Here is a 57,053-nt window from a genome sequence, read left to right as displayed (position 1 = left end):
TCATTTGGGGAATCATTGGAAAATAACGAGGGAAATTCCACATATCAGAGAGGTCCCCCAAAAACCACATCCTCATGTTGCTCCCAGCAGGATTCATCAGCCCATCGTCGTGCTAACAGCTCAGCTTCTCCAAAAGCCCTTCATTGCCCCATCTGAAACCTGGAAACATGGCTCACGCTATCAGGAAGTCCTCTACTTGCTCGTTCACCCTCTCGTCACAACACTTCTCCTTGCTACACATTGGGAAAATGCTGAACTTGAGCACAACCGTGCTCTGCTTCCCTTCCTCCCACAGCCATGGGCTGCAGCTGCATGTTATGGACACACAAGGCAAAGCACGTGATGCCAAGGCAGTGTGTGGACTGATTTCAGCACCTGGGACACAAGTGACCCTGCTTTGTTGGGCTGGCAAATCCCCTCCCCACGCCAAGGACCACATCCTGCCATGATATCAGCCCCAGGTGCCACCCCATGCACTGGAGGTGACATGGGGACTGAATGTATCTCAGCACCTGCAGCTTGGCACCAGAGCCCTCCACTGTGAAGTCAACCCATAGAGCCCCTTCGCTTTTCATTGAGGATGATGTCTCCTCCCCGTTCTTCATGCTCTGAGTTCCCAGTAACACTACAGACTTTTTTGGGGGGGCAGATTTACAGCTCTCAGAGTGTCTGCTAAAGGATTGCTGGCTGCTCCTGCAGGGTCCTTGCTCTATTATCTTACTGAGCTTTGACATCCTATCTGCTCGATGCTATTTTGTGCCACCTGGCAGTGACTTTTGCTCTTAGAAGATCACCCTCTGTTTTGAACAGCTTCTGGCCATGGCTGTCTTGCTGGCTCCCCTCTGCGTTTTGCTACCAGGAACTCAGAAAGGCTGCCCTACATCTCTGTAGGCTGCTGGGCATCTTGTGATCACACTGCTTCCTTTAGGGAGATCTTGCCCGAGTTTCCTCACTGCATGCATTTCCCCTTTCTGAAGCTGAGCAAGAAGCCACTGGACTGTTCAAACACTGAGATGATGCAGGGTCAGGGGTACAGAGCTCACTGCTGGGCAGCTCTCAGTGGAGACCAGAGCTCAGCTCCCCATATTCCTCCCAGGCTTCCCTGCAGGGTGCTCTCAAGGAGTCCCAGCCCTCGTGGACATGCGCCCTGTGTGGGGACTTCAGAATGCTCACAGCTCTGCCCTGCAGTGAACACGTCCCCTCAAACGTGGTTGATAGGGGAAGCAGTGCTGAGCTGTGGCAACCTCCCATGGGCCATGCTACCACAGAAGAAACCTCCTGGGGCTCATTGTACTGATGGGGACATTGAGGCAGTCTGTGAAGGGCCAGATGAAAGTCAGCCACGTGGCAGCCGTGTGCTCAGCACTGGGACTGCCCACCCTGCCCTGTGAGCATTCCAGCCCACAGGGTGCTGGGATCGGGTGCCTCCTCTCTTCCCAGGATCCTGCAGCCACCCCAGGGAGCTGCTGCATTGTTCCCAGCAGCAGGGACCCAGCTGTGGCCGCAGCCTCTGCCCCACAGATAAGCTGCATCCTGATGACCGCAGACCATGACACAGTCGCTCTTGGGTCAGTGCCTTTGTGATGTCTCCCTGTCCAGGCTGACCCACCAGCGGGAGGCCTTCTCAGCCCATCCACCCCTCACAGGACTCTGCTGCTGCTTTCCTTCCTGCACAAACTCCAGACCCCAGGGTGTTGGGCTGGGAATGAGCTTCAGCTCTCAGGATGCTGTGCATGGGGAATCCATTATAACTCTGCCCAGCCATGGCCATACAAGGGAGCAGCCCAGCACAGGGCATCACAGCCATGGGGACATCCCAGTTCCCAGCACTGCTGGCCCCAACCTGCATGAGGGAAGCTATCATCTATCCTCTCTTTGCTCTTATAGCTACGATGCTCTCTGCCCACGATGCACGTTGAGCCCAAGGAAGCCACATGAGGAGCAGAAGTCCCAGCTCTTCCACAGCCCTACGGCTGAAGCTCCCACCAGCCACAGCTGAATCACTTGCGCTGCCGGGATAAGGACTCCCCTGGGCTGCGTGCTGGGTAGGGGGGCATCCAGCTGCATCACCATCCTTGGGTATAAAGTATTACTTTTCAGAAAGGGTGGTCAGGCACTGGAATGGACTGCCCAGGGAGGTGGTGGAGTCACCGACCCTGGAGGTGTTCAAGGAAAGGCTGGATGTTGTGTTGAGGGACATGGTTTAGTGGGAGCTATTGGGAATGGGTGAACGGCTGGACTGGATGATCTTTTAGGTCTTTTCCAACCTTGGTGATTCTATGATTCTGTAGGTAGGAGAAGGAAGGCATGCCAGCCTCAGGCAGTGACCTATCTCCTAGGGGAGAATCTATCTCACTCCGAAGGTCAGTGCTGGCTGTGGCTGGAGACAGGACAAAGCACAGGTACCCCTCATTCCCTTCTTGAAAACAGGGTGAAATGACAACGCTGCAAAACAAGGGAGCTCAATCAGCACCTTTTAATTAATATGCATCATAAATAAAGAAATAAATAAAGGCGAGACACCTCGTTCTAATAGGGAAATACAAATTAAATATGGTGCAACGTCCGCTAAGCGATGTACAAGCAGGAGGTAACCTTGCAAGACCAGGGCCCCTCGCCATGGGGAAGCCAGCCCAGGCAAGACACCATGAGCAGCATCCGCCTGGCCAAGGCACCAAATACTGGCACGGACTTTCACTAACACTGTCACCCACCCAGTGGCAGGTGAGGATCCCCACACCACCCCAAGAGCATGGCAAGGCAGGGACTGACTGACATTGCCTCTGCTGAGGAGCCCTGGACTCTCAGCAGCCCTTTGTGTTCACACGCAACACTTGTCCCCCAAACTCACACCACGGGGAGCATTTCCTATCCCCATCTCCCCCGCCGTTCCTGGTGGGAGCGTGGCCCCCAAACCCCAAAAGCATCCCATCCCTAGCCCTGTCAGGGACCCTGCCCTCACCCCCCTTCCCTCCCCTCCCACCTTCTCTCCGCTGAGCACCCCAGGGCATCTGAGGCGACCTGCTCAGCACGGAAGGCACATCCCCACATCACCTATCTCTGCACAGGGTGGCACTACCTCACCTGGACCTACATCACACCGAACATCCACGTGCCTTCCTCACAACCCCACGCACCCTCGCTCTGCACACACACACACACCCCTTCCCTCCCAGGCCGAGGCCGGGCAGCATTGGCAGTGCACGGTGCTCCAACCCCGATAACACTGGGGTGCTGGAGGCTGCACGGCCACCCCTGGGAGGGGCCATTCTCCTGCACCCTGCAGTGTGAAACTGAGCCAGTACTTCTCTGGCAGGGATTGTTTCGATTCCTGCTACATACAAACCCACCACCTATTGGTGCTGGAGATGGCATGGGGTGGAGGGGACTCTAATGGTCCCTGGTGTGGCTGCATGCACGGCAATGCCTGGCAATACGAGGTACAGCTTGCAGAAGGCTCCACGGGCCAGTTTGGCCTTTGGCAGCTGCACAAGGAGGAGCAAGAAGGAACCACCTACGGTTACTGTATTCTGTAATGGCAAGAAAGGTAAGAAACTAGCAAGAAGCTGTGTTTGCTTCTCTGGGCATCCCCAGAGGAGCCTCAGCAGCCCATGATACTGTGCTTGGCCTCTTAGCCATGTCAATAGTCCTCGTCCTCCGGGTGGGTCACGTACATGATGGGCACGAGTCCCTTCTCGGAGCCGAGACTGCACTGCAGCCAGTCACCATCCACCTTGGAGATGACCTGCAGGATATCCCCTTTGTTGAAGCTCAGCTGTCCTTCCTCGGTGGCAATGTGATGGCAAAGAGCTTTCACCTCACTGTGTGCAAGAGGAAGGGAGAAAGGGTGAGATCTTCACAGCATGCTCACCCCACTGGAGTCCAGGGACCACAGTGGGGTCAGAAATAAACCTCCGCCTCCCTCCCCTCTGCAGCAGCAGGCAGACCTATGACAACTTCCTCCCCTTACAGCCCCAGTCACATGCCACCACTCACCAGGGAGGATTGGCACACAGTCCCCGGGCTGGCTGTGGTGCAGGCGACACTTCAGGAGGCTCTGGCTGGGTGGGTTCTGGCTCAGGGGCTGTTTCTCGCCACATGCTTGCTCCGACCTGGGCCACCAGCTGGAACACAGACTTGTCCAGGCTCAGCCAACCAGAGGGCAACCTGCAAGGATGAGACAGAAGCAGGCTGTGGTGAAGAAGCCAGTGTCTCATGGTAACGTCATGCCTTAGGGATCTGGACACACAGCATACACTGCAGTCCCCAGGCTTTTTCCATTCCAGGAGATCCAGCAACCTCTGGACACACCAGGTGTTACATATCTCTCTATTAACACACTACCTTTGATGTGTCACCACGGTGTAGCCCAGCAGTAGGCTATTTGCCTGACTCCCAACCACACTGCTGCAGCTCCAGCTTAACCAGCCCCTCCAGTCCCAAGCCACGTGTATTCCTACCTGTTAGGTTGCCTGGGCTCTTTCTGCACCTTCCTGGACCCAAACAAGTGTCCCCACTTGATGGGCTGGCTGCCCTCTGATGCACTGGCACTGCTCTCTTCTTGGGGGGCTGCCGCTGCTCCCACTTTTAGCTGAGTCCCCATCTCCTTCTCCTTGCTGCGCTTCAGCTCTGTAACCACTGAGTCTGGGGGGCTGCCCATCCAGAAGGCCCAGCTCCGCTCCTTAACCTCTTCACCACCTGGCACGTGCTGGGGCTTCTCCACTGGCTCTTCCACAGTTTCAGGGCTCGGCCTTCTGGCAGCCTTGGGCTTCTCCTCCAAGCTGCCCTCAGCAATGTGGCAGGCTTCTGCTCCCTCCACTACCCCTTCACGCGGGGGTGGTGTCTCGTGGGACTCAGCTGAACCGGGCACGCCACTCAAAGCCTTCTTCTTCTCGTAACGGATGAACTTCGAGCCTTCAGTTGAGCTTTCAATGTAAATCTGAGAGCTCTGCATGAGCTGGTACCACCAGCCCGCCTGCTTGTCCTTCTTCCCTTCCCACATGCTCTCTCGCACCTTCCTTCGTTCTTCCTCTCTGTCCCCATCTCCGCAGGAGGCCCCCACTCCCTTGACCCTCTCACTTGCAGCTCGCTCAGGGCTGTGGCCTGGTGACACGCCGCCGTCTCTGCCACCCACTTTGCATGCTTCAGGGGCAGTGCTGCAGCCATCAGGATCCTCGCTGCTGCCCCGTGTCCTCATCAGCTGCAGGGTGGAGTGTGCGGAAAGCAGCAGGTCCTGCTTCACGCGCAGCAGCTCCTTTTGCTGCTGCTGCTCTTTGCCCATCTGCATCAGGTGGTGCTCAAAAAGGAGGTCCAGGTTGAAGGGCAGCAGTGAGAGAGGCTGCAGCAGGAGCAGGAGCTCCTCAAAAAGAGGCTGGCACACATTATGAGACAGGCATAAGAAGCCCACTGGTTGATAGTGCGCCAGGATGATATCTGTGGGGCAAGAGACACTGATTAGATGAGCGGCCCTTGAGACTTTGCCAAGCCACCAAGAAGCTACCGAGCAAAAGAGCTGAGTGCTGGTTTCTGATCTCATCCATGCCTGCAGTGTGAGACTCGGTACTGGGTCAGGGAGCAAACCGGTTAAGATCCTGCTTCCTGCAGCCATTGTCTGCCTGCCAGGTGACACACTGCAACAATCATGCTAAGATAGGGTGCAAACAAAAAGCACCAAAGAGAGTTGGCACACTAAGATTGCCTTCTCCCACCTCCTGGATATGAAAGAGAAACTGAAGATGTGGGCCAGTACCAGTGTCCTGTATGACACTGGTATATGACAGAGGTGCTCGGGACAGCAGAATGCAGCCCTTCCAAGGATCCAGCAGTGCTCAGCTGTGGATCCTAACAGAAAATGGACTGGTATTTATATTTGCAGCTATCACCCTACATTTCTTTTAGCTGCTTCCACACTGCTGTGCCACTAGCTTTATTGTCAACCATCATTCCCAGAGACAGTTTGGCACAGGATTTGTGTGCAGCAAAAAACATTTGTTTGCAGAAAGACGACAAGTGTGCACTGAAGTCAAGATTTGTAGCTTATCTGCACACCTAGCCTTCAGCAACCTAGTAGCCCTACCTCACACTTCAGCTTTTAATGTGGCTTGCACCAGACTAACCCAGATTTGCAAGGGCAGTATTCCACTCCAGAAAATCAGAGCACTTTCTCTTGTTACACTGCTCAGTACAAAAAGTACTGATCCAAAGAGAAGCACTAACTACACACAGATCTGAACAACGTCTGCTGTCAGCCCCCAGACCTGACAGAAAATACTGGACTGCAGTTAATGCCTGGGCTGAGCATGCACTGAGCCAGAAGCACTCTCAAGTAATTCAGCATGTCAAGGGTTTCTGCCTCCCTGTGCATTTAGCACTTATGCTGCTTCTAGGCTTCAGGCAGGTGGGTTATCTACACACTTCAGAAACACTTCTGGTTGGAAAAAAAACCAACAAAACCCCAAATGAAAACATCTCCCAGACAACGGATACATCAAGGAAAAACTGCTTTTTGTTTGACAGAAGGTTTTCCTTTCTATTTCCCATGCTTGAAGGGTTTCAGGTAAGCGCTTGCAGCTCCATCCCTCCTCAGTGCTCCCAGGCACTGGGCAGGGGACAGGCACTTGGTAGGTCTAGACTGATCTTGAGAGTAGAGTGAGCGATCTGTATTATGTGATATGTAGGTGATAGCCCTGTGTACCAGCTGCATCAGGGAAGGACACAGTTACCAGATTCTCCACAGCTCAGGTGGAGGAAGCTGCATGGAGCTTTGGCATCCACCTTCCTCCCTTTAGCTATGCAGCCCTCCAGCAATACCAAGACTGCATACAGTATAATCCTTCAGTTCAGATCAAGAGGAAGCAGCACGGGCTGAGAAACCAGCAGGAGACAAACACGACACAGAGCTTAGATCTCTGCTGCATGATGTGCAGAATTTAGTCCTTCCTGCAGCGCACAGCCTCTTACCTTCATGGTTATAGAGGTGGTTGAACCAGAACTCCAGTGACCGGATACTGTAGGAATAACACACAGTCAGGGAAGAAGAAAAAAAAGCATAACTCAACTCATCCCCTTCATCCTTGCTGTTCTAGAAGCGTGGCTGGAAAATGGCATTTACACAGCATAGCCTGGGAACATTAAGATCTACAGAAATGACTCACTTCCATCAGCGCACACTGACCACCCAGCCTGTCAACATCCTATCTGCTCTGCAATGAGACTCTGTGCAACTGTAATACCTATCAGCCAGGCTTCCAGCAAATTTCCACAACACTTTGCTCCTGTGCCTTTGGCAGAGTTAAGTTTTACGAGAAATGTTCATATGGAAGGGACAAACCAATACAAATACAAGATCATTGCATCAAGCCTGAACCAAAATATGCTGGTGACCTGCACCAAGAGAGCTGGGCAAGCCTGGGTGGGGTGAGCAGGGCAAAGCTTGCTCTTAGGGTCCTGCCAACGTTTGGAGATGTTAGGGACTCTGCTGCCAGTGTCAAAGGTCTTTCTTATCACTGCAGACAAGTGAGGAAATACTATCCTGACAGGGCTTCCCATGTCATAGGCACAGAGACAGAACTCCACTGACTTTTTGTGTTTAAAACTGACTGTTACATTACACTTCTCATCCAGCCTAGAAGGATCAGACTTGAGTCCTGTACCAGGGCTTTCAGAGAGTCATGCACTGGGATTCACTGCAACCCCAGGAAGCAGCGACACAACAGGGATTTTCAGGATCAATTTATGCATACGTTATGTTTATCCTTATGTGAAGCCTGACAGACTCTTTGCACCTAACCTTCTAGGGCCAGAACAAACTGACAACGTTATTCAGTGGGCTGCAGCCAGCCCATCTCAGCCTTGGCCTACTTAGGATAAGTTTTAATCTCTTTGGAGCTCCCTGAGGCTCACAGCTTCTAACTTCTCTAATCTACCTTGGAGAGCTGCTTCCCAGGTTTCCTAAATCTTTTAATTGGCAACTCTGCCTGCTTGCAGACACAGAGCAGCACCTGCTGCCAGCCCTGGTCAGTGCCGTGCAGTCAGCCCAGAAGTAAGCTTACTTGAGGAGGCCGAAGATGAACGCATTGAACCGCATGGTGTGGTTGGTGAGCTCCGTGTACTGGCTGATCTTGCTATAGAGGCTGTGCAGCAACTTGGTAGAGGGGCCTATGGTAAAAAAGTGAAACATTAGGATTTGTTGTGCTCAACAAAGCCAAAATAGCATCATGAGGTGCAGCACTCAGGCCAAGACTGACAGCCCTCCACCAGTCATCAGGATAAGTTCACTCCATTCCAACATCCCAGCTCTGCACAGGAGAAAATCCAAGGTGCAGACTGACACCTGAGAGCACACCTGAGAGCAACAAGGAGTGTGTGCACATTTTCTTACACATTGGTTAGCTCTGCCTTATACCTGTAGCTGTGCAGGGCTAAAGATGAAGGTACAGAAACAACCTAGAAACTCAACCTCCTTTCCTCAGAAAGGAAATTCTTTTTTGTTTTGTCTGTTGGGTTTTTTTTACCTAGTTGGGTGGATGCTTCCACCACGCTCCAGGGTATGTTCCTCCTCTGGCCAATGATCATGTCCAGGACGTAGGCCTTGAGCCCATCACTCAGGATGTCCCGGACAGCTGGGCACAGGTATTTCAGTATGAGATGCCCCACGTTGGGGCTCACAGAACTGTTCCCAAGTTTAGCCTAAGGAAGAAGAGACAATATGGAGAGGGTTGGTAATTGCTCTGCATGGTAAAACATATGCAAACAGTCCACACACCCACCTGCCTATTACAGACACCCAGGAGGCAATATCCAGGCCACGAAGAAGTTCAGCAGCTCCTTGAACGGGAGCTTTCCCTTCACCCCTGCTGCCTCAGGCACCAGTTCTGGTTTACTCTCTGCAAGGTCTACCCCAGGCTGAGATGAGGCAACAGCTTGGGAAAAGAATATCTCACTTGGAAAGAGGATGTTCCTGTTAGATGGCATGCCTAGTTCTCCCCACGGGTCTAACAAGGCTACAGCTGGAGGAAGGAAAGACATGGGGATTTTTCTGCTGCCACAGAAGATTTTCATGTTGCTATTTTAGAAGTAGGAAGTAGCAAACTTCCAGCACTGAGGGGTTAAGGAACACTTAACAGTGACAAGCTGAGCTATAATTCCCGAGGATTACTATAAATAAACAGAGCGAGGGCAAAAGAGCTTGACAGAGCCCAGGATGAGGTGAAGAAGCATCTAAAAGCCAAGCCTCAGCAGAATGGGGATATATTCTGCTGCATGCAATCCTTTAGCTGCCAAAGGTCAAGCCAAAGACGTCAGCCCTGGACCTTGCACATACTGGTAGCCCCAGGCAGTTTGTTCGGGGCACAGATTTTACCAGCTGAGCTGGAATTACACTGCCCAGTTGGCATGGGTCCACAAAGGTCCTGAACTCAAACTGAACTTCTTCGTCAGGAATAATCCTGCCAGATCCACTGAGCATCAGAGCATCAGGGATGTGTGCTGCCTTTTGACAGGTGAATGCTCAGCCTTTGGCACATTGATGGAAAACTCAGATCAAAACCACAGCAGGTAAAGTAATGGGTGAATATTGCCACTATTCCCCAAAACAACACAGCAAGTACAGGAAAAACACCGTGAAGTTTTCAAAAACTGGAAATATAACCAGCTCCAGTTACACTTCACAGCAATCTCTGCATCAGCAACGTTGTAATGAGGGGCAAACTACCCTGGGCTCTGTCATTAGACTGAATGAGCTTGGAACCTGTTCTAGTGAGGTTTCTCCTTGGGGATGGCACTCCTGGGCAGCTGTCATCTCCAAACAGTCACACTGCTGCCCCAGAGTCCCTGCAACTGAAGGAGACTATTCAGCTTTGAGAGGAGGCAGCACAAACAGTGACGAGTATCACAGGACAGAAAACATTTTTGGGACAAACAAGCAACTTCATTCTGCCAGTGTTATTCCAGAAATGGGAGGTGAGAGAGACACAAACAAAGACAGTCCCATGGGCAACCTAGGTACACTCTGATGTTAGTGGGTTTGTGGTAATGGCCTTAGGTAAAGATCATCTGCCCTAGGTGAGCAAATGACTGATGCATTTTTTTATTATTATGAAGCCCTGTCATACATCAAGGGACTGGAGACACTGCGTTATGCTCTGCTACAGATGTCAGAACAGAATCAGAGGATGGATGGAGTAGGGAGACATAACTCTCCACTGTATGAGAAGAAAGAGCTGGGGTACTTCATCATACCATAAGTCCAGATAGCTTGGTATTCTCTCTCCTTAAGGACCGTAAGTAAGTACATAAGTGTCCCGATTTCAGCTGTGACAGAGTTTTGGGTTTTTTTTCTTCTATGCATCTGGTATGATGCTGTATTTTGGCTTTGGGAGAAAATCAGTGTTGATAACACACTGATGTTCTGGTTGTTGCTGAGCAGTGCTGCACAGAGCTAAGGATGTTTCAGCTTCTTGTACAGTCCCGCCAGCAGAGGGGCTGAGGAGGGAGCTGTGAGGGAACAGAACCAGGACAGCTGACCCAAACTGACTAAAGGGATATTTCATACTACATGACATCATGCAAATAAATTTCAAAACTGAAGGGGATTGACAGCTGTTGTTCAGAAACCAGGTAGGCACTGGTCAGGAGGTGACAAGCAGTTGCATTGTGCATCACCTGTTTTGTAAATGTACACATAATTTCAATTAATGCTATTATTTTCCATTTCTCTTCCTTTTCTGCCTTGGTAAACAGCAGTGGTTATATTTTATCTCAACCCATAAGTTCTACTTTGTGGGTTTTTTTCATTTTTTTCCCCCCAGTTCTCTCTCATCCCAATGGGAGAGGGGAGTGAGTGAACAACCATGTGGTACTTAGCTGCCTGCTGGGTTGAACCACAACAAGAGACACTCTCAGAAGAGTAATGCTAATGCTCTCCTTGCCTACAGCTAATTACAACTCAGGAACTACCTAAGGCAGACATGATTCCTATGTGTTTAGTAGACATCAGCAAATTTCCCTTCCCTTCATTTTTCCAGTCTTTCCTTAAACATGTGTAGCATTAGCATCCTTGACATCATGGAGCAAGAACTGTTGCACATTTACTGTCTGCTGCATGATGCCCTACCAACTGCTTTTGTTTTGTTGTTCCTACTAGCTTTATCTGATACGCCTTAATGTTTGAACTGCAAGAGAATGAAGAAACAGCCTTTTTCCATCCTCTCCCTGTCACTTATGATGGTAAAAAAGCATAAGAAAAACAAGACTTACCTTCACACCTGGATCCCTGCTGGTTCCAAAGTGAGCCACAATCAGGTCAACAGCAGTGTTGATTGCCTTCACCAGACCTAGAGGGAAATGCAGAGTCAGAGCTGCTTCTAGGACAGACCCAGACCAAACACTTGACAAAGAAATCGGGCATTAGATACAGCATTTCCAGGCCATGTCAGCACAGGTTCCTCCTCTGCCAAAAACATGCAGAACCCCTCCTGAATCCTCAGCAGATATATCTGTGCTGGTTCCAACACTCATGTATCAGCCTGACAGTTCAACAATCTTTAGAAGAGGCTGAAGGACAAGACACCCTGTCGATATTCCCACAGTACGTGGAAACATCACCTCCACACACCACCTCTTGAGGGACCAGGGACAGGCTCTGAGGCAAAGACAGGGCAGAATCAACATATTTAGCAGCTATGTAATGATCACTAACAAGGCAGTAGTGGATAATCTGACATCTGCATCAGCATGATGCAAGAATAGTAGTGGGACAGGGGAGAAGCTGCCATGTAGCAGTCACCAACACATAACTGATAAAGGCATAGGAGCCTTTCTGCACATCCCTCGTCTCTGACAGGACACAGAAGCAGCTGTCAGCAGTCATCACAGTGACATCTTGGCCTGCTTTGACATCCTTTTGCCCACTCTGTTATATACACTATATTCACCATACAGCCCCAAAAGACCTAAATGACTAAAACTCTGGCTAGCCCCTCTGCAACACCACACAGATCCACAGTTCACGCTTGTATACTGAAATGGGACGGTAGCATGCTGTGCCATAGGTTCATGCCCCTCTGCCAGCCTGCTCTCTTTACTTTCTTGTGGTTTCTTCTCGTCATACTTCCTGGTACAAGTAGATGGTATGCATTTTTAGCATATAGTGTGGTGCAAGGAAAATGAACATGTGCTGGCTGTTCAGAGGAACATCTAGTTATGATTCTACAGCAGAAGAGGGCAGGAAAGAAATCATTATGCCTACAGAGAGAAGCACTGTTCACCTTATGCTGTGCTACATTCCATTCTCCAATGCCCCAAGAGACACATGGACTCACCCTTCTTCTGCAGCAAGTCAATAGAGATGGACTCTGTGTTGCCATCTGGGGAGAGACAGAACTCAGCAGGGGGTTTCTCAGCTAGTGAGAAGTAGTCAGGGAAGAAGTCGGTGTAGGTAAGTTGGAGTTGCCTCATAGACTGTCCTGCATGGTCAAAACAGGGGGGAAAAAGAGTTAAATTCAAGCCCTTATACCAAAGCCTCTCCCATATAGTTTGCTTTTCCTAGAAGCAAGCTGCACCAGGAGTCTTCCCACCTGTCTGACCAAGACTGGACCAGCAAGGCTACTGGTTTGCTACTCCCCTCAGAAACAGTATGCATGTTCAGCCCCACAGCTGAACTCCATAACTGACCCAGCATGTAGCTCCAGCTTGGCTGGGAATCTGCAGGCACTGGAAGATGCTGAGGGACATGCTGAAGAAAATCTCAGTGTACCATGCTCAGGGCTGCAGTGCAGGTAGCTGCAGCAGAAATGTAAGCTGATCAGAAGGAGCACACAGAGAATCCCTTCATGGGACACAGGCATTCACAGGCAATAAACATCATGCCTTCTGCTTAACCCCTGGGAGGGACTCTGTTTTCAAGGGGAGATTTCTATGAGTGCTCTTTCATAATGCTTTATTTTCGTACAGACTGCTTCCTCAGGTCCATATCAGGCATTCTCCTACAAAAGAGGGGTGGAGAAGCTGCTTGGGTTGGCAGAGGGAGGTGAAGAGCTTTGGAGCTGACCATGAGAATACTCTCTCTCTCACATACCCTACTGCTTCTCCTGAGGACTCTCAAAGCTTCAACCAAAAGCAGCTCACTCCCCTCTGTCCTTCTTGCACTGTTTTTGGAGAACAGGGAAGACCTTAATGGCAAAGCATGGACAAGCTGCCCCATGAGAGCTACAGCCCAGTATCTAGCATGCTGATGTGGCTGGTGCAGATGAGCAGACACTGCAGCGCACAGACACAAGATCTTCAAAGGCCACCACATGGATTGTGAGACATGAACTATAAGCTGGAAACAGCCCTGGAACACTTGCTGAGGTTTGAGCTGTCCCTTCAGTCCAGCCCAGAGCCAGATCTAACTGCTCTCAGCTCATGGAGAAGAAGAGAGGCTCCAGGATTTGTACCCACCAGTAAGCAATTTTTACCTTCTTCTTGTAAACTACTGCCCTACTGCCAGTAGAAGCATCGACACTACTTCTCACAGCATGCAGACTGGTGATGAGGTCTGGCACAGCTGGGACACAGAACCTGAGCCCTGAAGTCACCCCCAGACCCAACAGCAGAAGCGCGATGCGCACCATTCAGCTTGCAGTGGAAATGGCTGGTGTTGAGAGTGCCAGGAAACTCAAAGATGGGATTCCCTCGGTTCAGCCGGGGCTCTTGCTGCCTCCTGTCTAGGCTGCTGGCTAAGCTGGGCAGCCCTGAAACACGGTCCAAGCCCAGGGGATTCCTCCGCCTGTACTCTCGCCACTTCAGTGCTTGAGGGGAGAGGTGGTTCGCTACAATGCCGCAGGCAGCGTGCACCAGGTGGAAGGACATGAGCAGACAGGAGGACGTGGAGGGCAAACAGAGGGAGAAGGATGACAAGGAAGAAAAACAGAGAGACAGCAAGTTAGTTGAAGTCCAGTGGCATTTCAGGACATTAGCACATATATACAGCGGAAGGTGGTGGCCATAGCCAGGCACAGTAGGGCAGGAGCCTGAGTAACCCGGTGGCTGTAGGCACAGGGAGGGCAGATTCAGGGTGCCAGCACCTGGCATGGGGAATGTGAGGATCAGTGTCCCCCTCTGGAAACACTGTGTAGGAAGCAGGACTGAAGGAACACACTATCAGCACACAGGCAGAGTGATGAGGGGAGCTATTGGGTGCCAGAGCACTCAGACTCAATTTTGGCCCAGTTTGTGGCTGTAGGAAGGACAGTGTTACGGTGAGCATCCATCATCAAGGAACTGGAGATGTTCTCCACCAGCACACAGTGCTCAATGGGTACCTACCATTGAGGGGCCGTCCTCCCATGCTGCTCAGCGGACCAGAGCTGCTGGTCTCACTGCCATGCCTCCAGCGAGGATCCGCCTGGGCTCCCACTCGGCTCATCGGCACGCTACTCAGAGAAAGGGGCAGCAGGGACCTGCCGTGGAGTCGGTACTCAGAGAACGGTGGGCTTGGCTCCAGAGGTGCCTCTTTCTTGGGAACAGGCCTGGGGTTCTCATTTTGCCTCGGGGCATCAACTTTGGTGACTTGAGTGGGCTGCATGGCACTGACAGCAGGGGAAGACCTGGTGGGAAGCAGGCTGGCAGAGATGGGGCAGGACCTGCTCCTGGGAGGCTGGCTTTCTCCAGCTCGCTCAGTGGTGGGTGAGGAAGAGGAGTCCACGCTCTGAAAGAAAGGCACGTTGCATCGCACAGGAGAGTAACTGCCCAGAGGGGATGGCCGCGTTGTCTCTGGGGCGGTCTTCTTGATGCAGCCATCATTAAGAGAGGCAGCTCCATCTGCTGAACGCTGGGTCAGGAGCATGCCATGGGCTTGGCCCCCAGCCACTGCCGACTGCTCTGCCAGGGCGGCAGAGTTCTGGGAACTGGAGATCTGCTGGCTTGCAGGTCGGTTGCTGGATAAGCTGTAAAGTTGGGAAAGACTGGAGGCAAAATGGCTGTGCAGAGCACGGGCCTTGGGTGGCTTGCTGAAATGGTGCTGGAAAACGAAAGGCTGGATGGGCAGTGTTGTGGGACGCTGGTCCTTGCTGTAGCGTACCACAGGCTTGCTGTCTGTGCCTCCACCTTTAGGGAGAAAAAAGGGGACAGTATGTGAGGGCAGGCAAAGTGACAGTCATCTTGAATATGGTGGATCACTGGAAAAAGAGAATGTGCTCTCAGCTACTGGAGGAAGAGGATGAGCTAAAGACCAGTGCCAAAAAATGAGTGGTTCAAGTCTGAACCAGTTACACACATCATGAACTGGCAGGGTGAGGACACGTGCCTTCAAATGAAGTTTCCAGCTGTTGACAGCTGTCTTGAAGAGTGAAGCACTGTACTGAGGGTTTCTCTCTCCTGGTCCAGCTTCCCACCCTTTCCACATTCCTTCATCCCAGACAGCAAAAGCCATGGCCTCAGGCACCTGCCTCTGCTCAGACAATGCCCAAAGACAGAGCCCTAATGCACTGCAGTACAACAGAATTTTATATATTAAAGGACTGCTTCCTCTCACAAGTGCTGGGAACTCACCCAACCTGCCACAAGTATTATGAGCACCACAGGTGTTAATCCAAGCATTCCCCACTCTCCATGGGGTGTGCTTGCCCTCCTTCCCTATAGCTAGCATTTAGCAAGGCTTGCTTTCTCTCTGGTTCCTTATCAGACCATCCAGGTTTGCATGCTGCTTTGAGCTGGAGGTGAGGCAGCTCTTCTCCAACTGCTGGCAGGAGTTCTCAGCACAGCTCTAATTACAGCCACGCTGTTTTGGTGCACAGGAAAGTAGTGCAGACAGGGATATAGGATATACTGCTCTGAGAGCTTCTGCTTGCCTGTTCCTCCCACTCCCTAAGTAGCTCCTGCTCCGTCCAAGCATTCTCTCTGCAACTCAGCTGCTCCCAGGGCTGCCTTCTCTCAGCAGAGATTTGCCTTCCCTGCCATCCTGCACTAAGTGCAAGCTAAACGCTCAAAAAAACCAATCCAGGATAATGACAAAAAAAAAAAATCTTGCTCCATTGGTCAAAATCTCTTCCATACCTGCACTCAAGTGCTCTTTCAGTCCCCTGCTAGAAATTTGCAGTGCATCAAATGGCACATCCTTGGCATATCAGAGGCTATTTACTGCAGCAGCCTGGTCAGAGAGCCATTTTGGACTGGCTTTTACTTGTGAAACAAATACAATAACTGTCTAGAGCAGAGAGAGAGGACTCCTGCCATGCTGGAGAAATGGCCGTACCTTAACCACTTATGGAACTGTTACACAGCCTTCTCACCAGGACACGTAACGTCAAGATCAACGTGAAAAGCAATCAGGTACTACAGGCTTTCCACAGAAGGTGCAGGGAAAACTACCCTGGCAACAGAGGTCATGTGCCCTTCCAGAAGAACCTCTGCTGCAGTTCTACATACTGTGAGATACAGCCAGAACATTCCAGGCAAAGACACACAGACTCTCTAATCCCTTTAGGGCTCATACGGTAAGTGCTGGCAGGGACTGAGCCACGCATCAAGAAGAGATGATCGACTGTGCCACTTCCCTCCCCAGCTCTATGTCAAATAAATTCAAAAAAGAAAGACTGAAAAAGTACTCAATGGTTTCTCTTCGCTTTGTCTGCTTGGAACTTGGCTCTGCCAAGTATCAGTGAACCTCTGTCTTGGGAGCTAAGGGGAGATCATGGACTGAGGAAGTACCAGGCCCTAGAAAGAGGTCAGAATGAGATAAACCTCCAAACTGCACATTCTCTAAGTGCTAATGTAATTTCCTCCCTTACATGCTATTACAGGTTTGCATAAAACCTTAATTTTCTAAAGAAATAGAAGGACAAGCTACATGCACTGATCTAGGTCTGAAATAAGCACATCAGAACTTTGTCCCAGAGACTAGAAGGCTTGGAAACAAACTGCACAGGCTCTGGTCTCCCACTACCAAGCAGGTTCCTCTACTGCTTCCCTCTAGTCCCAGACAGCAGTCTTTTTTTTTTATTTTACTTCTCCGTTCTGCCTAGTTTGGCTCCTTACCGTCTGCTCGAGCTCTAACATCTCTCTGTCCATGGCCACTGGTAGAACTACCTGAGAAGTTGGCATCTGCCTCCGTCAGCAGGGTGAGAGAGGCTTGCTCACCTGCCCCATGCCCACTGGGGACGGTCTCATTGGGTCCCGAGTCTTTGGTGGAACACACAGCCTGTCTGTCCCCAAAAGGGTGATTCAAACAGAAGCCCTCGCAGCTTCGGTTCAGGCCATGGATGAAGGGCATGGGTGGGAGACTCTGGCTGCGGTGAGCTCTTTCTTCAAGGAAGGTTGGGCAGTCCCGCTGTGCCTCAGGGATAGGGGAGAACTCCAAGGAGGAATCTCCACTGCACCGGAGTGGTGGCGAGGTGCTGTTCTTTTTCCTGCCTTTAGCAAGTTCAGCAAAAGATGTCACTCGCTTTGGTGGGGAGCTCTGAATGGGTATTGCTGGGCTTTCACTCAGCTTAACTGGACAGCTCACCATACGCTCCAAAGACCCCAGCCTGTTGCCAGGACTCCGGTCCAGGTTCTGATCATAGCTTCTGGAGCGCTGCCGGCTTGTGTTGAGGTTAGGTGGCGACACGTTCACATAGACCTGACCCTCAATCATGTTCTCTGTGGTTTCTCCCTTTGCCTCCTCTTCACTGCACTCCACACTGCCTTCTTCTTCTCTTAGGTCAGGCCTTCTAAAAAGATAGTATTCAGTGGGCTGAGCTGGGCTACCTTTGGTCTGGTCTTCTGAGCAACTAGTTATGGAAGATCCTGCAGGGCTGGGAGATGACTGGGAAGACAAGTCACACGTGACTAGCTTATAATAATTCTGAGTAGCCACAACAAGCCGTGCTTGGCTCTGGAAGCAGGCAGTGAGGTCTGAGCTCTCTGAAGTGCAAGGCTCACAGTGGAGGTGGTAGGAGTTGCAGTTAGCATCAAGAACAGGTGAGGAAGAACGGTGACACTCACATGTCTTCCCTGAACTCTCCGGGTGATGCGACTCACAAGACATCTTGGATTCTGTGGGTGATGAATGCAAATCCAAGTAAAAAGCTCCTGTGTCTGAGTGGCTGCAGAAGGAAGAGTCACAGGACAGGTTGGCTGAATTCAGGTTAGATCGAGAATGGCCATTCATTTTATTGTAGAGAGCACTGAAGTTCACCAGCACTCCATCAGAGCTGTTGCAAGAAGAGTCACTGATGTAGCCCATCTGCTGATCAATCACTTCAGACTGACTTGATGAACTGTAGCAGCGACAGTGTTGGAGCTCTGAGCTGGAACAGCTGCACGTCCGGCTATGCAGAGCATCGTGATTCCTCAATGATTCACCTGCATTTTGATTCCACTCCTGGTCACCACCATCAAAGGAGAAGCTGGAGGAGCTGCCACGATTGCAGCTGCATTCATCCAGCTCCATGCGTTCTGTGGCCTGGTGGCACCGGTTCGCATTGTTCCTCTTCTGAATGTCATCACTGCTGATTTTGTCCTCTTGTCCATCTACCACACCGGATCGGCTTGCCATGTTCCAGGATTTCACAATGTGGTTGGAGTCGTGGAGGTGGAACGGGGGCAACGCCAGCTCATGCAGATGAAAGGGAGGTTTGCCACCCACAAGGGAGTTGTGAAGGTGGAAAGACTTTTGACCCAAGTCATCCCCAAAGATGCCGAGATCTTCACCCTCGGTCAGTAAGAAAGGGTTGTGTCGCTTACTGGCACTAGGGACAACCAAGTCCCTTACTTTGCCTTCTTTGTTGTCTGAGGCCTCTGCTGAGGCTTCGGAGGCCTGGAGAAAGCTGCTGTACACCAAGGAGTCGGTCTGTGAAAGGTCTCTTTCTGGAAGGGTAGAGGTGCGTGTAATGCCAAGATCTGGCTGACAGAAGGGGTTGGTCCTTTTGTTCACGGAGCAGCACTGTCTATCAGGGACCTGGCAATGCACAAGAGGAATGTGATGGACAATCAGCGTCTCGCCAGTCAGCTTTGGTGGACTATCCATGGTGAGGAATGCTCTTCAGGATATCAGTTAAACTGTTGCTACCCATGGACCAGTGCGGCTGCACATGAGAGACAGGTAGGACACTTCTCATGAGGGAATTCAGATACCTAGAGAGAGACAGAAATGCAAAGAAAGTCACTTTTCAATTAAGGCGGTGAGTATTTGAAGCCTCCCTTGTTTGATCAAAGACTTGATAATCTCAGTGGTGTTCTTTGTCAGCACAAGCGTCCCAGCGTAAGGCTCCGAGCAACCTTTCCTCAGGAGAAGCATTACAAGACAAGACAAAAGTGCCCCTTTCCATCCAGTCTGCTGGGACTACCCTTGTGCTTTCAGCTGACACTTCTCAAACTTCTGTGAGGTAACTTATTTCACTCAAGTGGCCAAAGAACTGCACAGGCTTTGGGTCAAAGGAAACCCTCAATGCTGATGGTGCCCACTGCACATGCACAGGAAAACCTAACGCTTACCTCCTCATTCAGATATTTAATGTATTTCACAACAGGACTGCTGTTACAATGTGCAGACCTAGGATTCACACAACCAGGACACTAAGAGGACAACACCTCATGTTCAGTAAATAACAGTCTGTCATAAGGCTAGAGGAAGATGTTCATCATCATGAGACAGGAGAGCAGGGAACATATTCATTTCTCTTTCCCCAGCTGTCCTTGAGGACCAAACAGCAAGAGCTTTCAGAGCAGTCTGGAGAGTGTTTTCCTTTTTGCATTCTCATCTACATTTCAGAGAAATCAATGCAGAGAAGATCGGGGAAGGGCAGCTGAGACACCGTGGGGAGGGAGAAACCTCAAAAAAACCCCACTGACCCAGGGTGATCCTGAGGGATGCAAAACTAAGTTAAGGGTCTCATACATCAATCTCTTGTTTTGGAAACCCTGGAGTGAACATCCTTGATCAGCAATTCATATCCCACATCCCATCCAGGCATCCTCAGGGCTCACAGCATCCTGGCACGGCACACTGCAATCTCTGGTCACCAGGACCTTAGATCTGCTGCCATCGCTATTAGCCTTCAAAGTGACAGTAACAGTATCTGAGTCTTTATCTACATAAACCCAGTGTTCTTCACTATGAAATGACAATGGATTTGGAACTGAGCTGCAGAGGAATATAGGAGTGCAGAGAGGAAATTAAGAAATGTGGGATAAATGAAATCAGAACACTGCAAGCAGTGAGACAGCTCTACAGAAAGATCAAGAGCTTCAGTTCTTTCAGCTTCGTGGCATAAGAATAGCAATTAAAAGATGCTAAAATAAAGCTGATCAAATGAAGTACTTTCTCCCACGCATAATAGTCATTCTCACAGACACAGGATGTTTTGGCAGAAGAAAAAAAAACCCAGAAAGACGGAAACAGACCTAGTGTTTACAGCAAACACCCATTGATGTAGAAGTTGATACTAACAGTGGTGTTAGTTGAGCTGAGAAGCCTTGTGGATCAGGCTAGACTCTACAGAGACCCATGTGTGTTGCAAATGATTCATCCAGAATTAGGCTCTGAAAAAGAAGTCACCTGGACCACACCTGGGAACTACCAGGCAACCCTAAAACAGCCCTGCCAATAGACTTCTTGGTGCTCGTATCACTCTTTCCTTTCCGTTCACTGACTCCTCTGTCTCACAAGCCCCTGTTTCCTTTCCCACAATCTCTGCCATACTGACTGAAAGGAATGAGTATGTTCTCCATCTGGCTCCTAAGAGGAGATTTTGCACATTAGGGATTCCCATGATCACATTGTTCAAGAACCACTATTGGTAACAACAGCTTCTGGCTCTATGCCTAATGCAAACATGCTGAAAATGGTGTTCAACAGCTAGGGCTGTGTTTCTGCCCCATTCTGAACTTTGTGCATCACTGATGGTGCACATAGCAGCACAAGTCCTCACTTATCCCCCAGCACTGTGGGAAAAGCTAGCTCTGGTTCTGCAGTACTTACTTGCTCATTCACCTCTCCTTCCCTTGTTACTACCCTGGTAGATGGTTGTAACACTTACATCAGGTCTCTCCATAATGTTTTGCTGTGTTCTGAGTGTTGCCACAATGCAACAGCTTGAAAAGCATCATTTTTGGATACAAACGGTAACAACCAAATGCTTCATTACTAAAGCACATCTCTACTGCCTCTGGGAAATGGCTGCTTAAAGCACCAGCACCCATCTGCTGCCCAGCCCTGCCAAGTAGCATACACCTCACACTGCTGCAGATGCTGCTGTGGGAGGACAAGGTTTGCACAGGCACATACTGACATTTGACAGCAAAATGTCAGGGGAGGTGACATACAGCCATTTCCCAGCTGTCTCTCCACAGCTCTGCCCAGCTCTTTGGTTTTGGTGGCAGCACGCGCTGCCCAGGCAGACTGTGAATCACTGACTGTCACATGTGCTGCAGCAGATGAATGCAGCACACGGCTTCAAGGGCCAGTATCATAGGAAAAATGCTGCCAGCTCCTGCCAGGAGCCATTCTGAAAGCTTCCTTAGGGATACGCACGACTTTTTTGTGCCCTAGGTGTCACAGTCTCCCTTAAGATATTCTCCTGTCTCAGGGATGCAGAGAAGTTAGACTATGGCACTGTCAGCACAAGGATCATTAATTTCCCAACCTCGTCCTCCTGGCCATACCATCCACTGGTTCTCCCTCTGATTCTGGAAGACTGCAGAAGGATCCACTCTCTTCTGTTCAGGGTATGGCAGGTTGAGATCAATGCTGGGTTGTAAAATCCAGCAGACACAGCAGTTTCACATTCTGCTGGGTTTGATAACCTCTTTACAAAGCAATCCCACCCCTCTGCAAGTGGGGGTTTTCAGAAGGAGGGATACACAGTTTGCATCCAGACACTTTTAGCCCAATCAGTTCATTTTTCTTAATTATCATAGCAGAAGCTCAGAGTGCTGAAACCTGCTTAATCCTATGCACATAATAGCATACATAGCATCATTCAGCAACAATCTCTCTCTGGAAAACTGTGTCATGGCAGCGCAAGGCAGGGAGGCATGCTAGATGCAACAGCCATTTTGATTGCAAATGTCAAAATTCTTAACCTACTCCATTCCGACACCATCTGCTGCTGAAGGGGAAATATGGGTTGTCTATTCTGTAAGCTCAGACATCTCATTATCTGGAGATGCCTTTCACGAATTAAGGTAATGCAAAGCAGAGAACAGCTTTTCATGAGATATTTGTGATGTGGTGGAGAATTATCAATGCTTTTACCCTTAGTTATACATAAAGAAAAAATTCCAAGCTGCAGCAAATCTCTAGGTAAGCAGAGAAAGAGGAGTGCTGAGCAACAAAGGGTGGTTTAGCACCGACCTGAGAGCTGCCTGCCAAGATGCATTACGCTTCAGAAAGGATTCAGCACATTGCAGATAACACAATGCAGCACTGCTCAGGCTCCACAGATCTTTCCCTGCAAGGCTTCTGCAAGGCAGGCCCCCAGCTCTTCCCCATCCACAAGGCTGAAGATGCTGTGCTAACTTGGGGTAGTCAATGCAGCTCCTTGGTTTCTTAAGTACTGCCTCCTGCTGCTGTAACACTACTGAGAAATTGCTGCCAGAGCCATCAGAGCCTTGCCTGCAAATCCTGATGTGCTAGCTGTGGCAGTCAGAGAGCTCCAGGCATACCCCATTATTATATCTCTGGTTGCACTTCTGGAGTTTGCTGGCAGCTGCCCGCAAGGTGTGGCTGGGTTCAACAGACAGCGACACAGGCTTTCTCAGAATAGGTACTGCAGAGATTTCAGAAATAAATATGATTTCAATACAGAGTCTGCGTGTATCACATGAAGGAAGAAGAGATGATCAGAATTCTCAGCTGGAGGAGATGCTGGCTGATGGGAGGCTGGCTTTTCTGAACAGACTACAATTCCTACAGATCTCTGCCACTTAATTTACAAACTTGAATGCCCCATATAAGCCTCTAACTGTGAGGGTTCTTGCTGTGTCTTTCTGAATGGCTTTGGTTTCAGTCATCATCATCTTACCTCAGATAAAACAAGACAACTTGACTTGGTTGTCTGAAAGGTGAAAGATGGAAAAACGGGGTTAGGGGGACATTTGATTTAATAGATGAATTAGCCAAAATTCTTCACTAGTAGAGCTGCTTGTTCTTTTGTTATTGTTTCATGTGAATCCCTGACTCCTACATGGCATCTGCATTAAGATGGCTGAAGAAACTATACAGATCTACAAAACAAATGTGAAAAAAAACAACGCTGTAAAAAGCAGCAGTTTGTGAGCTTGCAGACAAAGGCACAATACAGATGTCTTCTCATTGCTCTATGGGGAGAAAGAGATCCAGTTCATTCTCTGTCAGCTCATTCTCTGCCAGGCAAAAGGGCTGGGAGAACAGCCCAACTGGAAGGAACTCTTCATAAGCCTCCACTGCTCTTTTCCTGCCTCAGGGAACAGACAGAAGAATGAGGGTAGCCTGTCTGGGTGGCCCCGAAGTGAATACTCCAGGACCCAGTGCTAACAGTGGGGCTGCTGCAAGATACAAGGATTTGATGACTCCTAAGTTTCTGCCTTAGCTCAGGGTGGTTCCTCTGTCACCTTGGGCAAACCTCCAGAAGACACCACTTCCCCTTCCGCATCAGGGTGCTGCTTGAGCTCCAGCCTTTTTTCCAGAGGTTTCCATGACAGCTCACTATCATTACATCCCAAAAATACAGAGGATTATGTTGTGTTCAAAACAGAAACAGCAGCATGTGGTGGTCAGTGGCGAGGAGCCTGCCAGCAGGGATGACAGGGTGAGTGAGATGAAAGTAAATAGTAGGTACGTGCATGCCTAACAAAGACACCACTAAGGATGAGCAGGTACTGCCTCCCAGCCAGAGGAAAGTAAGTCCCAGCTGCACTGGGCACTTTGAGTTAGAGCACTAGAAATAGCTCGTGCAGCAGCTCTATACCAGCAGCCATGGGGCTGACAGAGGCCAAACCCGACTCTCCCAAGTCTGCGCTCTCTTGCTCCGTGACACCAGCTGGCATGTGGCACTCAGCAGGAGACACTTGCAGGCCCCGACTTATGAAGTAGTAGGGTGATCTGGGTTGGAATCTGCCCCTCCTCCTCCAAGCCCATCCTCTGCCCCAGCCCCCACCACATATGCGCCTAATTAGCATATGCAAATCCACAGAGGAGAAAGACTCTAATGTTGCTAGCTGTCAATACTGCACTGAAATTGCTGCTGAATTAGACTCTGAACACAGTACATCCTTTTTTATCACGCTCCAGTGGCAGCAGAGAGGAGGGACCACATTTGCATAGCATCTTTAAGTATGAGCACTCTAAAAGCACATCTAAGATTTTACAGAAGCAAAAATTACACAATTCCTTTGTGAAACATGGATCCATCTAGGCACTGGAGCCTGCCTATTATGTGATTCCAAAAGGATTCAAGAACCCATTCAGATAAGAAAAAAATCCTATCAGCAAACAAAATTGCTAGGAAGAATCAGTAGCAAAAATACCAGGCTTAATTATCCTTGGCTGCACTTTCCCCAGGGTTTAGCCATGAAGAAGAAGGGCTGTGGCTATCATCTGGCAGCCTCAGGAACACGCTCTTAGTATAGACATGAGGGACTGAAGACCATGTCTGCAGTTTTATGCAGAGAGCTGGCTCTCTGACCTATGTCTGGAAGCATACAGGATCACAGAATCAGAGAATGACCTCGGGTGGAGGAGACCTTAAAGATCACCCAGTTCCAACTCCCTGCCATGGGCTGGGTGCCCCCACCAGCTCAGCTGCCCAGGGCCCCATCCAACCTGGCCTTGAGCACCTCCAGGGATAGAGCATCACAGCTCTCTGGGCAGCAGTGCCACCTTGAGAGTAAATAAATTCTAACACCTAACTTAACCCTCTTCTCTTTTAAAGCCATTCCCCCTTCCCCTATCACTACCAGATTGTGTAAAAAGTCTGTTCCCCTCCTGCTTGTAATCCCCTTCAAGTGCTGGAAGGCCATAATGACATGTCCCTGGAGCCTTGTCTTCTCCAGGCTGAGCAAGCCCTGCTCCTTTAGCTTGTCTTCAGAGAGGTGCTCCATCCTCTGAGCTTCTTCATGGTCCTCCTCTGGACCCACTCCAACAGCTCCACACTCCTTCTGGATGCAGTACTCCAGATGAGGTCTTGGGAGGGCGGAGCAGAGGGGAACAGTCCCCTCCCTGTCCCTGCTGCCACCCCTCTGTTAATGCAGCCCAGAATAACGCTGGCCTTCAGGGCTGCAAGTGCTCACTACTGCCTCACGTACAGCCCTTTGTCCACCAGAACCCTCAAGTCCTTCTTTGCAGGGCTGCTGTCAAAGAATTCTTTTTCCAGTCTGCACACATATCAACCCATGTGGTTTGGCCTTGTTCAACCTCATTACATTCTTGTGTGCCCACTTTTTGAGCAAGTCAAGGTCCTCTGGATGGCATCTCTTCCTTCTATTATTGTCAACTGCACCATTCACAGAATCACAGAATGGCCAGGGTTGGAAGGGACCTCAAGGATCATGAATCTCCAACCCCCTGCCACAGGCAGGGCCACCAACCTCCCCATTTAATACTCGACCAGGCTGCCCAGGGCCCCATCCAACCTGGCCTTGAACACCTCCAGGGACGGGGCATCCATAACCTCTCTGGGCAGCCTGTTCCAGCACCTCACCACTCTCTCTGTAAAGAACTTCTCCTGACATCCAACTTCAGTCTTCCCTCCCTCAACTTAAAACCATTTCCCCTAGTCCTGCTGCTATCTACCCTTTCAAAAGTTGATTCCCCTCCTGTTTGCAGGCTCCCTTCAGGTACTGAAAGGCTGCAATGAGGTCACCCTGCAGCCTTCTTTTCTCCAGGCTGAACAAGCCCAGCTCCCTCAGCCTGTCTTCATAGGGGAGGTGCTGCAGCCCCCTGATGATCTGTGTGGCTCTCCTCTGGACCCTCTCCAACAGCTCTTGTCTTTCTTGCACTGGGGGCTCCAGACCTGGACACAGTACTGCAGATGGGGCCTCACAAGAGCAGAGTAGAAAGGGACAATCACCTCCCTGTCCCTGCTGGCCACCCCTCTTCTGATGGAAGATGTCATCAGCTTGATGTAATCAAAAAACTAGCTGAGAACACATTCTCAATTGCACTGTTTATGTCAAGATAACATGGCTGTTTCCAACATATTTGTTATCTTGCTATGTGCAAATGTGACCAGGCAGCCATTCTTGCTCAGGTGTGTGCTGCAGGGGTGAAAGAACAAAAGCAGAATCGTTGACAAAGGACTTCAAGGGAACAAGTTCTTGAAATAATTAAGGTATCATCCCCCCCAACTCTCCTTATATAAAACAGCTACAGATGTCAGGATGCTCTCACAGGATTATCTTCAGAATTAGACAGAGCAGTAGCATGATGGTTTGCTACAAGGACTAAAGTATTCATGTGAAAAGGAGAAGCAAGGCAGGTATGGCATTTCCTCACAGTGATGGGCACCAGCTCTACCAGCCACCCAGACTGCCTGCATCTGCAGAGATTTGCTATTTTAAAATGCAGTCTTACAAAGAATTTAGCACGCACAGTGTGCGCCCAGATCAGAAGCCCCAAAAGAAAGCACAAGCAGAAAAACATCCTAGCAGCAGGCTGGTTTTATCAGGTGCTCCTCTTCACACTGCATACCTAAATGGTTTCTCAAACAGCAGCTCTGTCCAACATCTGACTCCTGCCAAGACTGCAGAAAGCTTTAACCCCTCCTAGCTCTAGCTGCATAGTGAGACTGCGTGAGACTAGAAGCTGCTCTCTGCACTGCAGAGCAGGCCTTGATACGACCTTCCTAGCGAAAACAAGTCTACCAAAAACGCCGTGGCTTTTTTTTCCAAGAAATACAAAATCTAGGGCAACTCTTGCCACTAGCTCAGAAACAGTGGAAAAAGAATGATGAACATACTCAGCCTTTGAAGATCAACAGCCTCAGGGAGGTTTTGTTTCAGCATGGGAACACAGAAGTCTGTGGACTGAGTCAGATGACCAGTTCAGCCTAGTCCTTCACCTTGGTTAGCAATGTTCAGTAGTTCTGCATTAGGTGTACTAACCTAAAGTGGGCAAATGAGTGATCATTGCTCCATTTTCAACCCCAACACAGGCAGCCTCCATTAGAGAATGCCTTATGTCAAGAAGCAGATTTCATAACCTTTCCATAGGCGGCTGGGTGCTTACACAATCATAATGCTGCATGCTGACATCTCTGATAGCATCTGATTTTTTTCAGAACTCTTGCAACCTTTGGGCCCTGTAATGTCCTGAACTAGTGATCTTCACAGCTAATTTACGCCTCGGCCATTGCTGTCTGTCAGTTCTTTTGAGCATACCAACATTTATCTTCATTATTATACTTGTTTAAGACAAGGAGAGCGTGACGTTTTTTGCATTTATCACCCTCTGAGCAGTCCCAAGCTATTCAGACTTCCCCTGACTAGACATTGGTCTCCCTCTACTTGTGTGTTCATTTGCAAAGGATGAGGCAGAACTCAGAGGATCTGGAATGAAACCGCAGCATTAATTTATGTAAGAGAATATTTTCCATGGAACAGAACTAACAAAAGGCAAGCCAGGCCTTCATAAAATACTTATGAAGCAGACCAGTCACAAATAATGATTACACATATTTTTCTTCTGAGAGAAGAAACTTATCCCTTACAGGGACCGGCAGCACAAACCAAACTCGGCACGTAAAGCTCCAGCCAGGACAGCGATCAGCTGCCATGAGTCAGACATTTATTTTAAGATAACACTTTAGAAGACAGCTCATGTGCTAATTTGGCTTGGAATGATTGGGCTCAACAGAGCATTAGGGGTCTAATGAACTAAATCTGATAACCCTAGATTAACCAAGGTCTTCTGCTAAGGAAAGTCATGCTGGGCTGCAGAGGATGCACAGACCTACTCTACCGGAGAAAAAGGAGAGCAAACAGGGACAATCCTTGGCACTGTACAGAAGGAGCAGTATGGAGTTCCTAGGGACGCACCAGAATTACTATTACTCTGCTTTAAGCCACTTCAAGGATGCCCAAAAGCACAAAGGACGCCTCAAGAGTGCAGGCTCCCAAACCTTTCCAGATAGGACATGCTCACTTTTGGAAGTTTTTGAAGCTGCTGTGTCCTTTCTGCACCAGATGTCAAAGAAGAAGCACCTACAACAAGCAGTGAGAAAGAACTTGTCTCAGCTGAACCCTCACAATGAGATGGACTTCAAATCATCCAGGTTTCAAAACTCAGCAGCCTCTCTTCTGAGCACATATTAGAAATAAACTAGGTAGTCTTGTCATTCACAAAAACGTCATGCCATCTGGGAATATTGCTGGGCTTTGAAGCTTAACAGCAAGATTCATGGGCTTATTAACCACAGTACACATGAAAATTATTCCTATTATTAATTTTAAATAATTCTCCTTAACTCCCTGGAATACTTCCATGTTGCAAGCTGGGCAGCACATAAACCATTATCTTCTTTCTCCATAAGATTCATCTTTTCTCATAATGAACTCTGCATTTTCTCATTTGATACAATAATTCCAGTTTCTTCAGTCACTGCTTTTATGAAAATTTTCCAGGACTTTGTGCAGGTTTCTGGTAAGCTGCTCATTTCTCCCCAAGCCTGCAGTCATCACTCTGAGCTGGGGTGACTAATTACACACACTTTCCAAGTCAGCAGTGAGATGTCCTCCGCTTCACATATCAACACTAAAATACACTGCACCATAGCTTTCCATTTCTACCTTATGTACCCTAATGTTGAAATACAGCTGTTCACCAGATAAGATTTCTCATGACCAGTGTTACTTCCAGGTACTTTTTGTAGTTTAATGCCAGATCATTTGGAACCTGTCAAAGTGTATTTTTGTGACTGTTAAGTTACGGCCTTATACACATTGATTTAAGTTAGCATCAAGCTCAAAAACTCAAGGCTTACAAAAAGCCTTGCCTACAATAAACAAGGGCACTTTTTTTTTTTCCTCATGTGTTTTCTCTCAGGAACAAATTTCATTTCTGTGCCTCTGCAGCTTGTGGGGTTTTGCCCCCTCAAATTCCACAAACTGTTGGAGTAGGTGTGTGGGAAATTTTGCCTATCTTCACACAAATTCTCCTTGTGGGCCCTGGAGACAGAACACAGTCCTCAGCTCATGTCTGTGCCGAAAGAAATACTGTCTGGTAAATTTGCCTTATTTAACCAGGGAGGTCTGATAGCCTGCTTCCAGGAAAGAAGATTCTCCTTTTGCTTTTTATCAGCAGGCCAAGAGGTTTCTGTGGTGTTTCCTTTCCAACCTCAATTTCTGCCAAGGGGAAAACACTCAACGAGGTAGGAGATCAAAACACTGTCTGTGGAATATCCTCTGTAAAAGAGGGAAACCACCCATCCGTAACTCCAGGACAAGTACAAATACATTGCTTCATACGAAAGTATTTGTCCACCTTGCAATACAAACCGTGTCAGCAGCACAAAGCCTGGCAGGGGTCAGTTACAGAGACAGATGCTTTCCTTAGGGTCTGCAAGGATTGTGCAGTCACCAGCAGAAATACAGAGAATAGATAACTCAGTATATTACGGACTGCACTTGGTGTCTCTGTAAGACACGGCGAAAAGCACACTGAACAACATGCGATGAGTGTTGCCACCTTTGTGTCTTAACCCTCATGCTGCCAGTCAGCTGGGACATAGCTGCTTCTGACAGTTCCCTTCTTCCTCCTCTGTTATTGTGCCACAAACTGGCTAGCTCTACTGTGCTGAGAGCTGAAATTTCAAGGAATGCAAGGTCTCTGTGTTTGTGAAGTCTTGCCTTTCTTCTCCCCTAGTCCTCTCTGAAAGGCAGGGAAGAAAGGAAACGAAGGAAAGCAAATGGGAACAAGAAGACTGTCAGGCTTAAAGTAACAAGAAGTAATCACCACCTTCAGAGTGTGTTATTAATACAGTAATTATAAATAGTAAGTGTTTGCAGAAACGAAAATGAGGCAAACAACATGGAATGGAGGCACACAGGAGACATCCGAGTGAGGAAGATGCTCTCCTCAGTGGCCATTTCAAACACCAAGACCTGCAGCTGGAGGATAAATCTTAGCAGCAGATTAAGTAAGATGTCACTGAAGGCAGATGAAAGAACAATTTGCTGGCTACAGAAAACGATAGAGTGCAGATGCATGCTGAAATCCATTCGCCATCCTTCTGAAGGGTCAAGCTCATGATAAGTTATATCCAGGCAAAATGCATCCCTTAAAAGTGACTACAGCTATTCACATGCTAACAAGTGATGAAGGACAGCACAACCACAGCAAGCCAAACCTCGGGGTACATGTGTCACTATAGCCATGGACCATGAGAAGGAACTAGACAAATCCTGGGAAGATGTTCAGTGCCTGCTAGCAGGGCCTTTGGACCAGAAATTTACAGTTCTGTGGGATCTTTGCATAGGAGGACTTCTGACTCTACCACTTGGGAAAGATCCCAGCATTGGTCTACAGGAAAAATGAACTGCAATTAGGCACTGGAAAAGGTCTAACTACTAAGAACAGCAAATTGCACTAACAGTGGTGCAGATGGGCCATTCTCCCTGCAGAGAAGGACATCTGTGAGGACAGCTACATTATTTCAGGTACACAGAAAATGTGGCAAATCCCTGCTTTTTGCCACGGGAACCCATAAAGACCAAAAGAAGGGGGCCTTGATAAACAAGAAGCAGTTAAAACAAACTGATATGGTTAGTCTAACTATGTAGGAAGAAAAGACTCCTAGCTCCCAGAAGGGAGCATGCTCCTTAAAGAGCAGCACCTGAAGAGGCCCATTCCATGAGGTCCAAAGGAAGTAGAGCAATGACCTCATTGATGACGATCTGTGTTAAGACAACATTTAGAAGCACAAGAGTTTTTCTTCAGGGTTGACTGCATCATAGTTGAGCAGCTCATTAGCTCAAACATCACATGATAACTTGAATTCCCGCAAAATAAATAAATATATAATAAAATAAAAAATCCTGCTATTGTTTGATTTAACTGGTACCAGTATGAAGGAATGCTCCTGAGTAAAGAGGGCCACAGATGCACAGGGGAGTCTCTTGCAACTGAGAACCAACAAGAAAGCAGACTCTCCCAGCCCAACATCCACCTCTTGTCCACATGTTCCATTCCTCCCTCAAGAACAGAGTACATGCTAGCCCGAGGTAATGGCAGGTCCCAGGGAAGTATCAGGCAAAAAAATCTGCTGCATATTTGCCAAGATCTTCCCTACGGGCTCTGATTTTTTTCTTTCCTATAATTTACAGAGCAGAAAAACCCCTCTTGACAGAAAGAGCTGTGAGCTCCCTCCACTCTGTGATACCTGTGCCACCAGCCCACAGAGCGCAAAATGGCTGTGACGCTCAGTCTTTGCTCCCAGAGTGTCACGTGCTGGAGCAGGGAGGGATGGCTTGGCACTAGTGCCGGTTTCCCATCACTTACCAAGAGTCAGTACTAAGCACTGAGCCTGGCCTCCACTGCAGTTTCTTGACGTGAATGTCATGGGAAAAAAAGCCCTGCAGCATGACTGTCACTACTGCTGAACCACCAGCAGCCCTGTCCAGCAAGAAATATTTGCATGTGTCAGACAGATATAGAAAATACATTATCTATGTGTTTCTGAGGCTACCACACAATGGCGGTGGGGAAAGAAAGAGTTTATGGGTAGACCTGCCCTTGCTCTCCTTTTTACAAGTGTACCCTGGCACTGCACCACTTCTTTCAGAAAATGAACACTAAGATAATCTTTGTTAAGGGATAAAACTGGAGCAGAATCAGGGACCAGAGCCATTTTGACAGCCTGTTACTTTCATTTTGGAGACTAACCAACTTTCAGATGAATGCTGGGGCACGCAGGGAACCTGCTCATCAGACAACATGACAAATCCCTGCTAAGACTAGTTGCCAGTGCAGCTGTAACTGATAGCTGATCATTGCTACAGATTCCACTCCCTGCCAGACCAGTTCTCTCAGCTCCTTCAAGCCTTATACTGCAGCCTTTTGCACAGCTCTGGAACGGTGTAATCTTCTGGCTCATTTGGACCTACAGACCAGACTGCCATGAGCTCTTTGCCCCAGCAGGACTCTTTGCACGAAGTAGCAAAGGTAGCAGATAAGTCAACTTTCCTATTTCCAGATGGATTTTAAGGGCTTCCACAAGTTTGGGGACCAAATTTTCTCATGCAAGTGTGATTCCAAGGCTGACAGGGAGGCATCTCTTCCTCAGATCACTGTCTCACCCACCCGTAGAAATCACATCTCTCACATTTTGTTTGCTTTTCTTGGGTTTAATTTGTGCTCAGGTCCATCAGCACCCTGCCTATCGAGACGAATTACTCCCCAGAACCTATAACTTTGGACTAAATATCTTAAACTTGTCCAGTTTACATCCAACAGAAGGGTAAAAAGCAAATAGCAGTGAATTTTTTTTTTCCTTTTCTTTTTTTCTTTTTAAATTTTATTTGTAATAAGCAGATCTTTTGCATATCAGGCAAAACAGTTATAACACCAAAAAGAGCAAAGAGCTCAGGGAAATACTGCAGAAATGAATTTGATCATACATCATAATTGAAAAACACCTGGAATCACCAAGCAAGGTGAGGAAATTAGTGTTCTAATTTGTTCCTGACCAAACTGAACGAATAAACACGCTGAGAATTATATTAGAGCTCAGTAGAAACATCGTCTTTGATACTGTTTTGGCATGAAGAAGAATATGGAAGCTGCGTCAATGACGTGCTGACAATACAAGGAAAAAAGGGCACAGAAAAGGAAATGAGCATTTGAAGTGGAAACAAATTTGAGCAGACAAATGCACTGCAGTCAGAGGACAAAATATTCCTGATCCCAGAACAATAAGGAACCATCACATGATCACCACTGACAACAGGGCTCTCAATAAAAATACCCATGAGGAAAAAGAGGAATGAGTCAAAGCTGCACGCCTGGAAAATAATCAAGGTAAGCCTTACCTGTTCTGAAAGGGGTAGGGAACTGACCCACCTGAGATCAACCAACCTGCCCTTCAAACACAATACAGAAGGCATTCAAAAAAACATTGGGAAACATTAATGAAACTGGGAAATAAGTGAAAAATGGGGCACAACACAGTACTGGTTTGCCAGAGGTGTGTCAACGTTTTGGTATCAGGTGTAACACCAGAGTGAGCTCACCAGGAACATCAGACTGGAACTAAAGCCATCTCTAGGACAGAGAAATCGTTTCTTGATTGCAATTAAAGCCCCAGACACACTGACAGGCAACAACGGAGCTGGCCATTTCCAAATCTACCGCATACACTCCTAAGCACCTGCACATTCTGCAATGCAGGTCCAGGTGCCTTCCAGCTGTACTTCATCCCAGCATTCTGCATCAAGGCAGTGGAGGAGACACACAACAGCAACCTTATCTCCCTGATGTGAATCCATTCAGCCAACTCCAATACCAGAAGCTCTAGCCCATCTTTTAGGCTCAAGCCATGTCAAGACAGATAATCTCTGTGCACTCTCACTGTTTAACAGATGCTACTGTAAGTGTGGCACCTTCTAGCTAGGCACATCCTGTGTATCCTGAGGAGCACTCCTTTCCATGTAGCAAAGTATGCTGCATCACATTTGTCTTGTTAGATAAACACTGTAAACACACCATACACAAATTTTCTTCTACAACACAACACAGATACATGTATGCTGCATACATATATTCTGTTTCACAACCTGAACTCTGGACCACGACGCATCTACAAATGCATACGTGTTGTCCTTGCCCCCAGCACCCTACTGTGGGAGCCTATTCTGCAGAGACACACAGGAGTGCTCCCAAATCATAAGGCAAGGTTTCAGACAGAGGTGAGAAGGAGCTGCAGTTAAGGAAGACTTACAGCACTTCCAGGACATCACAGAGCTGTGAGCAGAAATCATTTTGCACCATGAAGTCCCACACTCCACACCTAGCAGTCTAAACTGGACATAGGGGTGCCTCTTCTCCCCTGAGTACTAAAGGCTGGAGGCTGGAGAGCCTTGCCACTCCATGGAGATGGAAAGGGAGCAACTGCCTAAGAAACCACAGCAGCAAAATGGTTCCTTCAGACAAGTGCTGTACGAAAGGCTGTGCTGAGGATTGCGCCTAATCTCAGCAAAGCTGCGGGGGATGCACGATGCATTGACCATCTCAGGGAACACAGGGAGAGAGGCTGGAGAATGGTATTACCAACCGCATATTTACACTCCCTAACCATGACAACCCACATATCCTACCACTGGTTTCTGACCCTCAATTCTCTATTCTTCTATCTCTGCAACATTCCTCACATCTGCTTCTTCTGCTTCAAGATTCCTCTATAGCTATGCCAGATCCTCACCACTTCATGATCTCTACTCATCCTGTGGTTCTTAACATGTCTAGAGACGCTTTATCTGAGCTACCTTCAACTTATTTCAGTGCTCAGCTGCCCCGAGGCAGCTGCCAAGCTGGCACACTGCAGAGGGGTTTTGCAAAGAGGCTGGACATGCCAAGCTCGCTCATTAGCAGCACCAGGAGGTAAGGCTCCATTAAGATCACATTCCTCTGATACCTACAACTGCAACCACACATTCTCAGCATTTTCCACAGCCCCACTGTTTGCTTATTTACTTAACATTACTAAGCTCCCATGTATACATTTGTCTACAGTCACATCAATGCATCACAGATATCTAAATCCCACTGTTTTATATTTTTCCTTCATTGTTATCTCTGTCATTCTCTCTGATACACATCCGTCTCTTTGTTCAAGCTCTTCTCCTTTTGCATTTGTGGCAGCAATTTGATGGAAGGATTTGTGCAGGGGATGGGGGAGGGAAGAAGAAGGAAAGCAGGGAGGAGGGAAGAGAGGGATTTGGTTATAACAGGAGCATGTAATTAAGCTCTGGTAACTGGTACCCAGCCTGGACCGCTCATCTCAGCAATTTAAAATAGTAATTCCTCCATTATGAGATAACCTTTCTCATCTAATCTACAGAAAGAGGCAGGGAGAAAGCATTCATTTACATAGCCAGCACAGACACACCCTTGGCGACACAAAGGACTCCAGTCTGCATAGATCCCAGTGCATCATTCTGCACAGCAACAAAGCTTTACCTGCCACAGTATTTTACCCTAATGGCCTATGCTTTTTGAGGCATTGTTAAAAAAATAAAAATAAACACGATAAAAGCCAAAAGCCATAATGACAACAGCCCTTCCTCTGCCATGTCCTTTGTTTGTCTTTTCATGTAAGCGCTGTCTGTCAAAACAGCTTTTGAGCGGCACAGCAGCATCACCACTGGGGATGGACAGAGAGTGTGACAGCTCGTGGGATCACAGCAATCCGTGTGGGCTCGGCTGTCATGGCAGACACAATGGAGGACTGTGCGACTGCACCAAGAGAGCTCTGTCAAGGCAAAACACAGCTCGCCTCTGCTCAACCAGCCCCAGACATGACAATCGTTATTTCCTAGTCACAATGGACAAACACGCATTCTGCACAGCAGTACCAGCCTCTTCTCTCTCTTGCATCAATTATAATTACAACAGCCCCAAAGCAATGCAGTCTCTGAGCAGACAAAGCCGTCATAAAATCTTTAAGCTTCACTGGGAAGCTGGCAGTCTCTGCAAAAACAAGCCAGCCGTTTTGCAGGACAGTGAATGGCCTGAAATCCAATAGTAGGGCAAACACCCACCCCACTCATTTCTCCATCTCACCTTTCTGCAGATCCTCTGCTGCCTGTCTCTGCTCCCTGCACATGCTCTGCTCCGGCAATGCTGAACACACTGATTCCAGCAGGCTCTGTGCTCTCTCACCAGGATGCTGTGGGAAACACAGAATCAATTTTTTTTATTCACAGCTGCATCCCTGGCAATGCAGAGGGTCTGCGCAATCACATCTCCAATGCTTCTGCTGCTGCTGCTGTGACGTTGCTGGGTGTGAAGGAGCAAGCATGCCCACAGAAGAGCTGCTCCGGCTTGCAACCGGTCCCTGCGGGACCTCAGACAAGGCAGAGGATGGGAGGGAGCAAAGAAGGCGAGGAAGGGAGAGAACAAATCAGGCTGGAAGATGGAGGATTGAATTTAACAGATATCGGGAAATCAGAAAGGTAGCATGAAGAGAAGCATAAAGATGAATAACTACATCATAGGATAGCACTGCAGCACCTTGTTCTGTAATGAGCTTGGGTTTCAGATGTTGCAACTGTTTGATTTTGTCTGGTTTGTAAAGGAAAGCAAAGGGCACTGGAGTGATGTGCTCTTACCATTGATAATGGCAGACAGAGCCCATGGAGAAAAAACACTCATCTGCAAAGTAATGCACAGCAGGAGGAGGCTGGGAGGAAACAGAATAATCAGGAAAACAAGAAGCTTCTTGAAGCTTCTTTTACATTTCTGTAGTGATTTGTCCTAAAGAGATTCATCAACAGCATAAGTACAGTGCCTCCAAAACAGCCAGCCTGAGAGTGAGACGCAGCCGCAAGCATGTCAGTCAGTGTCGAACTGCACACAGTGACAGGGATTCTGCAGTTCACCTGTCACAAGGAATCTCAAACAAAGACCCAAGCACAGCTTGTGATTATGGTGCCGGCCATAACCTGGGCCGAAGCTATGCACATGTACAAAACAATCCACAGCAGATCCTCCTTCCTGAAACAAAGGATTGCCACCTGCAAAAAGCCAGGCTTTTTCGTTATCCTAGGAACATATAGGGGGATATTTTTCATCATTTCTTTTCACCCTCAGCTCTCTCCTTCCTCAGTGCAGTAATTTGTGCTTTTTTTCTTTTTTTTCTTTTTTTTTTTTTAAATTTTGCTGTGTTTTGTTTTATATTTGTCTCAGTCTGGGCACAACCACCTGGTCCACAGCTATGTTCACGGCTGTCCCAAGGTTGGTGTTTGCAGCACTGGAGTGGTTCCCTGAGACAGCCATCCTGCAGGGACAACATCCCACTGCATCCACTTACCCCTGTCCAGAGGACTGCTGCCATCACTGATGCCAGAAATACCGTGCAGTGCTCAGCAGAGCTCAGAACCAAGGACTGGTGGAGCAACAAGCTCCACAGCTGCAAGCCAAAACCCACCTCTAAAACTGACACTTCTGGGGGGACCAGGCAAATCAGAGAAGAGGTAAAAACACCACATGGATACACAGGGCAAAGAAACAAAGAATCATCACATGGCTGAGTATTTTTGCTCTACACCATGACACACTCAAAGGAACAACCAAATAAATAAAGCAAGGCAGCACAGCACTTTGCAAAAGCTTCTCAGTCTGGAGAGGCACACAAAAAAGCTATGCCAGAAAAGCCTGTTTAGAACTATGACTGGAAGCAGCTGCCTGTTGACCTTGGATCCCAGAACACCAGAACCCTTTAAAACAGCTATTTAGGTAACATTCAAGCTGGATCTCTGACTGAAAGCCCAGTGCCTACCCCCACCAGGATGGTGCGAAGGCTGGGGGCCAGCTCCAGCCCTATGGGGGCTACTCACCCCCAGGACAGCCCGTGAGGCCGCAGCACCTCAGCTGGACCCTCCTCGACGCCTGGGACTGCTGCCCCATGCAAGCCACCTTATCACGCTTCCCAGCCCACTCTCAGCCCTCACGCCGCCACCTGAGCCCCTTCAAGCAACAGCGATGAGCCGAGGGATGATGCAGGGCACAGGGACAGACCGCAGGCTAGCAAAAGATGGGGGGAGGAGATAGCCAGGCCCAGCTGCCAGCTTGAAGCAGAACAAGGCACGCTTGTTACCCAGGAGACTCGTTCCCACAGCAGAGAGGAGAATGGAAAGTATGTCGGTGCCCTCTCAGCCCTCCGCAGGCCTTGCCAGCACTGAGGGAGGAGGCGCAAGCTGCTGTCTCCTTGTCCCCACCACTGCGTTAACTGCTTCACTGACACGAACCAGACCCACACCCCGGTGCAGGTGGAGTGTGGGGCTGTTCTGCAGCAGGCAAAGGGCTCCTTTGGATAAAACGCTTTTCAGCACATCCGCACCCCAATGCTGACATGCACATCATCCTCCTGGTGCGTTACTCAGCCTTTCGCAGGCTCACACGTCCTTCACTGCTGTGATGAAGGGCCCTTTGGTGCATCTCCCTGCCTGGAGCTGCTCCTCTCAGCCACTGACAGGCTGTCCTGCGGCTTCGTAGATGGCAGGAGAGTACAGGCACTAACGAGGAAGAAGAAAGCTCTTTCTGGGGGATTGTCTTCTAGGAGATGACTGCTCTCTTATCACAGAGATGAGTCAGTATGGGAAGAAGAGCGTGGCTGGCACTGGGAGTGAGGACAGTGCAGGCTGGTGGCTGTGCTCCTCCAGGAGGAGAGGGGAGGGAGATGGCGGGGCAGGACACGCCTGTCCCCAGTGTAACCTGGCTCCCTTCTGCCTGGCCTGAGAGCCAGGAGACACACTAGCATCACGCTGTATAGCTTGGTGGTAAAAAGCTTCCTAATTCTATTCTATCTTGGCAGGATTACTTTCATCTGCCTTTAGGTGCTCTGTCGGCACTGGCTGCTAAGGCTGTCTGAAAACTTCCCACTTTCAATGCAATTATACAGCAAAATCAACACAAAGAGCCCAAGCCTCCCACCAATGTGCTGCAAATCTGCTCCAATCAGTGAAGTGGAAACAGCCCAGACCCACAGCCCAGCTGGCCACCTGGGCTGCTGCTGTGATACCACATGCCAGTTGGGAAAAAGGTTTTCATCACACCAGGCACTGTGCACAACCTGCCCACCCTTGCCACAGACCAGCAGCCACAGGGCCACAGCAGCACGTGGGTATAATCCAGCACAGGGAGCTGCCTGCCTCCTGCTAAAGAATGGTTGTTGGGTCTACCTTTATTGCCTTCAGTGCACCTGTGTCTCTGCCTAGCAATCTGTGGGTGATGCAGTGAGGACATGTCTAGGACACATCTTCTGGATCGTTACAGCCCTGCTTACAGCACAGACACAGGAGGAACACATACTACCACACCTTTCCAGTTGGTGGACAACTCAGGAGTAGACTTTCTACTTTGCTCAGTGATTGCTCAAGGCAGAAATCTGAGTTCCCAAGACAAAGCAATCCCATCCACCACAGGCTGTTTCAGGGATGCTGGTCACAGCAAAGCCAACAGTACGCTCCTGCTCAGTGGGAGCAAAGAGGACTAGGATACAAAGGCTAATAGGAAAGAAGGAGGTGCTGCAAAATTTATAAATGCTCTCAACAAGAAAAAAAACCCAATATTCCCCATGCCTGCAAGTCCCAGCTTTCAAGGTCAATCGACATCCCTCACAAATACACAGGAATCAATACTGGCTAATCATTACCAATCTGTACTTGACAACTTTTCTATTTGCTGGGAGGTGGGAACAAACATAGGAGTTCTCAAATGAGAAGTCGAAGCTTCAACCAGATTGAGGAATGCACATGGTAGTGTTGTGCTAGTGCCTGCCCTTAGTCCCCACTTTCTCCCCGGAGGATCATCTATTGATTCCCACTAAGCCTGCCTTTGGAGCATGTCCAAGGACAGAACAAGAGCCTGCGAGGCCATGCAGATTGCAGATATGTTTCTACCAGCAGGCTTCAATCAGAAACCCTATGGTCATCCTGCCCCAACAAGCCCTGCCTATGGCCCAGAACAGCAGTACTAGTTTCTTTAGGGCTTAGCAAACTCAGGCAAACAAGATAGCTCAGAATGCGAAAGTTGCTGTTGGTTTTTACTCTCAGAAATAGACATTTCTTGTTACTAACCATTTTCTAACAGAATTAATTCCCGACTTCATTCCTCTGATGTTTAAGAATCTTCTCTGAATTTACAGCTTATCTTTATCCATGAATAGCTCAATCCCTATTCACTCCTGTTCCAAAAATGGTCTTCAAACGTCACTATTTATCCAGTCTGTGTTTAAAGTTACATCATCTGAGTTCTTTAATCAGCACCAGGCAGGCTCTCCATCTCTTTGATCATACCAGTATGAGAGAGAAGGGTTTCTCTGGATATGACCCATTTTGAATACATCCTTCAGAGAGTGATTAGAAACGCAGACAATCTTCCAAGCTAGCCATCACCATGCCTTAAACCCCTCAGATTCCCCAGTTGCTGCTACAAATATTTTATCCAATATGTCACAATAGATAACATTTATCTTTTTTACTGATACTCCCAGTTATCCTCCACATCGCTGACAGGCCCTGGGTTTTCCTTTGCCTTCCTTACTTTCCCCAGGGAGCTCCCAGACAAAGCTGAACTTTTTGCTTTTTTCCTCATGCACACAGTCATCTAATTTGAACTATCCAGTTCTCATCTGTATTATTCCTTAAGGACTTCAAAGTCTTTTCTGCTGAATAACCCTAAACTGCCTTTGAATTGATGATCCTTCTTGGCTTTTTGTCTTTAGGAAACATCAGCAATATTACTTTCCAGAGCCCAGAGCATTATCTCATGTAATGAAAGGCTACGTCCTACCAGCAACTTCCCTTCAGACTAGCAGATCCTCATTCAACATTCTTGTTAATTTCCCTTTAGCCTGCGTGCTGCTCCTTACCTCTCAGCAAAGGGAATTATGGAAAATTCCACACAGATTCAGTGGGAGGCACGACAAGCACTTGAGAGATGCATTTCAGGTAACCAAACTGACAAAATACAACAGACTTATCAAAGCCTACCCTCTCCACCACCTTCCCCCTACCAAAAAAAAAAAAAAAGAAGAAAAGAAAAAAAAAAGAAAAGAAAAGAAAAAGAAAGAAGATACCCCGTCTGCTTGCCTAGCTGACAGCCTGCAACCTCTTTCGGTAAGTAAGTACTGGGCTAAGGTGGATCCTTCATCCAAATTACTACAGCGATTTTCGTCTTTTCTGTGTTAAGGCCAAACCCTTCATATTGCTAGTGGCTGATGCTTTACTGTCCAGTCACAGAGGCAGTCGCAAGCTCCATAAAAAGTCACAGCTACCAGACAGGGCTAGTTCTGGCATGGCTCCCACAGGGCTGGGCGCAGTTCCACATAACAACCCTGAGATGGCCACGGAAATCCAAACCCAGCCCACAGTCAGTTTGTCCGTCTCCAGTCCCTTCCAGGCCAAAAATCCAGGATGTTCATACTGTTCTTCCAGGAAATGGCTGCTATCAACATCTTACACAAAGGAACAAGAGGGCAGTACAGATCTCTCTGAAAGCTGTAGGAGGAAGAATTGATTCAAGGCCAGTGTCCATTTTTCAGCCCTGATACACAGCAATCCCCACTCAGGAGCACAAAGAAATAAGTGAACACTTTTAGACGGAGGGAAATCAGGACAGAAACAGTAGAGCAGCTCCTGAATTGTTGTCTGAAGTCTCAGCTTCAATCTGATAAACAAAGCTCATAAAGCTGTACTGTAAACCTTGGATTAAAGCAAAGCCTGGATGTAACTGATGCAGCATGGAGATTTCAAAGTGTCTGAAGCAGGAGCTGTAACAGCAACCCTCTTTCTTCAAGCACTCACTCAGATATTCATGATACACTGAATATGAACTCCGACCAATGAAAGCATTGACAAAAGGAACTGGAAAGAGTATTATTACAAAAACATACATACCTTCATATCCAGCAATCAATTGCTTGTTCTGAGCAGCCCATGGGAGCCACAGATACAAAGGTGTTAATGGATTGACTTTTGTTAGAATCAATTTTCAAAAACAAGAACAATTGCCTCTACAGTAGAATGTACCTTATGAATTTTAACTAGTACATTTTCAATGTAACCTAGTACTTTCCCATTGCCATGAGGAAGATCTTAAAAGTCTTAAGCTGCCATACTACATCACATGTTGAAGCTGGTGAATTTGGTAGCCTCACTTCTGCTGCATACACTGGTCTGCATTCTGACATCAAGTTAAAATGGCATTATTTCCAATTGTGCAGCTGAGGAGTCACAAGGCTGAGCTGAATCTGGGCAGTCCTAAGATGGTTCACTGTCTACATACTAAGCACAACCAGAGTCAGCTGTGTACACGGCGGGCATTGCTGGAGAAAGGTGACTGCTTCTGGTTCCTGTGATGTAAACTGAAGTGACATTCTTTTCCCTCCACAGGGGATGACTCCAAGCGAGGGTGACTGTACTGCAAACAAGTCAGCTCAGAGACTATAAATGGGTGGGACGTAGCATGGCAAGCAGGAAAGGAGAAAAACAACCCTGTTGGATGCAGGAAGAGGCCACATCCAAGAATGGAAAAAGCCTCTTTTAGTACTGAGTCATAAATATTCCAGTTTTCCAAGGCAACAGCAAGCACAAAGAATGCACTCAGCTTCACACAGAAAACCCACACTCACCTCCCTCTGCGCATGCCTGGGCACTTCTCTGCTATTGCTGCTCAGAGCTACAGCAAAAGACACGGTCAGAGCTGCCAGCTCGACACAAAGCTTGCCGGCAGATCTCCCTGTTCTCAAACCTTCCCACCCTTACCACAGAACCCGGGGAGCACACAGTTTAGCTGATTTATTACAGACGCATGATACTAATTATGGTTGGTTATGCTGCTTTTTTTCCTAAGTTTGTACATTTCCCACCCAAACTGAAGGTGCAGTGCTGTTCTGCAGTATTACCTGCCCCAGATTGCTATGTTTGAGCGGCAAGCAAAGCAATCCCTGCATAACTGATGGCTTTTGCAAACCACCTTCCGATTAAAAGAGACCATGGAAGTTCCATTCAAAGGCCATTCACCAATACTTTGAAATGTCGTAAAGGGGAGAGGGAACAGAACTGCAAACGGAGCGCTACTGAAAACATATGCTAAAAAGTCCACGTATTTCAGGCCTGCAGCTAAATCCTGCAGACCTCCATCTACCTCCTGTGCATCATACCCACTGGATCTGACTGTATGTCTTTTCATCTGTGCCATCTCTGGTACCAGTACTGTTAGCTGAAGGGTAAGGTCAACACATAAACAGCAAATTAACATGAATTATAACCATTACCATGACACCTCACGCAGCACAGCCTGCACATCCTCACCCATAATCATCATTCATGACCTGCTCATTAAGAAGGGATTTGTGGTTACCATAGATCACAGGCTGAACTTGAGTAATAGTGGCATTTTGCTTTGAAGTAGACAAACAGTATGTAGGGCTGTATGAATACATGAGATATGCAAGGCATGGAGTAATCCTTCCTCTCTACCCTACACTGGTATGTGCCCCAGCTCTGTATCAGTCTGGCAAAGATATGGACAAACTGCAGAAGGTGCAAAGACAGCAGGAAAATGAATAAGAGAAGTAAAACGCAAAGCAAGCAGTTAAACCGTCTGTAGAAAACTACGGGGTACAAGAAGGCAGTTCTGAAATGCATAAAAGGCTGCTGCCAAGAAGCTAATAAGCCATACTCCACATCCCAGAGCAACAAGAATAGGGGCTGCCCCTTAGGCAAGTTTAGGTCAAACAGCAGGTATGACAGATAAAACATTTATTATTTTACAAAAAACAAGCAAACAAACAAAAAAACCCAACCCAGAACACCACAGCAGTCAGAAGATAAGCAAGATTTTCTTGTTACAACACATAGGGCTGTATGTCTCAGAAGCATTTTGCTTTATTTATTTAGAGGCATGCATTCCTGTTAGTTTTTGCAGGCACTTAGTGTGACAAATTGGAAATAATTCATTTTCCTGGGTTCTCTGACAAAGAAATGTCCATCTTAGGATCTTGGCCAATCCAGTGTGCCATGACATCAGGATACACGGAAGAAGAGAAAAGATTGGGCTGAAAGGATATGGGATGCAGCAATAATATTCCAATCACTGGGAGCTTCTCGAGAGATGAAACAAAGAAACATGAGGAATGGCATTGCCTGAGTCAACTATGCGATGTTAGGGAGATGGACTTGCATCCAATGGAGGACTTATTCTTGTATGATTTCTGTTTGACTCAGAGAAGCAGGAAGCCTCTAATGCGGGATTAAAAGCCTCGATCAGTTTACTCAGGCAGAAATCCCTGGAGAAGCAGAAATATACTTCTGGAAAGATGCAGCAACTCCACAAGTGAAGATGGACCATACAAAAGCATCCCATGCCAGCAGATCCAGTAGCTAATCCACTGGCTGGATTAGCTTTTCACATGAACTTGTTGTCCTGTTGAAGATGACCCATGACCAGAGCTGATAACTCTCCTCACTTTCTCTTTGGTGATCATGACCTCTTCCCATCTAAGAGAGCAGGCTGCACTGGACAGTCAACAAGCTGTACCACAGGTCTCCATGTCAGGTCAGCCCAACACTAAACAACCCTGTGGTTTTGTGTGCTTACAGCTATATGCTAAATCAGGAGGAAGAGTGCAATCTGCAGCATTTGGCCAACTGTGCAAGGTCTATGTCCTCCACAGAGACATTTTACCCACGTAGAGCCAAAACTGGGAAGAAACTTTCCACACACTGCACAAAAAATCCACTCAGAATGGAAAGAGACCCACAGCAAAGGAAATGCTGGAGTGGTAAAACAGAACTTGTATTTGGGAGGAAATCCTGATATGTTCTTTAAAATAGAAAATGAAAGTTGGTGGAGGCAAGGCCTAGGCACACACACTGCCTGTGACCTGGTCACAGGAGACTCCTGAGAAACACATCAAGATTAGGCTGCTTTGGGCTGACTGAAATGGGTCTCAACCCTAACATGAGACAGACTAAACAGCAGGGCACAACACTCTGTGATGTTCTCTGTGGATAAATCTCAGCATTTCAGAAACTGTTGGAAGCCAAGGACTGAAGCTCTGCACAGATAGCAAAGAGGTGCTTAAAGATGGCAAACAAGGTCATGTGTCTCCATGCATCCCAGATGCATTCCAGCTATGAGACCAAGAGCATACCAGAGTGGAAAGAGACCTGAAAGGGCCCTCAGGAGCTTCATCACAGAGACTTGACCCAGGCCTAATAATAAACATCAACGATGATGATTCAGAGATTTCATATGTTGGCCGGACATGGCAGAGGAGCAAGAAGTCCCTGATGAAGGACTGGCTGCTCAGAAAGGTTATTTTCCCTCACAATACCTATAATAAATAGAATCTAATAAATAGAAATATGCTTTTAATCTCTGTGATGTATCCAGACAGTTCTGAAGCCTGTAGTTTCAGTAAATAGAAACTTCACTTAAGAAAATAGTCCAACCTGTGCATGATTTCAGCAGGAGGCTTTCAACACACAGTAAAGGAAAGAGAAGCCCAACTAAAAGGCCAGAAAAGGAAGATGGCAAGTGAGAGCTGCAGAAGGTAGATAATGCAGTCAAAACCAGAACATGAGCATCTGCTGCACTCTCACCAGTTATGAGTACAACAGAAAACTCCCAGCCACCATGTTATAACATTCCTGGGAACATCTGCCACGGTAGCATTTCCATATTAGAGGAGGTGAAGCATGGAGGGCCCAGGATCAATGATCTTTTCAGCAGTTTTTGCACACCCACTGCTTTCACAGCAATTTTCCATATTAGTTTAATATAAACCAAGCCCCTCAGAAAGGAAAGTACTTGGAGAATACAGAAGTGTCTGACCATTCCCCTACAAAGACAAAACTAGCACAGATGCATTCGGACATGCAGGATTGGAGGCCAAGGAGCTTTCAAGAGGGATTGATGCTTTAGTTCTGAACCCCAGCGTCTGAAGCAGAACCACGGTCACTCCTCTCCATGACACAGCTGCCTTCAACTCATCAAATCAACAGATAAGCCAAAGTGCTGTCCTAAGCTTGCAGTCAGGAGACAGCTCAGCTCTTTTCCTCTTTCTGTATGCAGAGCTCCATGCATTAAGCCACATAACAGCAATGATGGCTGCAGTCCACAGAGGGTAACTTCTCCTACCTCTCATATTAGAGCAGAAGAATAGACATGATGCAGCATCTCTGTCTTCTGATGGTGCTTCACTGAGCACAAGACGCTTAAAGAAGCATTCCTAAGCGAGCTCTGGGATCCATATACAGTGGCACAGTGGGGTCTGCCACTCTGGCCCACTGCCTGAAAACAGCAGAGGCCAATGCTACAGCAGTGTGAGAGCAGGAGAATTACACACCTAGTATAGGATCTGACCAGCAACAGGCCTGAAGACAACAAACTACAGCTTCCAGCTCCTCAGCAGGAAGGTGCAGACTATGCTGGCTGCCCAAGGAGCATGTATCGCAGTCTGCAGTTCCAGTATCCCAGCAGTCCACAGTGGGTTTTTTAGATATAGCCACCAACCACATCATTAAAAGATACATTTGTGATTACATGGATAGCAAGGATGTCTGGAGCAGTAGGCATTAATCCATCATAGATGCTATTAAATATGCACATTTTCCATAACCAACTCAGGATAAATCTAACTCCAGGGCCAGCATCTCCACACATGCCCTTGCTACAGCAGAAGGCTTTTTGGAGGGCATCAGATCTGTCCAGTGGCAGGGAGCTGGTAGCAGGTGAAGCCCTCCTGGCATCTTGCATACCTCCTGTCAGGCCAGAGATAATGGTCAGAATGTGCAGAGAAAGCTCAGGAGCAAATAGCCTAATTAGAAGTGAAAGTCCCACATCTTCTTGGTGACCAGCACATCTGCTTATGGTCAGGGTTTTCCGTGGCTAACCAGACAGAGAGCACTGGAAGGCCCTCTGGACCCCATCCTGAAGCCCCCAGTCAGGACCCCCCAGCACTCTGCCTGAACCGACGCCAGCATTTGGGCAGGGCTCAGCGTTATTTTTAACATTTGTTCACATAACTCTTTGGATGAGTCCTGGGAAGAGCTTGTCCCCAAAATAGTATGCTGTGGGCACTATTTATACACCACTGGCAGCAGGGTGGGGTGTGCTGAGGAGGACCCTCTTCCTTCTTCAGTGCTCAGGAACTGCAGATGCTAGGGCCATAAAACAGGGTTTGTTGTTCGCGTTAGTTCTCAGAAGGAAAGCACTGCTTGCAGAGGCCTGAGAACTCTGTCCTATCTAGGAGACTCTCCCCAAGATGGTATGGAAGCCCAGGTACTGTGGGGAAGATGGATGGCTTGTGCACATACAGACAGCCACACATCAGCTGCCTTGAAGATAAAAAAAGGAACAGCTGTACTCAGATACAGCAGGCACAGAAGAAAACACTGCCCTCTCATTTTTTTCTGTCCTGGGCTCCTGCAGGGAAACAGTTCTTTGGTGAGCTCCAATGAAGGAGTACAGTGGTGGACACTAAATGCCAGCAAGGATGGCTGGGGAGGGGACCAGACCAACAAGCCGACTGTCCTCCACCACATGGACAATAACAGACTGAAGTCCTACCACAGCAAAACAGCTTGTCCTGAGGGGCTGAGGGAAGAAAACGATAAAAGACAGCCTTTGGAGACTATTCAGAATATCTTCCCTGCATCTATTTTCTAGGGTAAGGATGCCTTCTCACACACCACTTCTGTGCCCACTGAACTTTGTTGATTTTTGCTTTCTGTGCGTTCCTTCTCCTCTCCCTTTCTACCACAACACATCCTGATTGCCCTTACTTTCAAAGTGACCCTGCTGTCACTTGGAGAAAGCAGTGACACCACATGACCTGTAGAAAATGCACAGGACGCTGTACAGGAGCAGAGAAATGAGCTCTGGAGTATCAGAGCACCAGGCTGGAGGAGAAGGGAGCCAGAGCTGATTTCCTAGTATATCGGGTAAAATAAAATTGATACATCCATTTCCTTTCCACGTAGCAGCGTACTACGTGTTCATCACAGACACCAAACAGAGAATGAAACCAGACAGGTGCTATGAATTGAAGCACACCCTACAGATGGGGCAGGACTGGTCACACCACTTTTAGCACAACAAACAGACGGGATGAGCTCCTACCTTGACAGATACAATCTCTCCAGATTGTGGGCTCAGAGCATAGCAGCTGGGAGTCAGGCAAAGCAGCAACTGCATCAGAGCAGCAGGAGGAATGCAGCACGCAGAGCTGGTGATAACCTGAAGCAAAGCAGGAAATCAGCGAGCCTGGCTGTGAGGGTCTCTGCAGGCAGCTTTCCTGTTGCTGTAGGATATCAGGGCAAAATGACACGGTGCTTCTTCCAGATGGGAGCTGGCTTGGGGGTTCCTTGGGGACAGCAGTGCCAGGCTGCTCACCAAGTGCGAGGGCAGGAGAGACGAGCAAGGGCTGTGGGCTGCTGGCACTGCAAGGGCCAGATTGCTAATGAAAGCCCCAGTGTAAATACAGATGCACTCTGGAGGGGACTATGGCAGAAATGCAGCTCATGTTACAGAGAGCCATTTAGAGCAAGCTCAGAAAGAAGGCACTGCGATGGGACTGCGCTTCTGCAGCTGGGTGGCTGGGCAGCTGCCTGCCGTGGAGCAAGGCAGCCCTTAGCGAGTGGACCCCACCTCCATGCTCCACAGCAGCTCCTTCAATGCCAGGCAACTTGGATCTAAGCAATTTTCTACCTACGTAACACACCAGTCCCATATCTTCTCTGGTGTACAGAGTTTCAGCAGCCCATCATGGTTGGGAAGGAAAGCATTGCTCCATCCTTATGTAGGACCACTCTCTCAGTGCTCTCAGTGCCCACTCCACATGCACACAGATTCTGCAGTCAGGAGGGTTTGTCATCTTCCTTCAGTCCTCCATCTTCGGCACCTCCTGCTATCATTCTTTCCCTCCCATCTCAGGATATCAACTGGATCACACTTGGATTTACACCAAGTGAGGGAGGGCTATAGCAATTTCTTCAGCAAAGAAGCACTGTGTCAAAGGGTTTGAAGGCTTTGCCCATACAGCTGAACCCAGCAGTAGAGAGACTGAGCACAGTTTGGACATTGCCCATTGAACTAGCACTGAAAAAATCTCATTGAGAGGCTGAGGAGCTGTCACAGGATACATATGACAGCAGGCACGGCCTATTTTCAGTATGCCTGGTGCCAGACAGGCATACAGCTCACATAAGTGACCTGGAGAGCACTGACAAGGAACAGGGAGTTCACAGAGTTTGGTAGCAGATGACGTCTGTGCTGTAGACACTTCTAGCATCTGCTGGTACCCTTTCTTCAGGCTGCATTGAAGAAGGTGAAAGTGCTCTGTGCTTTTTCTCTCCACTGAGCAGAAATTTTCCCTCACCTCACAACTGAGTTCAGGATGAGCTCACCTGGACTATGGGTACTCTTGCACAAAAACAAAGGGAAAACTTCCCAACGTAACAACAGTAAAATATGATGCCAAGTGCCAGTCATCAGATCTGTCTGGGACAAAATCTGTCCAGAACTTAAGTCTCCAAAGCCCTATTCATCAATATGGGCTCCAAACAGGGGTTGCTTCTCTCAACATGATGAGCCTTCGTGATTTATTCCTGCACGTTGACAGACTGGTTCACTATGAAGCAAGACAATATAGAAGTCATATCTTCAAGCAAGCTGCTTCTGCAGCCCAGCTAGCCTCAGTCATGGGATGGCTAACACCAGCTGATTCCAAACAGCTTTAAAACTACTCACAGCCACCCAGGCTCAAATAAGGCAGCTGAGAGCATTCAGATCATGGCTGCAGTAAGGCTTAGTACATCTGCAGCAACTGCAATCCTCCCATGGTGCAAGAGAGAGCCCTACAGTATCTCCAACCTACTACAAGCACTGAATTTGGCTGAGGAATCCCAACTGTAGCTGTCCCCTGTGCTTTCTGACTACACTTGGAGAGATGCAAGAAAGTGGTACCAACAGAAGATGCGGTCTAGGAATCTGTACAGTCTGGCCTTGTCTTGCTTTAGAAGCACCACTCAACTTCGAATCACAGAATCATCAAGGGTGGAAAAGATCTCTGAAATCATGCAGCCCAACAGTCTACCCACCACCACCGTTTCCCCACTAAACCATGTCCCTTATTACAACAGCTAAATGTTTCTTGAACGCCTCTAGGGATGGTGACTCCATCACCTCCTTGGGCAGCTTGTTCCAGCACCTGACCACTCTTTTGCAGAAGTATTTCCCAACATCTCTCCTGAATCTCCCCTGACATAACTTGAGGCCATTCCCTCTAGTCCTATTGCAAGTGGCCTGGGAGAAGAGGCTGACCCCCAACTCACCACAACCTCCCTTCTGGTAGCTGTGGAGGTCTCAATAAGGTCTCCTGTGAGCCTCCTGTTCTCCAGACTGAACAATCCCATTTCCCTCAGCTGCTCCCCATAAGACTGTGCTCCAGACCCCTCACCAGTTTTACTGCCCTTCTGAAAAATTTGCCTGACCTGCTGCCCACACTCACTGGAGAAACTTAGCCAATACAAGAGAGGACAGGCAGCATCTGCATCACTTCCCCAAGTTAGGTTTGAGTAACCTCCAGCAGCCCAGCACCCAGCCCCTTGCCTCAGTTTCCCCACTTGCGAAACAAGCATCACAATGCTCACCAATTTTTTGAAGCTGTGATGAAGTTCAGGTCCTTAAGAGACGCTGACAGTCTGGAAATAGTAATAAGCATTCTGCATTTTCCACCCATAAAGCTGAGATCCTTGTGGCTTCCCCAGGCACACTGCTCTCTGTTTCACCCTCACCAAGGCAGGTACGCTGCAAAGATGGCGATCCCTACCAGCCCCCAACGCAGGAGCTCACGTCCCTCTCCCAGCTGTGCCCAGGCCATCTGCCAGGCAGGAATGCAGTGCATCAGCTAAGAGTTGCAGGAGAGCTGTCAAGACAGCGGAAGGGCTGGGGCTGCAGCATGCTGGAATTCCAGCAACGCACAAACACCCCAGCTCCGCACCAGGAACGACTCCTCCCTGCCCCGGACCAGGGCTGAATCACTGGAAATACCAAAACAATGATGAGGTCACGTTCCCTGAGCAAGGAGCCAGAGCCAGATATAGATGCATGGAGAAGCTTGCTAAAAAGGGACTCAATGTACAAGCTGGATGCTCTGGCAGACAGGCACCCGGGGCATTTGTCTCGTTTAAAAACAGCTTGAGGCTTCTTTTTTTTTTTTTTTTTCCTCTGCAGGGAGCAGGGAACTGAGCAGTGCTACAGGGGCTTTAAATTCTTTATTTGTCCTGTTGGAAGAGCACATTGGAGATCATGAGTGTGTAAACTGGTGTTCAGAGCAATATGGGAATGACACAGACGTTACACTATGACTCAGTTCCAAGCCAGGTGGTCCCAAAATGTCTGTTTTGCTGAGATTCCAGACTCAGGTTTCCACAGTTAAGAATCTACCTGCAACAACCTGAATGGCAGACAAAAATCACATGGCATTACTGTCTGATTGCTTTTGCTACAGCCTCAGCCAGCTCCAGGAAAACCCGTTGGTTTGACAGGTGGTGTGAGCAGCAAATAACAGTGATTCCTGCTAGAGCTCCTAACAGAAGCATCTAGGGCAATCTACAATCAGCAAATAGACTTTTCCAGGCATTGCAGATCCAGCTGTTCCCAGTTCTCAGCAGAAGGAAAACACAGATATCCACTGCTTAGAAAGTAGAGGAAATTATAACAGAGAACAGAGAAAGGATGGAGGAATTCACAGTGCAAGCCTAAAATTTGCCCTTCTGCACAGCTACATATTTGGCTGGATAACTCAAACACCCACACTTGCATGATGAAGAGGCTTGAAGCATCCAGATTTTGTTACGTTGGGACACGGAGTCATAGAATCATAGAATGACATAAATCAGCTCCTTATCAGGAGCCAAGGGGAGCAGCGGTAGGAGCAGATATCTGGCACTGCACATCTCGCCCTGCTGGCTGCGTGCTGTCTGCAACAGCCACAGCCTGGCACTCTGCACTGCTGTGCCTGCACCATTCTCTTCCTACTGCAAGTGCTTTCAGATCTGCTTAAAAAAAAAATAGGAGAATGTGTGGCGTGAGGTCCCTCCTGGGGGAGGAAGAAGGGAGGGAGGAAACCAAGGCAGCTGCAGTGTGATGGCATGCTATATCCCCCTGCTGAGACATAGCTCCTTGTGGAGAAACACTGCTCTGCAGACATCAGCTTGGCTGATGAGACAGGGCTATCAGATCTATTCAAGCTCCTTCCATGGGAAAAGCATTGCTGTGCTGCAGTGCAAACTGGGACCCACACAAAAGCTGCCTGTGTTACTGTGCTCCCTTCAGCCAAAGCCACCAGGAGTCTCACCAGCACCACAGCCAGAAAACTTCATACATTCACATCATTTGGTTCTGCCTTCTCTCAGTGACAGAAAGGACACAGACAGGCACTGCCCTTCCTCTGATAAAGCATCCGAATTAGCAGACAAGTTGACAGCATCCAAAGGCAGTGTTCAACAAAAGACTTCAAGGCCTGGTCCAGTCAAATACAAGTGTCAGCAGGGCACTTGCCCACAGCTGAAAGCTTGGATGTCCTCCACTGAGGACTCCATAGGAAGCACAGAGTCTAGCACAAGACTTCAGAAAATACCAATGTGGGGCATAACAGATGGCACTTAAGGAAATCAATGCTCCCAGTCCGGGCACACACATACAAAAATGAGAAGGGGGGGAGAAACTGTGGGCTATCTCAAGTAGAACCCCACCAGGCTTCATGTTCCAGAACAGGGCTACAGTAATCTGTCCTCAGGAAACACCCTTGTATACATGTTCTTTGGCAAAGAGCAGGCAATTAAGTGTTCAGCAGAAGGCAGGCTGCATGAGGCAGCCCTTCGGCCTCCCTCAACATCTGGGAGAGACAGAGTGAGCAGAACTCCTCCCAGCCAACTTCCCCCCAAAGCGCTCCAAGCCGAGCTGGCAAAGCAACGGGAGCTGGTGCCTGGCCCAGCCTCAGCAGAGCTAACCACCGGGAACATCATCAGGCAGCTGCAGCTGTGCACAATCACTTCATTTCATCGAGCTCAGAGCTACCCGTGCCACACAGCAGCTTGATGGAGAGATGAAAGGGTGAAAGAAACACTCATATGAAATATTGCCATCCCAGCAGAGAGATAAAGGGGAGGTTTTTGCGAGCCATAACCCCTATAACAACCTTGGATGTTACATTTTCTAGCACACTTAACATCAGAGCAGACGTACTGCGCACTGCACACCGCCCAGCCAACTGCTCCACCAGCACACTCAATATGCAGCATGACCACGCTGCTGCAGCAGAGAAAATGTAGGAAGCCAGGCACCCTGCACAGCAAACACCATCAGACAGCATCTGCTGCCACAGCAAAAACTGAACCAGAAGCAGAACTGCAGGCAAAATATTGGGCAACTGCAGACGAGACTTACAGCTTTTGAATATTCAGTGCTCCCATATGCACGGTTTAGAGGTTTCTAAGGCAGCCAGCAGGTAAGGAAGCTGCTGAAGCAGCTTTAAGTGTTGCCCATGGCCCAAAGGATGCAAACCCACTGCCCGTGAAAGGCCACCAAATGGGGACCTTTCCTGGCAGACTTTCTGCAGCATGTGAACGAGGAGACTTGGGCTGATGGGTAGGGCAGTGCTGTTCTCAAGCTGACAGAAGATTTCAGTCTGAAATTCAGGGCAGCTCCTGACTCCCGGCATGATCTTGCTCTGCATTTTTCTGGTCACAGCTCCTGCTGATCCTCAGTATGAAGATGCAGAAAGGGGCAATGACCCCAGGATCCCCAGCCAAAACCTCAAATTTAGGGGAGGGAAATGGGGTTGTTTGTGATGTACAAAAGCCAGGAGCCTCCTGTTAACACAACTCACAAAACGCCCACTAAAAGGCAACAGTAGGAAGGCATGTTTTCCTAATTCAGAGGAAGCCTGGCCTTGCTCTGATTTTCCTAAACGTCTCATGAGGCTGGGAGGGCGGAGGGAGTGGAAGAGGCTGGATCCGTGTACAGCCCCAGAGCCTGGCTGAAGGCTCAGTGCTGTGCGAGCAGCTGAACAGGGACATGGGGGTTGCCAGAGGCACTGCCCTTCCTGCTGAGCGCCACAGGAGAGAGGATGCTCCTTCCCAGCACCAGGTGGAGAAAAACATCCTCTGCTTCGGAGCGAATTATAACAAGTAGGGCAGCAGCAAGCTAGCTTTGGAAAAACTGAGCAGCAGTTCTCAGATGGAGCCTGGTCAGAAAAGCTTTTCTGAGACCTTTCTTCTGAGCCCAGGGCCACCTCTACCCACTCAGAAACACAGTCCTGACTACTGAAATAAGGGTAGAGGTGGCTCCCAGGCAGGAGGCTGAAGAAGGAATGGCAGCTCTCCAGCATGCCTACAAAAGCTGGAAGGAAAGGAGATGCAGTAAGAAGCCCCCGACAGCCCTTGCAGAGAAAACTTGTCGCCAAGGACAAGAAAAACACCAGTTTAAAGCTCACGCAGACTGACACTCTGATGACTTCAGCACCCTCCCACATTATCAGGCATGAGGCGGTGAGAGAAGAAATATTTATTTAGCTCATACCTCAGCTTCACACAGACACGAAGGAACTTTGGGTTCTGGGTTCTCTGGGGTGTACCCAGCACCCTGGTTGGTGCACAGAAATGTAACATTATAGGGATCAAAGCAGCCAGTCCTGCATACCAGAAGGCTGTCCCAAATGGCGATTTCTTTACTGCTGTGCCCCAGGCAAGGGCTCCCCACACAGGCACCAGTATGGACTGTAGAAAATTTTCTTCCCATTGCAATAAACAACACATTTACAAAGACAGAACAGGAAGATTTATATCTATTCAGAAAGTGTGCATTGACAGAAAGGCACATTTTCAAGCTTCATGCACCCAAAGTTTTGAGGTATTAGTTTGCCGGGCTGATAGCTGGGCTGCAGGGACAGAGCTGGACAACTGCATATTGACAACAAAGTTAGGAAAAGCAGTCGCTGACAGCGAGCAAGGAATTGCAGAGATGACGCAGCCCTAAAAAAAGCAAATGCCGCCCAGATAAGGCAGTGAACCATCAGCACTATGATACAGGCACTGGTGACAGGAGCATCACACAAAAGAAAAAAAATATCTGTTCATCCACATTTAAAAACGATAAACTCAAGTGAACAGGTGCATAAAGAGCCTGGGGGAAACAGAAAACCTATCAAACAAGTAGAAACTTAAGAGCCTGACTTGTTTAGCCTAGCCAAATGTAGGCAGAGAGCGGATAGGATTGCTCTCTAAATATATCACAGGAGACAAACAAAACTGCTGAAGCAAAAGGATAATGCTGGCACAACAACAAGAGAATAAATGTGCTGTGAACACACTTAGGGGGAAAAAAACAAAAAAGTCAGTCATCAGAAGAGGAAGCCTTCCAGATGGCACAGCAGAATTTTAGGATGAAGTTTGATCAGTGGTCTGAAGGGGCAGGATGCAGTATCTCTGCCCAGAGGTATCCAAACGGTCACCTATGTGCCTGCCTTTGTTCCCAGCTGGGAATTATCACGGGTCGCAATGCACAGGGCTCCTGTCTTGCACAGACCTTGCTGAGAGTCACATCTATTAGAGAACCTAGGGCCAGCACGTGGTGCTCCAGCAGCCTCCCGTGCCACAGGAGCTGCTTATGATTAATGACTGCCAGCCTACAGGTCACTGGAAGAGCCTCGTGTGGCTGCACATGGATGAGGTGACAGCCACCAGGCACGTGCAGGGAGTTACATAAAACACCCCCAGGTGCCTCTGCCCTAACACAACCAAACTGCTGCGGCACAGGCTGCTGTTTTTCCCATTTTCCATAGCTAGCATCAAAGCCTTATCATTCTTGACCCCAAAATTGCTGTGCAATGGGCCAAGAATTATGAAGGTGTTACAACAGAACCGGCCGTTCAGATCACTGTATTATGCAATAGTGTAATAGTAATAATAATAATAATAAAGCCAGGGAATAATTTTCTATGTATCTGTCAAACAGAAGAGCTCCGTAAAAGGCTGAATGCCTATCCGCCATCTCTTTCAGAAAGCACGCCGCACGGCAGGTCACGGCACCTCACCCAACCCCGAGCGGAGCACCGTCCGTGCTCGAGCCGCAGCCCATCATTCCCGCAGGGCTTCCCCCTATTTACCACCAGCGCTTTTCGGACATTCCTCCACGCCTGTACCGCAGCGAGGATTGCAACACCCTCCAGCAGGCGCTGGCGAGAAGGAGGTCAGCATTTTCTACGGGCACCGGCACACACGTGTAGCGTCCCCACCGCCCCGCTCTCCCCCTGCCGCCCGCCGCCCCTCCTCACTTACCGAACCGGCGCCGCTGCGTACAGCCGGGCGCCGAGGCGGAGCCTCACCGCTGTCCTCCCAACGGCCCGCCCCAGCCGCCCGGCCCGCCCCCGACACCGGGGTCCTCCCCCGCGCAGCCCCGGCGGCGGTGGATGGAGGAGGCGGGCGGGCCTCTGACGGGAGCGGCTGAGCTGAACGGACGCGGTTAATCGTCTGGCGAGAGCATCCTAAGAGCAGGTCGAGGAAACTGGAGCTGCAGCTCCGTCACAACCATCTCCTGCAGGGCTTTTCCTAGCGCTGTGCTGCTCAGAGTGATCAGATGCAGCTTACTTTCTTCCCTGGTAGTTTTCCAAGCCCAGATGTTGCTTCCATGTAATTTAGCAATAGGATTAGAGGAAATGGCCTTAAGTTGTGGCAGGGGAGGTTCGAGTTGAGCATTAGGAAGGATTTCTTCTCCAAAAGAGTGGTCTCTCCTGACCTGGAATAGACCGTCCAGGAAGGTGGTGGAGTCACCATCCATGGAAGTGTTCAAGAAAGGCTTAGATGTTGCACTAAGGGACATAGTTTAGTGGGGAAATTCTGATGGCAGGTGGATGTTTGGACTGGATGATTTTGGAGATCTTTTCCAACCTTGGTGATTCTGTGATTCTGTCACTACTCAGCTCTGGTGAGGTCTCACCTCGAGTGCTGTGTTCAGTTTTGGGCCCCTCACTGCAAGGAAGGCATTGAGATCGGGTGGTCAGCAGGGACAGGGAGGTGATTGTCCCTCTCTACTCGGCTCTTGTGAGGCCCCATCTGCAGTACTGTGTCCAGGTGTGGAGCCCTCAGTACAAGAAAGACATTGAGATTTTGGAAAGGGTCCAGAGGAGGGCGACTAAGATGATCAAGGGGCTGGAGCACCTCCCCTATGAGGACAGGCTGAGGGAGTTGGGCTTGTTCAGCCTGGAGAAGAGAAGGCTGCGGGGTGACCTCATTGCAGCCTATCAATACCTGAAGGGAACCTACACCCAGGAGGGGAGTAAACTCTTCAAAAGGGCTGACAACAGCAGGACTAGGGGAAATGGATCCAA

At 48.6% G+C, this 57,053-nt stretch overlaps 1 protein-coding gene across 9 annotated transcripts; it reads right to left on the bottom strand.

The window, feature by feature from the left end:
- Positions 1 to 2,468: 2,468 nt before the first annotated feature.
- RUSC2 (RUN and SH3 domain containing 2) lies at positions 2,469 to 56,073 on the bottom strand. 9 transcript variants are annotated; one of them, XM_048931244.1, is made up of 13 exons: positions 56,005 to 56,072; positions 35,714 to 35,819; positions 17,017 to 19,095; positions 14,308 to 15,087; positions 13,611 to 13,811; positions 12,321 to 12,464; positions 11,257 to 11,333; positions 8,514 to 8,688; positions 8,052 to 8,157; positions 6,961 to 7,007; positions 4,461 to 5,433; positions 3,997 to 4,167; positions 2,469 to 3,821 (listed from the first exon to the last, which is right to left on the bottom strand). In XM_048931244.1, the coding sequence occupies exons 3-13, from the start codon at positions 18,986 to 18,988 to the stop codon at positions 3,641 to 3,643; spliced, it is 4,827 nt and encodes a 1,608-aa protein (XP_048787201.1). In that variant the 5' UTR covers positions 18,989 to 19,095; positions 35,714 to 35,819; positions 56,005 to 56,072; the 3' UTR covers positions 2,469 to 3,640. The 9 variants fall into 9 exon arrangements, with proteins under 9 accessions (XP_048787201.1, XP_048787199.1, XP_048787198.1 ...); XM_048931242.1 differs by lacking the exon at positions 56,005 to 56,072 and adding an exon at positions 50,314 to 50,680; XM_048931241.1 differs by lacking the exon at positions 56,005 to 56,072 and adding an exon at positions 47,783 to 48,287.
- Positions 56,074 to 57,053: the final 980 nt, after the last annotated feature.

The sequence above is a fragment of the Lagopus muta genome, chromosome Z (genome assembly GCF_023343835.1).
Source record: "Lagopus muta isolate bLagMut1 chromosome Z, bLagMut1 primary, whole genome shotgun sequence".
Classification (NCBI taxonomy): Eukaryota; Metazoa; Chordata; class Aves; order Galliformes; family Phasianidae; genus Lagopus; species Lagopus muta.
The sequence above is the reverse complement of the archived record's forward strand: the minus strand, read 5'-3'. Positions and strand labels throughout refer to the sequence as shown.

Coding starts and splice junctions, on each gene's coding strand:
- RUSC2 (XM_048931246.1), bottom strand. CDS start 18,988: ATGGATAGTCCACCAAAGCTGACTGGCGAGACGCTGATTGTCCATCAC. Junction 13,812..14,307: donor GGGAGGACGGCCCCTCAATG/GTAGGTACCCAT, acceptor GCGGCATTGTAG/CGAACCACCTCTCCCCTCAA. Junction 5,434..6,960: donor CCACCTCTATAACCATGAAG/GTAAGAGGCTGT, acceptor CTTGCCCCACAG/ATATCATCCTGGCGCACTAT.